The 60,948-nt window shown below is 43.0% G+C and overlaps 2 protein-coding genes and 1 long non-coding RNA gene across 3 annotated transcripts; 2 read left to right on the forward strand and 1 right to left on the reverse strand.

The window, feature by feature from the left end:
* The first annotated feature begins 23,124 nt into the window (after nt 1-23,124).
* LOC141565045 (zinc finger protein 484-like) lies at nt 23,125-35,925 on the forward strand. Its single transcript, XM_074308056.1, has 4 exons — nt 23,125-23,693; nt 24,315-24,452; nt 28,457-28,583; nt 31,206-35,925. The coding sequence occupies exons 2-4, from the start codon at nt 24,420-24,422 to the stop codon at nt 32,858-32,860; spliced, it is 1,815 nt and encodes a 604-aa protein (XP_074164157.1). The 5' UTR covers nt 23,125-23,693; nt 24,315-24,419; the 3' UTR covers nt 32,861-35,925.
* Nucleotides 35,903-54,711, reverse strand: LOC141565054 (uncharacterized). The gene is given in 6 exon segments (XM_074308077.1): nt 35,903-45,119; nt 46,340-46,442; nt 46,444-49,112; nt 50,559; nt 50,771-50,896; nt 54,531-54,711. Coding segments are annotated over 6 exon segments (3,126 nt in total). The 5' UTR covers nt 54,564-54,711; the 3' UTR covers nt 35,903-44,925.
* A 978-nt stretch (nt 54,712-55,689) lies between these two features.
* On the forward strand, nt 55,690-58,800 carry LOC141565059 (uncharacterized). Its single transcript, XR_012488835.1, has 3 exons — nt 55,690-55,946; nt 56,524-56,575; nt 57,978-58,800. It is a non-coding gene; the product is annotated as an uncharacterized LOC141565059 (long non-coding RNA).
* Nucleotides 58,801-60,948: the final 2,148 nt, after the last annotated feature.

The raw sequence follows: 60,948 nt of genomic DNA on the forward strand, positions 1-60,948 counted from the left end.
CTCAAAAAATTTCTCCTTATGAACTTTCATCCCACAGAAAATTTCACCTGACAAACATTCATCAAATGAATAGCAGAATGTTGAGTGGGGAATAATTGAAGGACCTCCCCCATTGTTTCTAAAGGACAGGCCTAGTGGTATTAACTAGAACTGATCCTGGGATGGAGAGAGGAGTAAACATATCTCCTGTGCCTGAATGTATCACAGGGAGTAAGAACAATATGGGGCAGCATGGCTGGGGCCCCAGTTGTGGCTTAGGGAAGAAGCAGAGTCCTTGAGGTTGAGCTTCTGGACAGAAAAGAATAGAAAGGAGGACCTGAGGTGACATTATCTACAACTTGGAATTAAAACTTGATCATGATAATAAGTAGCTAAAACTTAAATAAAACAAAACAAAACATTTTTTTAAAAATGAGTGAGTAAAGAAAAAAAGAATTCAACCATACATAGCTACTTTGTTGTAAAAGAAGATCTTTATTTATATTGGAGGTTAAAAAAAGTTACTCCTACCCCAAAGAATAATGTCAAAGGGTCATAAGCTCAAAAAGTGTTCTTGGAGGAATCTAAAAAACAATTAAAAAAAAAAAAACAATCAATAAGGAAGATTAAGGAAAAAATAATATCCAAGAAAATTATGATTAAAAATTAATCGTAAGAAAGAAAATAAGGATCCTCCTGGTAAAACTAAAGAACACTGGAAGACCGGAGGATAAAGGTTTCATTGGTATAAGAGTAAATACCTCCAGGCTAGCTCCACCAAAACAGCAAATGGGAAGCTTTGGGGCTAGCTGGAGTCTGAGGTAGCCTTAGACCAAACTGCAGGAACCACAGCATATGAACTTCACTCAGATCAAGCCACTCTCTAGCCTCTTTTCTCATGTCCTCTTAGGTTGTCTTAGGTGAACAACCGCTTTACTCTTTTATTTTTGCAACTCTGAATTCATTTCAAGGTAATTTTGGGGGGTCTCAGTCCCCGAAGAATTGAAAGAACCTCTGCCAATAAGGAATGCCAAGCTCAGCTGTGTTGCTGAGATGCAACCCTGAGGGAGAAGGAACCAGAGCATGCTCATGAGTGCAAAAGCAATGAGGCAGGGAGGGTGGAACTTTGGTTTTGGTTCTATGGCAGAGGGGCAAAACTGAAGTGAAACCAGAGGCATCATCTCCACTCACCCCAGGATTAGAGGTGATTACATTAATAAATTCTTATTTTATTTTTCTTATTTTAAAATAAGCAGGCAAATCAGAACGAACCCAGTCATAGAAAATTACTATGGGAATAGGAAAGAGTGGGATTCATCTGCAGAGGAGGATATTGAAGTAAAAAAAAAAGTCTCTCCTACTCCAAAGATTGATGTTAAATGGTTACCTGCTCAAAAAGAATTTTTTGAAGAACTCAAAAAAGATTTTAAAATCAGATAAGAGAGATTGAGGAAAACAAAAAAAGTCTAAGAAACACAAGATTGTCATGACAAGAAAATCAACCGATTAGAAAAGGAGATTGCATCTTAAAGAAGAAAATGATTCTTTGAAAATTAGAATTGGGCAAGGGGAAGCCAATAGAGGTATAAGCGACCAAGAAATAACAAAACAAAATATAAAGAATGAAAAACCAGAAGAGAATGAGAAGCATAAGAAAAACAAGAGATTTGGAGAGTAGATTAAGAAAATATAAGAATAATTGTACTATCTGAAAGCTATGACTAAAAAAGAATCTTGACACAAAAATAATTAAAGAAAATTGCTGAAATGGAAGAGTGCTTGTCAAGTCTTTTGGAAATCTTAAAGTGCTGAGGAAATGCTGTCTATTACTTTATTATCTATATGACTGAGGACCCATCCAGATGGTGGGATTGCTTCAGATGACTGGCATGGGCAGTATAAAATTATGTAGGCTTATTATGTACTGAGTCATCTTACAAGCACATTCTGCCACGATCATCCGGCCTCAAATGGATATTTCTCAGTGATATGTTCCAGAGGTATAGGAGACTGATCCCCAAACATCTGTTCTATGCTTTTCATATTCTTCACATTAAAATCCTATAAAAACTGTTGGCAAAAAAGTAATTTAAGTTTAATTGTGTCTATGTAGCTTTCAATTTTAGCTGCTCCTCAAACCCTTTCTTGTAATCCTAATGGGTTCCCTCTGAGATGATCTCCTCATTATTCTTTCTAGAGCTTGTTGGTACATTACTATTGGAACCTGGTTGTCTCCTCAGTTAGAATGTAACTCCTCAAGGGCAGAGATTTTGTTTGGGCATTCTAGGTGCTCAGCAGGGTTCTTGGCACAAAGTGGGTGCTTAATAAATGTTGACTGATTGTTTGTGTTTAAGTATCTGAGTTGGGACCCAAATCACTGGTAGTGCTTCCTTCTGTCAGCCCAAGTGAGTCAAGCTCATCAAACAATTCCAGTCTAAAAGCCATTGAGTTGGTCTGTTTTCCATGCTAAGATGGTGAAATTTGTGGAATTAAGATTCTGGGAAATAAAGCTGGTGTGGGATAGATTTTGTACAAGGCGTGCCCTTTGGGATTCCATGCCTCTGAGTATTTTCTGAAACTTTTTGCAGTTTCCCATGACATTAAGGAGAATCCTGTCTTCTCTAGAAGATGTGAGAATCAAGATGGGGAATTGTGGGAGGTATCCTTATGGTTTAAACTAAATTCTGGTTTTTAGGGTGAAATTTAGCAAGTTGAGTGAAGCTTATCAATTGGAACTAATGTTGAGATTGTTCCCCAGATTTAGAGGAGAAATCTCCCACAAGATTTCTTCAGTTAGAAGTGCTTTGAAATGCTGCCATCATTCTTAGCCAGTCACAGAGCAGAGTCACAAGAGTCTTTTCCTTGATGAATAATTTCACCAGTGACACAGGCTTTAGTTAAACTGGCTGTAAGATCTGTGTCTGACCTTGAGGCTCTTGTCTCTCACAGAGTTTTCCTTGGAGACCCATTCTGGAACCCACGTCTGGTTCCTGCTGTAGTGTTGTCTTGTTAAGGTGTGAGAAATGAGGGTTGAGAGATCCCCTAACAGCAATGGGGTCCCCCTTGGACAGTCCCCAATGAATACAGGCTGAAGGCCTGGGCAAGAATGGGTTCATTTACACTAAGAAAACAGCTTTCTCAGTGGGCAAAATCCTGTTAGGATTTTGTAAAGATTTTAGCAAAGATGGGTTTACAATGAGAAGAACTGACTTCTCTGATTAGGAATTGACAGCAATGGATTGACAGGTCCCTGGTTCTATCGGGGTTTGCCCTGGCCCCGAGACAGGAGCAGTTCCAGGGACTAATCTTCAACTCAAAAGGGGAGCAGTTCAAGGGACCAGTCCTTAATTCAATAGAGGGTGGTGATTATGCCCCTAGCCAAGATCTCCAACTGAATGAGACTACCTATCTGGGAGGTTCCTTTATGAATGGGTGGGCCCCTCCCAGAGGGTTTGAGTCTCAGGAGCACCCTTCCCCCAAAGATAAAAGGGGATACAGATTGCATCAGTAGCAGAATGACCAAGTGCTGGAGCCATGATGGTGGATGAGAAAAGGCCCTAGTGAGGCTTGATGAATGACCTCTGGAATGATGGGGGAGGGAGGCTGCTTGATTTTTGCTCAACATCGCATCCCTAAGTCAGTCTAGACATGGCTAAGGAGGCCAAAATAAATCCCTTTGTCATCTCCTCCCTGCACCTCTCATTTCCAAGGGAGACTTTGACTCCTGCCAGGAGGGAAGCAGCAGGTTAAACATTGTGAGTCTATGGAAAATGCCTTTTAATTGCAAACGCCTGGTCTCTATCCCTCAGTGGGCAAGGCTGGGCTCCCTTTCTTCTGGATGCCAATTCCACAGTGAATACTCTCAGCTAATAGCAAAGAACCATTTATCCAGGTGTATGACACCACAGAACTCAGAGAAGGGATCCATGCGAGCACCTGGGGCAGGTAACCCAGGGAAGGTCTTTCTCCCCCTGAGGAGGAGGTGGCTCAGCTCAGCCAGAAGAAGGAGCGCTGGGTCTCAGCCAAGGGGAAATTCCCCCAGGGAGCCAGTGGAGATGGGCAGCTCCTGTCCTGGGTGCTTCTTCCTGGGAGGGGCTGCAATGGGGCCTTTCTCCAGCAGCTGGATGCTAGAAGAGCAGAGGTCTCTTCTCCCCCTCCACTGACTCCACTCACATCTCACCCACCAGGGCCATGGAGCAAAATCTGGACCTTTGAGGAGAGAATCCGGACCTCCCCCCTTGGGTGAAGGGCGCCCTCTGGGGGCACAGGTGGTCATGGGCAAGGGGCACGTTTAGCATCTGAAACAAGAGCCTCAAGCTGTGATGAAGGCCAGCTACAGGTGGAAGCGAGGGCAGCTCCTTCAGATTCCCACAGGAAGGTTGACTCTGGTCTCCTCAGGAACCCAGGGGTGCAAATGCCTTCTTGTGCACCTCAGGAAGCCGGGTCTGCAACTGCAGGCAGCAGACGTGAGGAGAGCTCGGGGCAGAGAGGGTTTGTGGGCCGGGCCAGCTGAGAGAAGGCTTGCTCTGGGTGTGGGGAATCTGATTTGGGAGAGGTCGTGGGGGGAAGCAGGGGTCCTGCTGCTGGTCAGGGTGGGCTTAGGGCCCCCAGAGCCAGGATGGCCAAAGGCGTGCAGGAGGAGGCTCGCGTGGATTGCTCCTGCCATACCCTTGATGGGGATGGTGTGGACACTCGCCACTAAATGATGAGATTGGTGCAGACCCCCCAAAGGCTGGATCCTTCCTCTGTCTGGGTGTGGGAAGAACTCTGGGAGTCTTTGGGATGTGCACCTTCAGTGCCCCCCAGCTCTGCCTTCCCTTGTGTCAGAAGGTGCAGGAGCTCCCCCGGGGTGTCCCCTGCAGCTATTCCAGGCTTCAGCCAGCAGGACCCCCAGGAGGATGAGCACCAGCCCGGCCAGACTGAGGCGGATGACGTTGCCCACCGTGTAATCCTGGGCTGCAGGATCTGGGAGGAGGAGAGAAGTCACTGGGAGAGGGACAAGACCCCCAGATCTCAGGCCCCCATCAGTGGGGGCAGGATTCCTCAGCTCTCCCCAGGTTCAGCCCCAGCCCCTCTCCCTGGGCTGAGAGACCTGTTCACTCCCTGGCTGGGAGCCTTTGGATGGGGCTGAGGGTGGGGCCCTGGGAGAGAAGCCTGAGGGAGGAGCTGAGGCAGCCTCCCCACTTCCTCATCCCACTCAGTGCTTCCTCTCCATGCCTCTGACCAGCCCCAGTTCCCTCTCCTGGGATTTTCCCCTTGCCCTCTCTTCCTCTCCTCATTCTCCATCTCCTGCCATTGAGTGACTGCAGATGGGATGGGCAGACCTAATTGGGAATCCAGCCCCTGCCTCCCCCTCCTCCCCGTTGGGAATCCTCCAGCCAGTTCTCAGTTTCAGGACTTGGAGTGGTCGTCTCTGTGACCACTCCTCGGGGAAAGCTCTGTGAAAGCTGTAGCATCGGTAAGTCCCTCCGTGGGTAGAGTTCACAGCAGAGATGAGGAAATTGGCCTGAGACCCCGGTTGAAGGATCTGGGCCGTGGCTTTGGTGACTTGTTCTCCGTCCTTGTACAGGGCAGAGCGGTCATGTCCAATCTCTGACCGGCACTGGAGGGTCACGTTCTGTCCTTTGGCCACCATGGAGCCAGGCCAGGATAAGAGGGAGGATGGGTCGTACCGCTCTGGGGGAGGAGGGGCTGGAGTTAGGGCTGTAAGTCTTCTATTTTTTGTGGGGCAGATCTGGCTACTGGGGGGCTGTCCTGGGCCTTCCTGGACCCCAGGATGGCCTGGAGATTCAACTCATGTCCAGAATAATACAAATAATGCAGGTTTTGGGGTAAAAAGGGCCTTGGATACGTCTGGGGGAAGAAAATTAAGTGGTTGAGTAGGGGGAGGGAGAAAGGCAGAGGGCAGGAAGAGAAAGAAGGAAAGAGTGGGGGAGAGACAGAGAGAGGGAGGAAGAGACAGAAACAGAAATAAAGAGGGGCTTTTGTTTCCTTATGAGATATCCCAGTTCTGTTCAGGGAAATCTGTGGCTGGAGGAGCTGGCCAGGGGAATAGAGTGAGGCATTAGGAAAGGAAGCCAGATGTGGGTCCCTGGGGGTGAGGCGTATATGACTGTGGACCAGGGTAAAGGGATTAGGAGTAAAATAATCATTTTGGAAAATGCAAGACCAAAGACCACTCTGGTAGCAAGGAGGGAGAGGCTTAGTTTATTGAGTGACTGTGAACCTTAAGCCCACATCCAGTTTCTTAGGAACAGCTGTCTGCCTCAGGGGTGGGCTGCTTTAGACCCCCTTTGCTTTCCAAGGTCAGGTCACCTGTAGGTTCTGTAGGGACTAGTAATTGAATAATATTTTTTCCCTTAGACTTTAGGGAAGTTTTATCAGTGATTCTGGGACTATCAGCCTAACTATGTCTGCCAATGATTTGAAGTCTTCTAGAATAAGAATAGTCCTACAAACATTACTTACTGTCTGTTGGTCAGTCATAACCAAATTCTTGAGACCCCTCCTTGGTTCTACCTCTAGTCATAAAATTAGCACATTAATTGATGAGGAATAAACAGGTTCTAAACCAAGATGGGTCAGTTCCTTTTCTCTCTCTCCTTCCTTCCCCAAAGTAACCTAGGGTGGGGTTCTGCAGCAAAGTAATTTGCTACTTAATGCTGTATGGAAACATAGTCTTTATTGATAGTAAAGGGATAGACAGGCATTTGGCCTTCAGGAAGACCCAAAATGCCTGAAAAGGGGGACGTCAGTTGACGGGCATTTGGCTGGTATACACCAAATGCAAAGATTTCATTTTTCAGCCTTCCTTATATACATACATGATGACTAGAGTCATCAAAACAATGTTTGCACAGAGATGTTATCAAGAAGTTCCGGAGATATTTGTCAATAATACAAGAATTCTCTGTTTTTGTAAATAAGACAAAAATTCTCTATTATCTCCTTTAGTCTCTCCCAAAAAAGGAATTTCCTGTTGGTATTTTTGATCTTAAGCTATCTCCTTTCCAAATCTCATCATTAATGTCATGAACAACTGGATAAATGTGTTTCTTGGCTAAATGTTCTGAACTTTGGTCCACTTCAATTGGTGTTACAATTACAATAAACTTTGCCTTTGACTTGGATATGGGTTCAAGTCTGCAAATTCTTTTGAGACACCTGGGGACCTTTTGGGGTCCCTTCCTGTAATGCTGGAGAAACTGAGGCAAGATAGAGATTAGAGAGTTTTTTTTTTTAATATTTTATTAATTGGAGAGTTTAATTGACTGGACAGGACTCTTGTCTCAAAGTATCCAGTCATGAATGGGGGAACGATAAAACACTTTTATAGCTCTTCAGACAAAGGAAAGGAAAAAGAGCGGGAAAATCAGGATGGGGGGAAGTTATAAATTTGTATTAAAAGCCAGAGTCAGGATGTTTGAATAACAGAAATAAAGATGTCAGTGAAGTATCCGAGATAGTCTTATCTTTTTGAATATCTTAGAGGGGCAGTGTCATAAAATCTTGGGGGCAGAAGGAGCTAGGAGTCAGGAAGTCTGATCTGACCCGACCTGCGGGTCTCGAACTAAGGGGGTCTGAAGCCCCGTGTCAGCCTGTAAGCAAAAGCTAGTAAGGCAACAACCTGGGAATGGGTGAAGAAAAGAAAGAGGCAGAGACGATTCTGCACAGGGCAGAAAAGTTCGTTTATTGAAGCAAAGTAGAGGGTTTTTATACGTTGTGGAGCAAATGCCACGTAGCAAAGTAAGTTTCCATAGAACAAAGGATATAACATCTGTTGACCATATGTCAGGAAGTCAAGGCAATGTGTGACAGATTTATGGTTGAAACATTCATCATGTGTTTGACAGGTTTTAAGATCTAAAGAATACTTTATTGTTAACACCTGGGTCAGAGAAACCTTGGGGCAGGGAGTTCTCAGCAACCAGGACATTCCTCTGGGGCCAAGACTTTTATCTAATCTTAAAATGGTTTGCAGATGTCTGGGTGAAGGGCCTTGGCATGTCCCCCTTCTTCAATTTAAAAAAAAATAGGAGGGAAGGCATTTTGACTCAGAAGAATCACGTCTAGCCAATTTGAAATTTTAATTATTATAATCCTGTTGTTATGGATTTTCTCATCTGAACAGAGTGGAGAATTAGCAGAGGCTTCTATCCCTAGGGTCAGATGGTCCACTGCGACCAACAGCTATGGGGAACACCAATTTTTGTTGAGTTTGTCTGTCTTTGTTAGGCCATTGAGTCATAGGTGGTCCTGTCCATACTATGGTAGGAAGAATTCCTAATGACCATATGTATTGCAGGCCGATTTGAGACAGGTATCAAGCAGACAGTCCTGATGATCTTCCAGTGCTCGTGTGTTGCTGAGGTCAGTACCTTTCTGCCTTTCAGGGAACAGCCAGTGCATTATGAGTTTTGCATCTCCATCTCCGTATTTCTCTCCCCTAGCAAGAGTATGAGAAAGCCTGGCCTTTTATAAAGGCTTATCAGCCAATTAGAGGTTAGAATTTGAGGGACTAATTCTTATGAATATCATTTTGCTTTCTCTCTTATCAAAGGTAAAGGCCAATGCCTATTGATGTACAACAATTTGCATTACATCAGATAACTGTGAGATTTTATTTAACATTATCCGATCCAAACTTTCTTGATGCCGCCAAGCAGCATTGTTTTTTATCATAAATTGTGGTAGACTCGCAGCTAAAAAAGCTACCTCCTGTTGAATTTGATATATTTGCATTTCCTCTATCACATTAAGAGCTAAATTAACCAATGATATAGCTGTATCAAAAGAACTGTCTCGTTTCATTCTAGTTAATTTTCTTATCATGTCTATAGACAAAGAAGGATTTTTGCCAAAAAATTATATAAGGGTTTGGCACATACATCTGTGCAGGTGCGGGGTATGGGAGGGCTTCACTAGTTGACTCGTTCCGTATCGTCTGTATCTTGACAGTTCTTTATTAATTGTCTATGCCCAGGGAGGGAGCCACTCTTCTCTGGAGCATAAACATCTCTAGGAATGGCTAGTTCCTATCATCTAGTGTCAAAAATATACAGAGTTCATGGAACGGTCAAGTTCCCATAATTTGGAAGCTGAGGCCTGTTAGATTTGAGTGAGCTTATAATCCTAATATGAAATTTTAAATTTCTTAATCATTTGGCCTTAAGATCACGAAAATAATAAGAGGACTGAGCTAGTGGGGTGAAATTAGAGTAAATTGTTTTCATCTTCCAATACATATAGCAATTACACATTATTACAAAAAGAACAACAATAATAATATGGGTATGGCTAAACTATTAAAATAAATGGTAGCGCTACCTGATCTAAATAAGAAATCATACCAATGGTGGTTAGTATCTGATGTTACTAAATGAGAGGCCTCGATAAGTTGTCCTGCAGCTATAAGAGTCTGTATTCGATGTTCATTTAATGCGCGCTGATTAGACTCTAATAGTTTCTTCATAACTTAAGATCTGTTCAGGATATCCATATATATGAAGTAAAGCAAAGTAATTAGGTAAGACAAAAGGTAACACATGAAATTAACACATAACAGCCCATATCTTAACTTGACAATACACAATAGTTCCAGTACACCAAAGAGAAGTACACATAACATTTTCAGGTCATTGTTTTTTCCATGCTTCTGGTAAATTAAACATATAATCCCACATTGCAACAATCTCTGAGCATATCTCTAGGTATACATATTTTGTAAAGAGCATTTGGTCCACTTAAATAATTTACTAATATTTTCAGTAAAACCCAAACTAGTAATAATACTCTCATTAAAAATCTGTAGAAAGTGGCCTCGATATTTTAATGTATTTTGGTGGGGTAGGATCATTGTGGGCAACTATTGAGCATTTACAGTCAAAGCCTGAGAAACATCTTGCCCAGCACTGTGCAGTCTGCTGGCCAAGGTCTCTACCCAAACCGGTTCCAGCACCACCAAATAGAGTGTCATACCAGGTTCTTTTCTTTCTAACACAATTCATCAGAGGAGGAAAAGTTACATTATTGGTACAAGTTTTAGGAACTCTTATGATTGATGGAGGATGTTTTGTAGGAGGGGGAGGTGTCAGTAATAGATATTTTATCTAATAGTGAGGCTTCAATACCGCTCTCAAGATTTTACATGCACAGTTCATCAGTTGCTTTTCAATGTTGGTCTCAGCTTGTTCTCTGCATTCAGTTGGGAAGTCCACACCCTCGGAGTCCACCAGTCCTTTAATTCTGATCTCTTTCCTGTGTAGCACTGCTGTATCTGGATCTGGAACAGTCCTTTCCATCTCAGGGTCAGCTTGTCCTCCTTCCATGTCCCAACCAGGACCCCGTCTCCAAGCTAGAACTCATGCACTGTTGAAATCCTAAGGGAGGAGTCTGAGCAATAAGCCTGTTTAGTTGTAAAGTTCTCAGATGTTACAGTAAAGACATAACATATTTCCTTAAAAACAAATCCTTGGTTTCAAATATTGGATACAAGGAAGAATTTTGAATCCCTTTTAGATAAGGGTGACCATACAACAATTCATAAGGTGACAATCCCACATCTCTTTGGGGGTTTTGTTTTAATTCTTAATAAGGCAAGGGGAAGGCACTTGGTCCAGGGCAATTGTGTCTCTAATGCCAATTCAGTCAGTTGCTGTTTAATTTCCTTATCCATCCTTTCCACTTTACATGATGAGGGAGGATGCTAGAGCTTGGGCCACAGATTGGAGGATCTTAGCTGTGAAACAGGTGCCTTGGCCTAAATCTACCTGCTCCACCATCTCATACCCTGGAATGATATGCTCAAGAAGTACTTTTACAATTACTGAGGCTGTTGCCCAGGCAAGGGGAATGGCCTCCACCCATAAGGTCAGATGGTCCACTATGACCAACAACTATTTGAGACACCCCGCTGACAGCAACTCGGTAAAGTCCACCTGTATGCTTTGGAAAGGCCTGATACCAGGAGGCCTTCTTCCTTTTAGGCTTGTCATTGGGCCGTCCTATTCATCCTCTGACAAACAGGACACCCGCTGACCAGTTGTCTGCCATTGTGTATAAGCCAGTGCCACAAACCTAGTCAGCACCATATCATACAGGTCTCGGACACCCCAATGACTGCCCTGATGTAAATGTTGGGGTACATGTCTCATACCTGCTGTGGTCAGTATCTCTCTGCCATTAGGGAGGAGCCAGTGCCCCTCTTTTATCCTTCTGAGCACCAAGACTTTTAGATTTCCTGCTTCTCTTCTGGGGTAAGGGAAGGTGGAGGCACTAGAGGCAGAAATGCCAGAATTAGCACCATCACCTCCTCCGTACTTACAGATTCCTCTTCTCCAGGCTGTTTCACCTCCTCATCTGCAAAGCAGTTTCTCCTTATCTCAAATGAATCTCCTCCTTGGTGCCCCTGCACATGAATCACTGCAGCATTCTTAGGTAACATAAGATTAGTCAAAATTTCAGTGACCAATGCCCTGTGTGCCAATCCCTTTCCTTTACAGTTTACCATTCCCCTTTCTTCCCATATTTCCCAAATATATGAACAATTCCCCAAGCATATTTTGAATCAGTCCTTCAAGCAATTTTAGGGCTTGATTTACTGCATATAATTCACAAATTTTGAGCTGACCACTCTTTTGGCAAGAATCCAGCTTGAACCAGAGTCAAATTTTCCCATTAACAATAGCATAACCATTTTTCCTTTTCCCATTAACTATTTGTGAAGAACCATCTATGAACTATTCAGTGCCTTTCAACAAAGGGACTTCCTACAAATCTTCCCTAACCTTAGTTTGGTAATCAATCACATTTGGACAATCATGTTCAAGAGACACATGTTCCCCAGGGGAAGCGGATAAGAACATGGCTGGATTAAAGTTATGATCTGGTGAGAGTGCCAAATCATCTCTTTCCAATAGTATTGCTTCATATTTTAAAATCCTTGAATCAGTTAGCCATCTCCTGGCCTCTTTGATTCAGAATTGATTGAACCTGGTGCAGGACATTCACTATTAAACTATTCCCAAAGGTTAATTTCTGACTTTTCTTGTACCAAAAGTGCTGTGGCTGATAACACTCCTAAAGCCACATTGTTTACTGTATTTATATTTTACCTCATGTTTCACAAATTGAAATTTGTTTTAAGAAATTCTCAATCCCTGTGCTCCTAAATAATTTAACAAACTGATAGTGACTTGGACAAGGTCACTTTTTTTTTTTTTCCTGTCACAAAAAGATCATCTACATTTTGTAAGACTTTTAACAATAAGAAATTTATCCCAGATTGTTCACACAATTCTTATGTACCCAAGTAGATGTTTTATAAGTTGAACATTGTACCAATTATTTTGTTTTTAAAATACCCAATACACAGAAAAATCCCAAATTACATATTGCCATAACAAAAACATTTTCAAAAGGACAAAGGCAAGAACTATTATACTTGATGTCCCTGTAAATAATTGGCATCAATACAATTAATTAAAACTTCTATTTTCACATAAAAGAATCTGAAAAATTCTTAAAAACATCAATTAAACATTTTTTTTTATAAATAACCCTTTCAGACTATATATCACATTTCTGATCATATTCTTTGAACACAAAAACTATTATATATCTAAGGAAACAAATGTTCAATAAATTAACATCTTGTAAGAGCAGCTTGACCCCTTTATCAGTTTGCTTTCTTCAACCAAAAACAGCTGCAGCTTCCTACTGCTGTTCTCCCCCTGTAAAAACACATCTTGTCTCACAGTCATCTCTCCGTGACTCCCCTTTCCAACTAGTTCCTTCTTTTCCCCACTGATTTCTTCTTGAAATCTTTTGCTCCCACTAATCAATCCTTCTTAAATCACCTTCATTCTCCTGTCCCATCTCTCTGTCTCTCTCTTCCCAATGCTTACTTACTTAAACCTAACACGTCCAAACCAATAACTCTTCTGATTTCATTTAAACTATTAATTGCTTTTGTAAATCTCTCTCTTGTCCCTTTTCTTTAATCACCCTTTTTTTTTTTAAACTTTAAGATTCATAACCCATAATGATAACAAATTACCCAATGTTTCAGAAGCAAACCAAATAGTTTTCCCCCCCCCCCCCACAGGGCAGAAAAGTTCGTTTATTGAAGCAAAGTAGAGGGTTTTTATACGTTGTGGAGCAAATGCCACGTAGCAAAGTAAGTTTCCATAGAACAAAGGATATAACATCTGTTGACCATATGTCAGGAAGTCAAGGCAATGTGTGACAGATTTATGGTTGAAACATTCATCATGTGTTTGACAGGTTTTAAGATCTAAAGAATACTTATTGTTAACACCTGGGTCAGAGAAACCTTGGGGCAGGGAGTTCTCAGCAACCAGGACATTCCTCTGGGGCCAAGACTTTTATCTAATCTTAAAATGGTTTGCAGATGTCTGGGTGAAGGGCCTTGGCACTGATCTGCCCCTCATCTCCCATTGACAATTTATAACTTTAGAGCAATTGGTCCTCAGTCTTAATGAGCCAGGGGGGTTTTATGACTTAGGGGACTGAGGCAGAACAGTTAAGGAAACTGAGATAGAACAATTCATGGAAACTCAGTCAGGACAATGAGGGAAACTAGTGCAGGGAAACTGAGGTAGAACGGCTCAAGGAGATTGTGGCACAACATTCCACACTCTCTCTCCTAAATGTTCAAATCTTTGAACACCTTCCTCTTGATCCCCAGGAGGTCTTAGCACCATAATTTTGACCGACTCCACTTGGGAGCAGACGAGGCGGACCAGAGTAGAGGAGATGCAAGGACCTATGGCAAGGGCAAGAAGAAGGAGAATCAAAGGTCCTGCAATAGATGTAACAAGTGTTGTTAGCCAGGGGGAAGAATTAAACAGTGACTGGGACCAGTCCTTTCCCTCCCTGCTCCAGTCGTCTAGTCTCAAGATTCTTACGAACCAGGGCTAGACTTTCTCTGATCACCCCAGAGTTATGAGCATAAAAACAGCATTCCTCGTTTAGGGCAGCACACAGGCCTCCCTGTTGCAGAAATAGTAGGTCAAGTCCCCTGCGGTTCTGGAGTACCATCTCAGCCAGGGAGTCAGCTTGGCTTTCCAGTTGGGAGATGGATGACTCGATCTGAGTCAGGCCTGTGGTCATTTGTGCACTTAGCTCAGCATACCCAGAACTGCCCTTCAGGAGGGCTGCAGTGCTGAGGGCGGTGGTGCCTGCCAGCCCGAGCCCTACTAAGAGGGGAAGGAACGGCAGAGCCCGTTTCTGTCTGATTGTCTCCACGGGGGAAGAATGGGACCGGAAGTGGCTCCATGCATCCCCTCCTGGAAGGACAGACAGGCTGGGCAATACCGCTGTCAGGACACAGAACGAGTCTGGCCTTGTGAGGAGAGGGGCAGAATAAGCACACCTGGTCAGGCCATCCCTGCAGGCAAACCAGGAACCTTCAGGGGCTTGATACCACACGGCACCATCTGATGAGGAAGCTGAAATATTAATCAAGGCACTGGGGTTACAGAACTGCAGGAGAGGGTCCGAAAGACTCGTGGAAGCAGCCACCAGGCAGGTTCCTATACCTTGGAGACTCCCAAGGGTGATTCTAGGCTGCTCCCAGGATTAGACTGAGAAGTGGTTCCAGGAAGGGAGTCTGTCAGGGCAATACCCACAAAATAAGGGGGTTCAGAGTTAAAGCAGAGCCAGCAATCATGGCCCAGCTGGGGATTTGTGGAGTTCAAATAGGAGTGCACTATGGGCAACAAATCAAGCATGGAAGGAGAACCAAAGGATTCAGGGTGTCTGTCAACTGGGATGAATGGGTCAGGAATAATAGGAGAACTTTGGGTCCGAGCAGGGGGGTCTGTGGAGCTAGGGATGGTAGTGGCAGAATAGGATCAGCCAGGACTGGTGTCCTAGGGGGGACTAGTAAAGCAGTCAGAGGTCCCACGGGCTTAGATGGGGGCGGATCTTTACGCTGAACTAGGAGGTAGTGGCTGAATTCGAACGTGCTACCTGCTCGGGAACAAAGGGTAAGAGTTCGGGACTGTTCCCACTTCTGGTGGGACGGTTGCTGGATCGTTAAGATAATGCGGGGGAGGGGGTTCCAGTGTGGTCTGAGTCTGCTGGTCAAAGGTTTGGATGGTCATCCTAAAGGAGTTATCTCCAGGGAGTGAGCACCATCCAACACCAGGGCAAAGTCAGAATGGGGGATCTATAGGAGGCCTGAAGTAGAAGCAGGGAGCCAGGGAGGGATCTACTGTCATCGAGGGTTCTAAGCCTGAGTAGTAGAAAAAGCAGAAAAAGAGGGACCTCCTGCGAGGTCTCTAACGGTCATTGTCCATACGGGCTTTGCGGCCTGTGGGTTTCCCAGAGCTTTGGAAAACAAAGGAAGGAGGAAGAAAATTAAGAAAAATCGCATAATAGCACTTCCAGACTGTAGAAACAGCGCAAGGGGAAAGGAGCCCTTAGGGGGGATATACAGACAATTTAGGCACCCACAAAATAACAGAGCAACTACAAGAATCAATCTTCCCAGGGTTTCCCACCCAGAGTCTTTGGGGGAAATCACGGACCGGAGGAACGGATCAGTCTCAGTTTCAGGGGGTCGTCACCAATCTCTGTTTTCCACTCCGTGGTGACCGCCCGCTTCACTGGGCTGTAGTGAATCCAGGCGGGGACTGATTTAACTTTAACAGCCGTGGGCGTGCTGAGAATCACAGGATAAGGTCCTTTCCACTTGGGTTCTAGGCCAGAGGTAGAAAATGTCTTTATCAGGACTGCATCCCCGGGCTGGAATGGATGCGCTGGCTCAGAGAGGGGAATGGAAGGGCTTCTCGGACGAGGTGTGAGATGTCCTTCTGGGTTTTCTGCAGGGCCTGTAGAAACTTGCTAAGGGAGGAGTTAGAAATTTCAGCCATTATATGTTCCCTGACCACGGGTAAAATCGGAGGTGGCCTCCCAAACAGAATTTCAAAGGGAGTTAAACCCAGTCTGTTGGGAGTGCATCTGCTCCTCAGCAGTGCAAATGGCAGGAGCGAGACCCAAGAGCTCTGAGTCTCTAAGACGAGCTTTGTAAGGTACTCCGTTAGTGTTTTATTCACTCTTTCTACCTGTCCAGAGCTCTGAGGTCGGTAAGCACAGTGGAGCTTCCCGTCAATGCCCAGGGCCTTGCTTATGCCTTGTGATATTTTGGCAGGCCCGTTATCAGACCCTATGGCTACTGGAAGACCAAAGCGGGGCAGTAACTCGTTCAGTATCTGTTTGACCCCTGTGAGAGCTGTTTCATTTCGGGTGGGGAAGGCTTCTGGCCAACCTGGAAAAGTATCCACAAAAACTCACAGGTATTTGTACCCAGCTGTGGACGGCTGTACCTCACTATAATCTACCTCCCATCTTTCCCAGGGTTGTGTCCCTTCCGCCTGATTCCCACACGGGCTTCCTTAATTCTTTGCATATTCACTCTAGCACAAGTGAATGTAACTTCTGATCAATTGGCGGACATCCTTTATATAATATCTGCTCAATAACTGATGCATTTTCTTTTCCCCCAAATGAGTGAAATCATGCAAATCCTTCACCAGCATCCTACTTCATGCTTGTGGAATAAAAGTCTTGTCCTTTCTGTACCACCAGGCTCCCTCCCTCCGTCCTCCCCTCTGAGAAGGAAAGAATCCTCTGAAGGGGAGTACCTAGGTATGGGAGGAAGGGGCGTGATTGCCAAAGGCAAGGAAGAGGTGGGGGAGGAGATGGCGGCTGGGCAGCTGCTGCCCGATTCCCCACTGCTTCCATTGTCTCACCAGATGGGTGAGCTGAGCAGTGAATAATAGAGACAGAGAAGGGTGACCAGATAGAATCGAGCAGGGAAAGGATCTCTGCTTTATTCTTAATTTCCCTCCCAGCGGATGTCCACAGGCCCCTTTCTTTGTAAAGAGAGGCGCGGACAGGAGCCGTGGCAAAGGCACAGCGGCTGTCAGTATAGATATTAGCTGATTTTCCTTTTGCTCTGCACAAGGCTTGAGTTAAAGCCACGATTTCCGCTTTCTGGGCAGATGATCCGGAGGGGAGGGAAGAAGACCAAAGGGAGAGAGAGAAGGCTAGTCCCCCACTGCTGCCCCAGAAACACGGCTGTCCCCCACAACAAAACTGCTTCCGTCAGGAAAGAGGATCGGGTCAGGGTTTTTCAGCGGGACGTCCGAAAGGTCAGGCCTTGCTGGCTGAGACTCCTCAAGGAGCTGGAAGCGGTCATGCACGGGGGACCGGGTCAGAACTAGGATCTGGGAGCGAGGTGGCAGGGTTCAGGGCAGACGATTTTTTTTTTTTTTTTTTTTTCTTTTTTAATCATGATTTTATTTATTTATTTATTTATTTTTTGGGGATATAATTGATTTTTATTTTTTTATTTATTTTTTATTTTTTTTATTATATATATATATATTTTATAATATTATCCCCTTGTATTCATTTTTCCAAATTACCCCCCCTCCCTCTATTCCCTCCCCCCGACGACAGGCAATACCATACATTTTACATGTGTTACAATATAGTCTAAGTACAATACATGTGTGTGAATATCATTTTCTTGTTGCACAATAAACATTAGAATCCGAAGGTACATGCAACCTGGGCAGACAGATATTAGTGCTAACAATTTTCATTCCCCTCCCAGTGTTTCTTCTCTGGGTGCAGCTACCCCTGTCCATCATTGATCAACTGGAAGTGAGTTGGATCTTCTTTATGTTGAAGATTTCCACTTCCATCAGAATACATCCTCATACAGTATTGTTGTTGAAGTATACAGTGATCTCCTGGTTCTGCTCATTTCACTCAGCATCAGTTGATGTAAGTCTCTCCAAGCCTCTCTGTATTCCTCCTGCTGGTCATTTCTTACCGAGCAATAATATTCCATAACTTTCATATACCACAATTTACCCAACCATTCTCCAATCGATGGACATCCATTCATCTTCCAGTTTCTAGCTACAACAAAAAGAGCAGGGCAGACGATTTAGAGAAAGTGAGGCGGGGGTGGTCGAGAAGCAGGGCCTGATAGTGAGTAATGCCAGCGTTAGAGAGCCACCTGTCAGGGGCAGAGCTGAGCAGAGCCTCAACAGAGTGAGGGGCGGAGATAGAAAGAGACTGGCCCAAGGAAAGCTTGTCAGCTTCCTTTACCAGGAGGGCAGTGGCTGCTATGGCCCTAAGACAGGGGGGCCACCCAGCTGCTACCGAATCTGCTTAGAGAGATAAGCAACAGGCCGTCCCCAGGGCCCAAGAGTCTGAGTCAAAACACCCTTAGTGACACCTCCAGCTTCCGCCACAAAAAGATGAAAGGGCTTTGGGATATCGGGAAGAGCTGGGGCAGGGGCCCTGATAAGGGCGTTCCTGAGACCATCAAAGGCAGCTTGCTCCGCAGAGCCCCACACCAGGGGACCCTGGCCAGCTGTGACAGAATAAAGAGGTTTTGCTATCCCAGCAAAAGAAGGAATCCACAGGCGACAATATCCAGCTGTTCCCAAAAATTCTCCAACCTGCTTCTTAGTAGTGGGGACTGCAATAGACAGGATAGCCTGGATCCGGTCAGAAGACAGGGACCGGTGAGCAGACTTGAGAACATACCCCAAATAAGACACTTCAAGAAGACAGAGTTGAGCCTTTTCAGCAGAGACCCTGTAACCTAAGGACTGAAGGAGTTGCAAAAGGGCACGGGTTGCCCTTAAGCAAAGAGACTCATTAGGGGCTGCAAGGAGAAGGTGGTCTGCATATTGGACCAGGGAGCAATAAGAATGCTCCTTGCGGAAGGGCTGGAGGTCCAGAGGGAGAGCTTCTCCGAACAGCGTAGGAGAATTTTGAAAGCCCGGAGATGTCCTTTCAGAGCTATCTCGACTAGTCGAGACATATTCATGCCCTCAAATCCTTCCTGCTTCTGTCATTTTCTGCGTATGTCTGGAGCAGATTGACTAACAAATGCAATCTTCACAGATCTATAGTTCTCGGGAGCTTCTGGGTCAATTGTGCCATAAGTTCGGTAAGCTTCATACAACCTTTCTAAAAATGCTCCCGGGGATTCTTCTGCACCCTGAGTAACTTCAGAAATCTTGGTCATGTTAATAGGCTTTCTGGCTGCAGCTTGAAGACCCTGGAGAAGGTATCTGTGATAAGCAGAGAGCCCAGTACGGCCCTGTTGGGAGTTGGGGTCCCAAGAAGGTCTTTCAGAGGGAAAACTGGCTTCAATCTGAGCACGATGCTCTTCTAAACAGATCCTCCTCCCTGTCCCAATACAGCTTTCCTGGCCTCCCTTTTAATTTTGTCCCTTTCCTCTGGAGTAAAGAGGGTGGTAAGGAGCTGTTGACAATCATCCCACGTGGGCTGCTGGGTATGAAATACAGACTCAAGGAGATTAATCAAGGGTTGAGGTTTCTCGGAGAAAGGCGGATTTTGAGCTTTCCAATTATAAATATCATTCGTAGAAAACGGGACATAGACTAAGAACGGAACGCCTTCCGCCCCCCTCATCTCCCTTAGAGGCAGAACAGGTTTGGGGAGAACCGAGGCTGACTGGACAGATGCCGAAGCATTGTATTCAACTCCACCTCTAGTACAGGAAGGGGAGAGAGACAGAGGCTGCAGAGAGCAGAGAAATGGGGGAGGGAGTCGGCAAAGGGGCCGGAGTCAGCACTTCTGTACTGGCCACCAAGCCCCTGTGTGCCGGCAGGAGAAGAAACAGAGGTGGGGGAAGAAACGGAGGCAGGGGAAGAAACAGGGGCAGGGGAAGAAACAGAGGCAGGGGAAGAAACGGAGGCAGGGGAAGAAACGGAGGCAGGGGAAGAAACAGGGGCAGGGGAAGAAACAGAGGCAGGGGAAGAAACGGAGGCAGGGGAAGAAACGGAGGCAGGGGAAGAAACAGAGGCGGGGGAAGAAACAGAGGCAGGGGAAGAAACAGGCGGGGGAAGAAACAGAGGCAGGGGAAGAAACGGAGGCAGGGGAAGAAACGGAGGCAGGGGAAGAAACAGAGGCGGGGGAAGAAACAGAGGCAGGGGAAGAAACAGAGGTGGGGGAAGAAACGGAGGCAGGGGAAGAAACAGAGGTGGGGGAAGAAACGGAGGCAGGGGAAGAAACAGAGGTGGGGGAAGAAACGGAGGCAGGGGAAGAAACAGAGGCAGGGGAAGACGGCGGCAGAGAAAGAGAAGGGGATAAAGGCCCAGATGGTGAAAGGCCGGGTTCAGGATTTCCAGGCAAAGGGGGATACAGACCTGAACTCAAATAGGGTGGGGGAACGAGATTATCTAAGGGGTTTTCCAGAGAATCTTGTAGAACTTTTTTCTCCCTTTTTGTTGGAGCTGCTGGCAATTTGCAACTTTCCTTGTCTGGCCTCAGGGACTGTGTGATCAAAACTCGAATACCATTTGTCGTGGCCACAGCCCTTAGCCAGGAAGGAGGGTAAGAGACAACTTGCAGCCAAACATCAATATAGGGTACAGAACCGGATAGCCAGGCTCGCCTGTGACTACCCTGGGCACCGCCCAAGCTATTTCCCTATCAAAGGAGCCTTCAGGGGGCCATCCTACCCCAAAAGAAGGCCACTCCTTCTGGCAAAACAGTTTCAGTTTAGCCTTTTTCCACGATATTCCACAATCATGATGTTTAAATGTCTCAGAAAAATGACTAAGAAGACATGCAAGTGGAGTTATTGTTTTTGAAGCAGAGTTTCCCATGATAAGGTGGCTGAGTTAACAGATATAAGGCTATACCACCAGAGGAAAAACTCCTACTATCTTTAAACACTGCTGTTTCTGACAGAACTAACCTTTCTGCCCTTATATCCAATTACCAAATTTCTCAATCACAGTTCTTACAACTTACAACTTAAAAGATCAACAGTTCCTAAAACTTAAAAGAGCTCTTACATGAACAAAACAGACAAATCACATAGAACATAGAACAAACATCCCATGGGATACAGGACAAAACTCACACAGACTGCACTCACAACAGTAACAACATAGAAGACAGAAAACAAGCCAGAGGATATCTTCCAGCGTCCCAGAATGATACCCGACTCAGAATTTCGATGCCCGTCGGCATATGATTATTCTGAGCTTCCAGATGCTATAGCATAACCAGACAGAACCAGACCAGACCAGACCAGGTGTCTAAAACGACACAAAAACTTACTCTCCCAGGAGCCGAATCAATCAATGCATCTGAAGGCGTGTCCACGGCTGAAGAGCTGCTTCTTTTCCCAGAGACTCTGGAGAAATCCAGAGGGCTGATTTTTCTAGGAATAGACTCAGATCCCGAGCCGTCCCAGGCCTTGATGACCAAAAGGTCTATAATCTCTAATCCCGTCTCAATTTCTATTATCTAGAGGGGGACCTCCAAAATGTCATGCCGGAGAAACTGAGGCAAGATAGAGATTAGAGAGTTTTCTTTAATATTTTATTAATTGAAGAGTTTAATTGACTGGACAGGACTCTCGTCTCAAAGTATCCAGTCATGAATGGGGGAACCATGAACACTTTTATACCTCTTCAGACAAAGGAGAGGAAAAAGCGGGAAAATCAGGATGGGGGGAAGTTATAAACTTGTACTAAAAGCCAGAGTCTGGATGTTTGAATAACAGGAGTCAAGATGTCAGTGAAGTATCCGGGATAGTCTTATATTTTGGAATATCTTAGAGGGGCAGTGTCATAAATTCTTGGGGACAGAAGGAGCTGGGAGTCAGGAAGTCTGATCTGCTCCTCATCTCCCATTGACAATTTATAACCTTAGAGCAAATGGTCCTCAGTCTTAAGGAGCCAGGGGGGTTTTATGACTTAGGGGACTGAGGCAGAACAATTAAGGAAACTGAGGTAGAACAATTCATGGAAACTCAGTCAGGACAGTGAGGGAAACTAGTGCAGGGAAACTGAGGTAGAACAATTCATGAAACTCAGTCAGGACAATGAGGGAAACTAGTGCAGGGAAACTGAGGTAGAACAATTCATGGAAACTCAGTCAGGACAGTGAGGGAAACTAGTGCAGGGAAACTGAGATAGAACAATTCATGGAAACTCAGTCAGGACAGTGAGGGAAACTAGTGCAGGGAAACTGAGATAGAACAATTCATGGAAACTCAGTCAGGACAGTGAGGGAAACTAGTGCAGGGAAACTGAGATAGAACAATTCATGGAAACTCAGTCAGGACAGTGAGGGAAACTAGTGCAGGGAAACTGAGGTAGAACGGCTCAAGGAGACTGTGGCACAACATAAGAAAGAGATGAATGATGGATGGGATTGCTTGCATTCATCATACTCATCAGGTTGCTTTCTTGTCTGAATGACTCGCTGAGTAATGAGCTGAGGGTCTGACTCAAGGCCTTTCCATCTTGACTATCCACACAAAACCTTTCCCCATGGTCATCTTTCTGAAGTCTGACAGGGTCTGAACTCTTGCTGAAGGCCGTTTCCCATTGATGATCTGGATCCATTCGGACTTCAGCAGGCTTCTCCTGAGAACGAAAAAGTTCTACCCGCTCAGGAAAATAGTTCTGATATTCACTATCCAGAAGCCAGTTCTTCCCTGGAAAAGAAAGGATAGCAATGGGCCAAGCTAACAGCCAGACTCATTATCCCCAGAGGAAATTCATGGATCCGGTTCCCCTCCCCTATCTCTGCACCTCTCCCCCGCCCACCATCTCCTTGCACCACAGAATCCCCCGACTTCCTCTCCCCCACCCCCTCCTACATCCGCACACATCCCCCCTCCTACATCCCTCCAGGCTTCCCCAGCAGTTGCCCTCGCCACCCGGCCCCCCCTCCTCAGCAGCCCAGGCTCCAGGCTTCCTTCCCCTTCCCCTCTCAGAGGAGCACAGACGGGGGAGGGGAGCTCTGAGTGATGGATGGGCTGAGGGGCTGGTGGAACCTGAGTCCTCTTGGGCAGGCTGGAATCCCGGGAGTGGGAGGGGTCATTCCCAAGAGGAGTGGGCGGGGACCTGAGATTAGGAGGACCCGCACCTGGCCCCTAGGCCGTAAACCATCCCTGGGAGCCGAGGTCTCTCCGCCTCCCTCTCTCAGAGATCTCTCTGCCTTTTCGGGGCGTCCCTCCTCCTGCAGGCCCAGGTAGGTCTGACCCAGGGCCCCTCCTCCCCGCACCCGCTCCTGCTCCCTGCCCTTCCCTCGGCCTCACCTCCCACCTCCCCCATGTGTCCCGTGGGGTCCCCTGAGCTCGGGGGGCAGGAAGGCCTCAGCCCCAATCTCCCAGCCTCGGAGTCCGCCGCCTCTCTCCGGCCTGCCCCCCCTTAGAGACCTGCTTCGTCCAGCCGGGTCCGAGGAGATCCTTTGCTGCCCGCGGCGCTGCTCCCGGACCGTTTCCAGGACCCGCCCTGGCTCCCCTGGAGATCCCTCCCCCGGCCTCCCCGGGAGCTTTAGCGGGGCCGGCTCTGGGAGGGGAAGCTGGACCAGCTGATCTCCCTGGGGCTGCTGCTTCTTTGATCCTCCCAGAATTCAGGCCCCTTGAAATGCCGGGGACACTGAGGCAAGATGGAGCCTAGAGAGCTTTTAAGATTTCCTTTGGATTTGTGAGAGGGGCATGCTGCCCCGGGCCCCAAAGCGTCCCGCAAACGATGGGCCTTCTCCAGGACATAAACACAGCCAGGGCTCAGCCACCGGGGGAGACTGAGGCAGGGGCCGAGTGGGAGAGAGGGGAGCACACTGTCAGGCGAGCTCTGGCAGAGTTGGGGGAGACCCTGGGCATTCGGGTAAGTTGGGACACAGAAGAAGAAGGGCAGGATGGGAAGGACCATGAATTCTCGATGACACTAGGAGCGAGGAGCCAGGAAGTCTGAACTCCCCTCATCTTGAGTCTCCTGTTGACTGTAGAGCAACTGGCCCTCAGTCTTAAAGAAGTGGATGGGGGAAGGGAGGCCACAACTAAGGGGACTGAGGCCGAACAATTAGGGACACTGAGGCACAACACCCTCAGTAATAGTCTTAAATTTCTTTCCATGAAACCTTCGGCCCTTGACTAGGAGACGGGTTCAAGCCTCAGATGCTTTTGAGACTCGGTGAAACTGGTCTGGGACTTTTGGGGATCCACCTCCTCAACCTCCCCACTAGCAGGAGGTGGGAGATCTCCCGGACAAGCGTCCTGGAGGCTGCTTCTGGTCTTATCCCACCTTGGATCCCAGAGCCTTGGGGGGAGGGCATGAGATCACAGGAAGGGCTTAGGGAGGGAGGCAGGACTGCTTCCTGCTCAGACCCAGCTCACTTCCAGGCCTGACCCTCCCTGCTCCCTCCTGGGGTGGAGTCTCTCCTCTGAGGGTGGGGAAGGGCCACTGGTTGTCCCTGCCCTGAAAACTGTCTCTCTCTGGGCAGAGCAGCTTCCAGCCAGGGAAGGGAACCTCTGACCCAGTACTCCTCCCTCTCTGAGGTCCTTCTCCCTCCCCAGCCCAACTGGCAGAGAACCCAAGCCTAGACCCAGAGACATGGCCCCCGGCAGCCGGAGCTCCTCGTCCCAGGTGAGTGCAGTCCCTCCCCGGAGCTGAGCAGAGGGAGCCCAAGGGAGCCCAGGAAACTTCCTCCTGTCAGAGGGAGGAGTCCCTGGCAGGGCAGGAATCATCCCCCTGGCACATTTCCTGCCCCCTCAGGCTGCTCCCAGGGCTCTGAGTCCTTCTCCTTTTTCAGCTCTCAGGTCCCATCAATGAGCACTGAGAATGCCTCCCACGTGCCAAGCACTGTGCCCACCCCTGTGGGGGTGCAAAGGGAGGTTACAAACTAAGGGTCCCCGCCCCCCCCCCCCAGTCCAGTTTGGGGACAACAACTCCTCAAGGGTGTCCACACAAACCCTGTACAATGTAGACTTCCCAGAGAGAAGGCTCCACCACTTTGGGGACCTGGAAAGGCTCTTTTTTCAGAAGGTGAGATGGGAAGGAGGCGGGGAGGCCCAGGGGAGGAGGGAGGACATTCCCAGGAGGAGAGAAGGCCCTGGATGCCAGAGTTAGGGGATGGAGGGGCCTGGGCGAGGCTCAGCCAGAGCTCAGGGTCCCTGGGTCCAGGAGGAGGAGGGAGAAGACTGGCCCAACTTTGGGCTCTGGTTCTGTGGCATCTGCCATGTGTTGGGAGTCCTGGAAATAGGATTTGCTTTGACCTCATCTCTGTGAGAATTGTTAGGGTTCTTTGCTACACAGACTCTCCTCCTGAGCCTCAAGACTTCTCCTTTGCCTCCCTTAGGGGTTGTCTTGTAGGAAGACTCATAAAGCAGTTCTGGGGGAGATCTGGTTAGGACACAGAGAAAGGAAAAGGGACATTACTTAGAAAAGGAAAAAATGGGTTTGAGCATTTAGAATTAGGTCTGCTCCCATAGTTCCCCACATCAGTCCAAGGACAGTCATAGCTGCTTGAGTAGTCTCGGGGTGACTCAATATATGAAGGAGAATAATCCCCTGGGAAGTGAGTCCACGAGTATTCTTAAAGGGACTGGCAGAAGGAACATGGTGAAGGAGACTTTGTCTGTATTGATATTTAGAAGAATGAAATGGACTTATTTAAGCTTGCTTAAAAATTCACATTCAAAAAGCCCATTTCAAGGTATTGCTAGGGGGCGCAGTGAATAGAGCAGCCACCCTGAGGTCAGGAGGACCTGAGTTCAAATTTAGCCCTTGACACTTAATACTTCCTAGCTGTGTGACCCTGGACAAATCACTTAACTCCCATTACCTCAGTGGGGAAAAAAAAAAAAAGCCCATTTCCTAGACATAGGTTGGGATATGAGTGCAAATGGTGTGATTGTGTTTCCCAGAATTCAAGGAGGGAAGAGATTGGGAGGGGGAGACATCAAAAGGACCAAAAACAGCACCAGGGTGGGTGGTGAGCTTTGGTGCCATTGAGAAGTCTCCCAGTCAGGAGGGCAGGGCCTGTGGGGGGCCGAGAGCTCAGGGAAGCAGGAGTCATGGCATGGAGGGGCCCCCCAAGACCATTTCTGGTTTTATGAGGGGGAGTCAGGAAGAACAGAGGTCGGCCCCCTGACCTCTCTGATTTCTTGGCTCAGATGTACTTGGGGAGGGCAAGCACAGCCCTGCATTTTTAGGAGAAAATTCTCTGAAGCAAAAAGGGGGCGCTTCTTCCCCTCAGAGCTTCTGCCAGGAAGAGAAGTCCCAGGCAAAGTGTGCCCAGAAAAGTGGGACGTGAGGAAACAGAAGAGGCTCTTGTGACTTCTGTGTGCAGAGATCTTCCTGAGAGGGTCCAAGAGACCAGTTTTGCCTCAGTCCTGAGCCCCCAGGCTCCTCTTCTCCACTCATACTCATGGCAGAGATTAAAGTTTGACAGTAGTCTCTTTTCTACTAGAAGAGATGGCTCTTGGGGAAATTGAGATTCTGGAAGACATGTCATCCCCCTCTTTTAATCTAGTTTTATGGAACGGAGTTTGTCTTAAACTGATTAGTCCCGTGTGTCCTCTAGGGATGCTGTCATGTTTCACTTTCCATGATCATCCCTTAATGGAAAATCCTCTAAAAATTGGCCATTAAGGCAACATGTTTTGGATCAGAAAGACTCTGTGCAGTCAGTCTACAGTGCCATCTTGCTAAGTGGTTAAATGATTTTCTTACAATATCCAGGGCTGCTTTCAACTGAATGAATTTGATTTGATTACCAGTAAGTTTATGGAATTTATAGGATTATGATTCTAATGATCCTTTTCTGCTAGTTCCTTGAACCTGATCCAGTGATATCCTTAGGAAAGCAAATCCTCTTGAAATCTAGATTTTGAGAAATGAAGAATTACATTTTCATAAGATTAAACAAGGTTTACTCATTTGTACAAGCAATTAAGTGGATTTTACTTTAAAATGAATAGTAATAGTAACAGCTTTCTGTCAGGAAATGAATAAGGCAACTATCAAATCCTTGTGTTGTAGGAAGTCCTTTGGCTTTTAGCAGGGTGCTGCCTTGGCACAGACTTCAGAGCCTTAACTCAGTGTCTAAAAAATGTAATGAAAATTAGGAAAATGTAGGAAAATTCTCCAATTCCACCTGGCATGAAAGTTACTCAGCTGAGTTAATTAGATCTCAACTCAACTGAGGCTTTATTCAGTTGTTCACAAATTTAAAACTAGACAGAAAGGAAGCTAAAAGTGAAATTATACATGAGAAGTAGATGAGTCAAATGTTTTCAAGAAAATCAAAATGGCCAAAAAAAAAAAAAAAAAGTGAGAGATTTTTCTATGCAAGAAGAGAATTTCTCCTAACAAAAAACTTCTGAAAAAGGCAATCCTATCATTCTGCTGGAACTTAAAACAAATGAAATGGAAAAACATCACCAGCTAAATGCATTTCCCAAGCACAGTTCCTATATGCAGCAGGTTAGTAAATAGGTGATTCCTTCTAGCACGTCAAAGTGTTTGCAGATGTGGGCACTCTCTTGTATGATAGTGATCCATCTGTCTTTTTACTCATTCTCTTGATTTCTGATCCCCAATATTCTAGTGTTCTTGCATGATGTTGAAATCATTTGCTCATTCTCCAACCCCAGCTGGTAAAATATTACATTTTAAGAAAGGAAACTCTCCTTTCTCCATTTTTTCAATAATTCAATTTTGAAGTGAATGAAGCCATTCCATTAACAAGTCAAGGCAATTGTAAAACAAAGAGAGCAGATGTTTTTGTCCATGATCCATCCTGCCCAGTGTCATGTCAGCCCATCAGTGTTAGAATAGAGAATGCTTGACATGGCTGGAAGCAGTCTCATACTACGCTGTCATGGACATATTGGGAGTAATATATCTCTAGGATACTTTAGATTTTATCCAGTTAGGAATATTTCATGCTTTTAGGAAATTTACCAAATCTCTTTTTTCTTTCTTCTTTCCTCATTAATGAATATTCAGTTTCTATTCACCTAAGAATACAAAGTCCTATGTATATGTATATTGTATTTCATTTATACTTTATATGTAACATATATTGGTTAGCCTGCCATCTGGGGGAGGGGGGAGGAGGGAAGGAGGTGAAAAATTGGAAGAAAAGGCTTGGCAATTGTCAGTGGTGTAAAATTACCCCTGCAAATATCTAGTAAACAAACAAACAAAATAAATAAATAAATAATGGGGGGGGGGGAAGAATGCAAAGTCCTTGTCAACTTTTTCCAAACTCTTCAGGGAATTTCCTTAATATGTCACTTATGACACTTTTAATGGGAAGGAATTTCTCCTCTTTTCTCTTTCTCTTACACATATTCTCTTACTTCGCTGATACTTCACGATCATTTTCCCTCCTTTCATCAAGACGAGCATTGTACAGTAAGAAATCTTTCAGCATTACTTCAAACAGAAAAGACATTTCTCAGTATCCCATTGGGCTCTGAATGCCTGGTTGCTAAGTGTTGACTGTGACAGATATAAAGGTCATGTGAATTTTGGTAGACAAATCCCAACTCTGGTTCAGTTTCCTCCTCTGGGTTGATGAAAGTTGGATCAGATAGACTCTGGAGTCTCAGCTCAAAATCTTGTGCCTTTTGATGGTTTAGGAGTTGGTGACCTTCAAGGATGTGATGATGGACTTCACTGAGGAGGAGTGGGAGATCCTGGACCCTTCTCAGAAGGAGTTGTACAAGGAGGTCACACTGGAGAATGTCCAGAATCTGCTGTCCCTGGGTAAGGACCATTTCCTGTCTTTTCTTGGTTTTAGTTGTCAGGCCAAATATAGCATAAGCAGGAGAGAATGGATGCATATTCTGAGGCATCTCAGCCTTAGATGCTAGGTCCTCTGGGTGCTCCAACTCTTCATCCACATTGTTCTTACAAGTCCTTGTAGCCTTTTTAAAATGAATCATTTCCTTCCAGTTCAACAGCTGGAGCCATAGATGATTAGGGTTATTTGCCAGGAATACCATGTACCTGGTTGTGTTCATTACAGATACATTGGAATTAATTTGGATACTCTCATTGTTGATGAGAGCCACATCCATCTGAATTGATCATCATTGTTGAAGTGTATAATGATTTCCTGGTTCTGCTCAGTTCCCTCAGCATCAGTTCATGTAGGTCTCTCCAAGCCTCTCTGTATTCATCCTGCTGGTCATTTCTTACAGAACAATAATATTCCATAACATTCATATACCATAATTTACCCAACCACTCTCCAATGGATGGGCATCCCTTCAATTTCCAGTTTCTGGCCACTACAAAAAGAGCTGCCACAAACATTTTGGCACATACAGGTCCCTTTCCCTTCTTTAATCTCTTTCAGATATAAGCCCAGTAGTAGCACTGCTGGATCACAGGGTATGCTCGGTTTGATAACTTTTTGGATTTCCAAATTGCTCTACAGAATGGTTGAATCCATTCACAACTCCCCCAACAATGCATCAATGTGCTAGTTTTCCCACATCTCCTCCAACAACATTCATCATTATCTTTTTCTGTCATCTTAGGCAATCTGAGAGGTGTGTTGTGGTACCTCAGTTGTCTTAATTTGCATTTCTCTGATTGATAATGACTTGGACCATCTTTCCATATGACTAGAAATGATTTTAATTTGTTCATCTGAGAATTGTCTTTCATATTCTTTGACCATTTATCAAGTGGAGAATGGCTTGATTTCTTATAAATTAGAGTCAATTCTCTATGTATTTTGGAGATGAGGCCTTTATCAGAATCTTTTGGTGTAAAAATGTTTTCCCAGTTTATTGCTTTCCTTCTAATCCTGTCCGCATTTGTTTTATTTGTGCAAAAGCTTTTTAACTTAATAGAATCAAAATTTTCTATTTTGTGATCAATAATGGCCTCTAGTTCTTCTATGGTCACAAATTCCTTTCTCCTCCACAGATCTGAGAGGTAAACAATCCTATGTTCTTCTAATTTATTTATAATCTCATTCTTTATGCCTTGATCATGAACCCATTTTGACCTTATCTTGGTGTATGGTGTTAAGTCTGTGGCAATGCCTACTTTCTGCCATTCTAATTTCTAATTTTCCCAGCAAATTTTGTCAAATAATGAATTCTTAGGGACTTTAGATTTGTGTTTGATTAATTCTTGATGTCTCATTGAGTAATGCCCTTCCATTTGTTGAAATCTACTTTTTTGTGAATTTCTTTAGTTACCTTTTTTATCTCCTTTTGGCCAATTGAATTTTTCAATGACTTGTGTTCACTGAATTTTTTTATTCCATTTCACCAGTTCCACTTCTTAGGGGGTAGTTCTCTCTTCCATTTCACTAATCCTGTTTTTCAGGGAGCTGTTTTCTTTTTCCATTTTGCCAAATCTGTTTTGACAAGAGTTTTTTCCTTTAGACAATTTCAGTTTCTTTGGTCATTTCTGTATAGATGAGCATCTATTCATTTTCCTACAAAAAGAGGCTTCAGTTATTTTTGCACTTATGGGTCTTTTTTCCCTTGCTTTTGATATCGTTGGTATGCAGACCCAGTGGGGTTACTGCTGAATCACAGGATATGCAGAGTTTTTTTTATCCCTTTGGACCTAATCCCAAATTGCTTTCCAAAATGATTGGATCTGGTCACAATTCCACCAACAGTGAATTAGCTTTCCCCTCCTCCCTTCCCACATTCCTCATTATCCTTTCCTGACTTCCTAGGTGATATGATAGGTGTGAGGTCTCCTGAGAGTGCTACCCAGGTGTTCAGACCATCTCTCCAGGATGCTGTTGGTGTCACTGATCAATGTGGCTCCATCAGCTCTGAGTAGTTCAGCTTCCCCTGATTAGGCCTTTGGCCCATAAATAGATTTCAGCCATTCTAAATGCAGTCCACACAAACCATGCCGTCTGAATTTGCCACCATTTGCAACAGACCAGTTTGTATATTTCCAAGTGTTCCGTCCCAGAGGAGTAACAACAAATCTCTGAAAGGTGATCAGTCCTTTTCAGCTGAAATGTTGCAAATCTTGCTGCTTCTAAGTGAGAAACAAACTATTGTCCCCTGGAGAATCAGTTTGATCTGTTGATATTGAATCTGGCTGTTATCTTGGCCTATTGCTGCCCTTTCTTTTCAAGGCCCAGGACTCTTCTGTGTCCATCTCCTGGGTCACTTTCACATCCTGTAGGTCTCTTCTCCTCACAGAGAGCCAGTCTATTAAATGCCAGTTTTTGCTACAAGAAGATATCGATGAAATTTTACTCTTTTGAGGTTAGTAAGCAGAAGGGCATGAGCTACCTAAGTCTTTAAGTCCTCATTGCTTTTACTTTTAATACTTTGTGTATCCCTTTTTTTTTTTTTTTTTTTTTTGCTTTTCTGTTTGATGGTTTGTTTTTTTCAGATGTGGAGCCCAACTTTGAATGGAATGAGATGAATAGACACCTGGGACTTATTGTGGAAGAATGTGACCTGCAAGGATTCATGAAGGATGGTCCCTGTGCCTTGACTCTGAAGGAAATCCATGCCTTTAACATTGAAGTAGATAATCTGAAGTTTGACTGTGAATTGGATGAAAGTAGAAAGAATTTCAGGCAATTTTCTTCGCTAAATCACTATAAGAAAATGAATTCAGGGCAGGACTGGCTTGTGGATAGTGAATATCAGAAATGTTTTCCTGAAAAGGCAGACCGTTTTCATTCTCAGAAGAAACCTACTGAAATTCTAATGAATCCAGGTACTCAAGGGAAAATGGCCTTCAGCAAGAGTTTAGACCTTACCAGACATCAGAAAAATGACCATGGGGAAATGCTTTGTGTGGGTAGTCAAGATGGAAAGGCCTTGAGTCAGACCTCTAAGCTCATAACTCAGCAGGCAATTCATATAAGAAAGCAACCTGATGAGTATGATGAATATCAAGCAATGTCATCCCATCATTCATCTCTTCCTTACCAATGTTCAGTTAATCCTGGAATGAAAAAACCTTTACCTGGTGAGTGGGGGAAAGCTCATAGTTGGAACTCAGACCTTGATAGATGTCAGAAGATTCATCCTGGAGAGTTTTATAAATATAATGAAGGTGCGAAGACCTTCCCTACACCTAAGGGAATCCACACTGGTGAGAATACTTTTAAATGTAACCAGTGTGGAAAGCCTTTTGCATCTAGTTCCACTCTTAGTAAGCATCAAAGAATCCACACTGGGGAAAAACTATATAAATGTAATCAATGTGGAAAGACTTTCACACAGAGTGCCAGTCTTGCTAGACATCAGAGAATCCACACTGGGGAAAAACTATATAAATGTAATCAATGTGGAATGGCTTTCACACAGAGTGCCACTCTTGCTGGACATCAGAGAATCCACACTGGGGAAAAACCTTATCAATGTAATCAATGTGGAAAGGCTTTCATACAGAGTGCCAGTCTTGCTTTACATCGGAGAATCCACACTGGAGAGAAACCTTATAAATGTAATCAATGTGGAAAGGCTTTCATAGATCACTCCACTCTTGCTAGACATCGGAGAATCCACACTGGAGAGAAACCTTATCAATGTAATCAATGTGGAAAGGTTTTCACAGACAGTTCCAGTCTTGCTAGACATCAGAGAATCCACACTGGGGAAAAACCTTATCAATGTAATCAATGTGGAAAGGTTTTCACACACAGTACCAGTCTTGCTAGACATCAGAGAATCCACACTGGGGAAAAACTATATAAATGTAATCAGTGTGGAAAGGTTTTCACCCATAATTCAGGGCGTGCTTTCCATCAGAGAATGCACACTGGAGAGAAACCTTATCAATGTAATCAATGTGGAAAGGCTTTCAAACGGAGTACCAGTCTTGCTGGACATCAGAGAATTCACACTGGGGAAAAACCTTATCAATGTAATCAATGTGGAAAGGCTTTTACCCTCAATTCAGGGCTTGCTTCCCATCAGAGAATCCACACTGGAGAGAAATCTTATGAATGTAATCAATGTGGGAAAACTTTTACACAAAAGGGACATCTTAGAATACATCAGAGAATCCACACAGGAGAGAAAACTTCATAAGTTTAATCAGTGTGGAAAGGCTTTCACACAGATTGCCAGTCTTGCTGGACAACAGAAAATGCACACAGGAGAGAAACCTTATAAATGTAATCCATGTGGAAAGTGTTTCACATACAATAGAAATCTTACCAGACATCAGAAAGTCCACATGGAAGATACACCTTTTGAATGTAATCAACGTCGAAAAGCTTTTACACATGGTTCCTGTCTGGCTAGACTCCTGAGAACTCACATTGGAAAGAAACCATTTGAAAGTATTCAGTGTGGAAAGGCTTTTGCACAGAAGTGAAATCTTGTTGAACATCAAAGAACCCACACTGGAGAGAAACATCTTGAATGTAGTCAGCGAGGAAAGGATTTCAAATTAAGGTCCTTTCCGGCAACATGAGAGAATCCTCCCAGGAGAGAAAAGTTATAAATGAAATTAATGTGGAAAGGCACTGAGCTACAAATCCAAGATTGGTAAACATCAGAGAATCCTCAGGAAGGAGAAGGATTATGATAATAATAAACATGAGATGATTTCCCGGAGAGTGGCTGTATATGAGGCAGTCCACACTGTAGAGAAACCTTATAAGAAATTCAATGAGGAAAGGCTTTCAGCAAAGGCAGGGGCCCAAGGCGAAGCTCAGTAACAAATATTTAATGGCAGCACAAAGAAAACTCTATTCTACTGACAGAGTATATGCAGGAGGCAGTACCCTTTGGCATGTCTTTGCTTCCATTGTGGATACTCCAGACATCAGGTGTGATGGTGGGAGTGGACTGGGAAGAAGGCTCAGTGGGGGAATCAGGCTGAGAGCCAGGGAGGAGTTCTGTCCCTGAAATACCCCACTGAACATGGAGTAGTCACCACCTGGAGGAGCATAGAGATCTGGGGCCATGCTCTGTATAATGCATTCCATGAGACCACCAAAGAGCCCCCTGTGATGCTCACAGAAGTCCCCTGACACCATGAGAAAGAAAGGATGACAGATTATGTTTGAGACCTTCAGCTCCCTGCCACGTTCCCTGCCATCCAGCCTGGCTGTCTCCCTGCCTCTGGCTATGCCCCTGGGGTTGTGATCAACTCTGGGGATGATGGGAAACATCCAGTGTCTGTGTTTGAAGGTGACATCCTTGCAGGAGCCAAACTCTTCCTGGCTCTGATTGGCTGTGACCTGACCGATTCTCGCATGAAGATTTGGATCCAGGACATTTTCCCTCCTATAGCAACTGAGAGCCAACTGTGAGATCCTGAGCCTGGGCCTTTGCCACATGCAGCTGCCACTGGAAAAGAGCCCTGAGCTCCCGGAGGGTCAAGTCATCCTGCTTGATAAAAAGCAGCTAGTTAACATCAGTCCAGATGTGGGAGAGGAGGGTGGGGTGGAGAAGGTACAGGTATTTTTCTCTATGGAAATGATGTGATATCTTTTAAAAAAAGTTACCTTTATGTCTTCTGCCCTCATTTGTGTAATTGCCTAAATTGCCTCCTGCCCTAACAAGGAAAGACAGGAAAACATTAGAGACTTCCCTGGAATATTATGGGATTGATGCCAGTACTTGGGGCACTGGAGGAGCATTTCATGTTCCCTGATTTAAGACCAGTTCAAATAACAGTGTGCACATTAAAGAGACTTCAAGAAAATGAATTTCAGACACCTGCTTTCTGCAGCGGTTTAGTCTGTTTAGATTGTCATTTCTCAGGGTTTTTTTGAACCCACTTGGAGACTCCCAATTGGTAATTGTCAACCTTTTCTTTTAGGAAGCTGGTTTAGAGGAAAATATAAGCCATGGAACAATTATCATGGTATTGAAATAATCTTGCTACCCTTTAGTGGTCCAGGTCATAAAGTACTAAATTTCTAAGCCTCAACAACTAAGTAGAGGAAACTGAAGCAGAAAAAGGACTTGTCTCAAACTCACATGACCTTTACAGTGGCACAGTCATTAAGAGCCTAAAAAAAGACCGAAAAGGATGTCCATTTGAAATGACAATCATGTTGGGAAAATACCTTACTACGAAACGGTTCTCCCTATGGAATCAAGGAGAAGGTCTGTGTTCTCCCATTAAGGTTTGAGAGTCTGTGAAGGCAAAAGATGGAGGGTGATGTGAAATTCCTGCTCACCAGAAGTGTCCCAAAAGGTATGTGAAGAAAATTCTAGAAAGAGTTTGTGAGAAGCCACCAAGTCCTGTGCATTCTGGGGAGAAGAAGGGAGAACATTACCAGTCATCACTGAGGAGAGAGCAAAGAAAAACAGATCCTAGGGAATTTCCTGAAAAACTGAAGTTGTCTTATTTAGATGAAACATGAAGAATATTGTTAAGAGATAGTAATCACAGGAAGAGAATTGAAATATTGAAAATTTATTCTTTTGAGCTCCCTTTTCATGTGGGTGTAGCCCCCTTTAAGATTCCTTATTCTGATGTACAACTTCCTTTGGGACTGACCCTTGATTTACAAGATCTGGTCAAAACTACCCTTTTGTATTCCAAGGGGAAAGATCCGTATCTGAGCCAGTTTGGGTTTGTACCCAGCCTCCACTATCTGCTCATGTTTCCCCAAAACAGTTTCTTCCTTATCTGAAAAGCAAGCCAAGAACTTGGTATTGCCTTAAGCTCCTAGAAGCAAATAAAAGAACCAAGCTAGAATCATCCCTTGGCAGAGAGTTGAAAGATGCCAACAACCATGCTTTGCATCACAGACTCTCTGTCCTGCCACCTCTGGTGTATTTCTTCCTCTGCCTAATACATTTTGCTAACCAGACTTTAACCTTATTTCCAAACCCTACAATAAACTTCTTTTTATCAATCTAGGTTTTCGGGCATGTAAATTCATTTACAGGGGACTCTTGCCACTGCTAGACCTCCCCAACACTGTTTCTTCCTTATCTGAAAAGCCCGCCAAGAATTTGCCCACTGCCCTAGGCTTCTTGAAGCAGATAAAAGAGCCAAGGTGAAATCATCCCTTGGCAGAGAGTTGAAAGATGCCAGCAACATGCTTTGCATCAGAGACTCTCTGTCCTGCCACTTATGGTGTATTTCTTCCTCTAATACCTTTTACTAACCAGACTTTAACCTTGTTTCCAACCCCTGTAATAAAGCTCTTTTTATCAATATAGGTTTTCAGGCCTGTAAATTAATTTACACAGGGGACTCTTGCTGCCACTAGACCTCATTTAACTTTATATCATTGCGCTGAATCCTAAGGAGTTGCAGGGGAGCTCAGTTGGACTCCCTGTACTCCAATCCTCCCACTAGCCCACAATTAATCCTAATTTTATTGACGTATAAACCTCATTGTTAGGTATTTACCTCATCATTTTGCTTCCCTGACAAAAGTCCTCGGAAACTGGACATAATTTGGGTACCGGACGGAACTCTGGACAAGGTAAAAGATTTTTTCTTTTCCTATTTTGCAGTGGACATCCAAGCTACTTCAGGTTGGATCATTGTTAGAGCTCTACACTCGGGCACAACTCTTTACCAATTAATGTGATTGAGGAAAGGTCTCCTTTTGTCTCACTCTCTAGTCTCTACAGATAAGAGAGTAGCTGCAAGAATTTGGAAAACTAAAAGCTTTTACCTGTCCACATTCTCCACACACCTCTGACTTTAAAATTCTTCCTTAGCAGATGCTGGGTCTGGAGAAGTTTGCTTCCATAGACAAAAGACCTTCTTTTGCATCTCAAAGCAGTTCTAATCCTTTTTTTTTTTTTTTTTTTTTTTTTTTTTCACCAGAAAGCTAACTCTCAGGCCTCTGACTCTGGAGGAATCCTCTCTTTTTCATGGCTGTTTTCGAAATATAAATTTGACTCAAATGTCCTTATGTTTTTGCCAACTGACTTTACTGTGAGACCAGGGACCCAAGGTAAGATAACAATAAAAACAGCCAGGATTTCCATAGTGATTTCATGTTTGCAAAGTGTTTCATAATTATTGTCCAAGGTAATCTTCATGTCCACCCTGGGAAGCAGATGCACTTGTTATCCCCATTCTACAGATGGGGAAACTCAGGCAGGATCAGGTTACATGACAGGCCAGGAAGGGCCAGAGAAGGAACTAGAACTCAGGCCTTGTGGTTCCAAATACAACATTTAATCCATGGCACCACCGAACAGCATAAAAAGAGATTACAGAAATTTATGTCTGATTAGCAAAACATTTATGCAAGGATATTTTGTGCCAGAAACCACAAAATGAACATGAAGTAATTGGGGAATGGCTGAAGGAATCATAGTCTATGAATATCAAGAATGATTAAGGAGCGTTGACAAACATTAAGATTTGAGACAAAAACCATTACATCTACTGAGTTTTATGCAGTTAAAAAGCTGACTTACTGGGGACCCCCACTCAAAACTGAATCAGTATTAATCATTCCATTATGATTTTATGGTAGACAAACATTGTTACTGATTTTTCATTTAGTTATATTTAATAGTAAGGACAAGCATGAGTAATTCAATGTTGTATGAATTATATAGGAATGGACCTTCTGTTGGAGGCTTTGGGTAGACTTCATGCTTCTATAATAAAAATTATTGCCATAATAGGCACGAGGCCTATTTCCATTACTTTACTATTGTGAAAATTACAAGAACTCTCTCCATCCAGTTTCCCTACAGGCCAATCTGGCACGGTGGAAAGTCCCTAAGTTCTCCCTGAAATGTTCTTGGGTATGTGCAATCTCTAGCTGCCCAACCCTAGGAATGGCTCATCCATCTCCTGATCACTGAAAGCCCCATCATCCCTGGCCCAAGTCAAGGAGGGACATCATCCAGCTTATGACCATCTAGTCAGTGGATAGATTTCCTGAACTGGCCATCCTGAAACCCTATGGCCCTGGTGGTATCCATATTTTACCCAATGCATTTTATAGTAACCAATGAAATGCCGTTCTATTGTTAGGATACTTGTATTCTTGTAACAGAGCCCTAAAACAAGGAGCACCTCAGATAGGAGGGCCAGGTCTGGGGTCTGCATAGTTAGAGACTCCTCTAATAAAGGGTTTAGGCTTAGAACTCTGCCTCAGTTTCTCCTGCAGGCTGTTTTAGGTGATTCCCCTCCCCTCACAACAGGATGGAAATTTGGCCTATTTCATGAGTATTTCATTATGCTGAAAGTCTAATGAAGGTATGCTGCAGGAGGCCTTCCCTTGTGAATGAGATTCCCAAGTTTCATCTCCAGCAGGATTTCTGCAGAGGACAGTCAAGTATCAGCTTTAGGAGAAGCTCTTCCTCCAAGCACAGCCTTTATCCATCTTCCTTCCACTAGAATAAGGTTATCTGCTAATCCTCCTCCAGAGAAAAGCACAGCCACATGAACCTATTTCTAAGACATTTCAATGTATTTTCAGAGAGAAAATTTTCTGGTTGAGATGATCTCTGGTTGAAAGCCTTCCATTACTAAGTGCCCAGGGATCTGCTGCTCAATGTAATCTCTCCCATAGGGGAAAAACACTGAATTCCATTTGAGTGTCTTTGCTTATCCATGACAATGATCAGATTTTTGCCTTACATGAACTCTGAGGTGGGAAATAAGAGATGATTGGTGCGGGAAGGTATTACCACATTGGTCATGTGCATGAGGTCTCCCTCAAGTGGGGACCCTCTTCTCTTAAATAGGCTCAGAAGTATGTCAAAGCTATGGTTTGGCTCCAGTGTGGATTGTCTAATATTTAGCAAGATTGGAGCTCAGAATGAAATTATTTCACATTGAATACATTCAAAAAACTTCTCTCCAGTGTGGGTACTATGATGTTGAGCAGTACTTACTATTTGTCTGAAAGCCTTTCCTCATTGAATACATTTAAAGGGTTTCTCTCCCATGTGGATTGTAACATATAGAGCCAGATGGGAATTCTTTGTGGAATCATTTCATGTTTATTATTATCATAATGCTTCTCCTTAGTGAGGAATCTCTGATGTTTGGATTTATAGCTGAAAGCCTTTCAACATTAATTTCATATATAAGTTTTCTCTCCAGGATGGATTCTTTAATGTGCAACTGGAAAGGATCTTAATGTGAAGTCCTTTCCTCTGATTACATTAAAAATGTTTCTCTCTAGTGTAGGTTCTTTGATGTTCAACAAAGTTTCACTTCTGTGGAAAAGCTTTTCCACACTGAACACTTTCAAAAAGTTTCTTTTCAATGTGAGTTCTCTGGTGTCTTACAAAACAGGTACTGTGTGTAAAAGCCTTTCCATTTTGATTACATTCAAAAGGTGTCTCTCCTGTGTGGATTCTCTGATGTTTGCTAAGATCTTCCTTGCATGTGAAAGCCTTTCCACATTGATTACACTTATAACAATTTTCTCCTGTGTGGATTCTCTGATGTTCTGCAAGCTTGTAATTACATTTGAAAGCCTTTCCACATTGATTACATTTAAAAGGTTTCTCTCTAGTACGGATTCTCTGATGCATACTAAGAGATGCAAAAGTCTTTCCACAGTGATTATATTCAAAAGGATTCTCGCCAGTGTGGAATCTGTCAGGTACAGATAGAAAAAATTGCTGTGTGAAGATCTTCCCACTTTCATTTTATTTATAAAATTCTCCAGGATGAATCTTCTGAGATTTATCAAGGTCTGAGTTCCACCTAAAAACCTTCCCACACTCACCAAAAGATGATTTTTTTCATTCCAGGGTCAACTCTTGATTGATAAAGAAGAGATGAATGATGAGATGAAATTGCTTGACATTCATTATGCTCATTAGGGTGCTTTCTTATCTGAATTGCCTGCTGAATAATGGGCTTAGAGATCTAACTCAAGGCCTTTCCACATTGACTACCCACACAAAACATTTCCCATTATCATTTTTGTGATGTCTAGTGAGTTCTGAATTCTTGCTGAAGGGCATTTCCCATTAGTTATCTTCTCCTGGGAATCAAAAAGCTCTGCCTCTTCAGGAAAATGTTTCTGATATTCACTATCCAGAAGCCACTTATTCCCTGAATTCATTTTCTTATACTGATTTAGGAAAGAAAATTGACTGAATTTCTTTCTCCTTTCAGCCCATTCACAGTCAGTCTTTGGATTATCTACTTGGATATTAGAGACATGGATTTCCCTCAAAGTCAAGGCACAGGAACCATCCTTCATGAATCTTTGCAAGTCACATTCTTCCACAAAAATTCCCAGCTTTCTCATCATCTTATTCCATTCAAACTTGGGCTCCACAATTGAAGAAAACAAATCATCAAACACAAAGGCACAAAAAGGGATACACAAATAATTAAAAGCAAAAGCAATGATAATTTAAGGCTTAGGTAACTCATGCCCATATCCTTATTAACATCAATAGAATAAAACTTCGGGGATATATGCTTATATCAAAAACTGGCATTTAACAGACTTTTTTTCTCTTTAAGGAGAAGAGCTCTACAGGATGTGAAAGGGACTTAGGAGATGGACACAGCAGAGTACTGGTCCTTCAACAGAAGGGACAGACACAGGGCAAGATAACTGCCAGACTCAATATCAACAAATTAAAGTGATTGTCCATGGGAGAAGAGTTTGTTTCTAACTTGGAGGAAACAGGGTTTGGGACATTTAAGCTCAAAAGGACTGGGCAGCTATCAGAGATTTGTAGTACAGTACCTTAGTTACTCATCTGGGACAGAACACTTGGAAATATCCAAACTGGTCTGATGCAAATGGTCGGGAAATTGAGATGGTATGAAACAAAATCTCAGAACTCTACAGGACCTGCAAATAAGTTGCTTCAATCATAGAAGAAGCCAGCATTTAACTCCACCAAAAGCTAAGGGGAAACTTGAGAGACATCCAGAATTCTGGGCTCAGTAAGAGGCCACATAAAATTCGGGTTTGTGCTGATAGTTTAACAATGCCCGAGAGCCATTTATGGGCCAAAGACCTAATAGGGTGAACCTGAACTACTCAGTGCTGATGGAGCCACATTGATCAGTGATACCAACAGGATCCTGGAGAGATGGACTGAACATTTCTGTAGCACTCTCAGGAGATCATGGGTATTACCACCTCATACCTCCCATATCATCTCAGATGACAGGAAAAGATAATGAAGAATGTTGAAAGGGATGAGGGGAAAGTGGGATGCTAATATGCTGTTGCTGGAGTTGTGACCAGATCCTTCCATTCTGGAAAGCAATTTGCCATTAGGCCAAAGGAATATAAAACTCTGCATATCCTGTGACTCAGCAGTAACACACTGGGTCGGAATACCAAAGAAATCATAAATGAGGGAAAAGGACTCAAAAGTGAAAAATATGTGTAGAACTCCTTTTTGTGTGGCAAAGAATAGGAAAATAAATAGATGCCCATCACTTGAGGAATGGCTAAAGGAACAGAAATGATCTCAAGAAAACAACACCTCTCAAAATAGATTTGGCCAGATGGAAAGAGAAGAACTTCTTGAAAAACAGCATTGGTGAAATGGAAAAGAGAACAACTCCCTAAAAAATGCTGATGAGTAATGATATTAAAGTTCTGATTGTCAGCTTTCTCACTTTTATTACTTGTAGAAAGCATTTCTTCAGTATCACTTGTCTGATGGCCATTGACATTGCACTTCACAGCTATATCCCATTGATTACCTGGAACCAATGGCTCTACCTCTTCAGTGAAGCATTTCTTGTACTCAGTACACTGAAGATAATTATTTCCTGAGGTCACTTCCTTACAATGATTTAGGATAGAAGACCATCAGAATCTCTTTCCAATTTCATACAATTCCCAATCACTCTTTGGATATCTATCTACTTTGGAATAAAATCATACAATTCCTTCAAATTGCAGTCACAGACACCATCATCCGTGACTCTTTGCAGGTCATGTTCTTCCACAAAAATTCCCAGCTTTCTATTCATCTTGTAGTGCTCTGGTTGGTTTTCTGGAGGTCTCTAGACCAGCCTTCATTTCAATTTTATAATCTCCATGAGAATAGCCAGGTGTTAAAGTCCAAATTCTTTATTGTCTCCTTGTCTGGGGCCCAGGCTAGCTTGGTCTCAGTGAAGGAAATGCAGGAGGATAGGCTAGCCACCATGGTGGTGGGAGATGGAGTGAATCTCTCTCCGTGGTTCTGAGAGCTTGAGCTCCAGCCTCCAGTCTTCAGAGTCTGACCCTAGCTGAATTTGTCCCAGCTTATATGCTCTATTATAATTAAATAATTTACAGTATACTGAGTATAAACCAATCATTATATCACCAGGGAACCATTATTTGTTGTAAGATTAAATCAAGTCATATTTAATTCTTAATCACCATGCTAAACTAGAAAACCATTCTCTTATCAATTCCACTTAGTTAGCACCTTGTCAAAATCCTTGTTTCAAGTGCAGAGTTTTGGCCCATAACATTATCTCATTTACTGTGAATCCAGTTTCCACATCTGAAGAAGACAAACATATATACACAAAAAAGACATATACACATATAAATACAAAATAGCAATGTTACATAAGAGTCATTGCATTGTCACCAAACTAAATATACAAATTTTTATAGGTGTATTCAGTGTAAACAATGGCTCTTAATACCCCAAGTCATTTTTCAGAAGATACAGATTGGAGGTAGCTAGGTGGTGCAGTGGATAAGCTCCAGTCCTGAAATCAGGAAGACATAAGTTCAAATATGGCCTCAGACACTTGGCATTTCCTAGCTTTGTGACCCTCATTAAGTCATTTACCCTCAATTGCCTCAGCAAAAAAATAAAATAATAATAATAATAATAATAATGAAAAAAGTAATAGACGATATGTGAGATGTGCATTTCAAACTAGAGACTTATATCCTTTCCCAATGAAATATATACATTGAGCAAAGGCAGGGGCCCAAAGCCAAGATGACTACCAAATGCCAATAGATTAGAGTCTTCTTTGTGCTGGAATAGTTTTTGCTATTTTAGAGGGAAAACTGAGCCAAAACACAACATAAAGTTGTAGAGCAGATAAGGAATAGACAGCTTTCAAAGATTTGTTGGATAGTATCAGGCTTATTCATCTGGGAAAAAGATAAACATCCAAATTGATTTCATGAAAATAATGGGGAAATTCAAAAGATATTAAATGAATAATGAGAACTCTACAAGATTTACAAGATTACAAGTAATTTAGATCATGCATATTAAACTCTCCCAAAAGTTTAAGCAAGGGTTACAGATTTTTGGCCCAGTATATAGACAGATAAATTTCATTTTTACATTGAGTCTAACAATCCAAAGTTCTTTTATGATGCCCTGAAGACTATTTATGGACCAAAGAGCTAACTAAGCTGCCCAATGCTGATGGAGCTACATTGATGTGTGACAAGGATGTGATAATGTAAGAGATGGGCTGAACTGTTTCATAAAGTTCTCAATACACCATCAACCACTGTTGAAGCTATTAACCATTAATTTTAGGTTGTATTCCATTCCTCTTTACCATTCATGATTTGATGGCATCTCCAGTCTCCAGCTCTTTGTCACTCAAAAAGAGAGGTGCTATCAATTTTTTAAGACATAGAAATTTAAGAAATGACAAGCAGGATGAATATAGAGAGGTTTGGAGAGATTTATATGAACTGATGCTGAGTGAAATGAGCAGAACCAGGAGATCATTATACACTTCAGCAACTATACTGTATGACGAAGCATTCTAAGGGAAGTGGATATGTTTGACAAAAAGAAGATCTAATTCAATTCCAATTGATCAATGATGGACAGAATTGGCTACATCCAGAGAAGGAACACTGGGAAATGAGTGTAAATTGTTTACATTTTTGTTTTTTCTTCCCAGGTTATTTTTACCTTCTGAATCCAATTCTTCCTGTGCAACAAGACAACTGTTCAGTTGTGCACACATATATTGTATCTAGGATATACTATAACATATTTAACATGTATAGAACTGCCTGCCATCTAGGGGAGGAGGTGGACGGAGGGAAGGGAAAAATTAGAACAGAAGTGAGTGCAAGGGATAACATTGTAAAAAATTACCCATGCATATGTACTGTCAATAAAAAGTTATAATTATTAAAAAAAAAAAAAAAGGTATAAGCTGGCTCTCAAAAAAAAAAAAAAAAAAAAACATATAAATTTGTTTCTTTTTCCCCTAATTACCTTGGCAAACAGACCTTATAGTGTATTTTGTAGTGGAAGAGTAAACATAGTTTTATAACTCTTTTATCACAATTACAGATTGTTCTCCAAATTAAATGGATCACTTCATAATTTTAGCAACAATGTATTAGTGTTCCAAACGTGATATCAAAATGGTTTTTTTTGATTTGCATTTCCTTAATAGTAAGTTAGAATATTTTCTCATATGGCTGTAAACAGTTTTAATTTCTTCATCAGAAACTATCTGTTCCTGTCTCTTTGAGTGTTTGAGACATGAGATCTTCAACTGAGAAATTTTCTCTAGAAAGGGCCCTTTGTTCTTCTCCATCAATTAACTGACCCTGCCCTTCACTGTGCCAGAGGTGAAAGCTTTGGAAGCAGAGATTCCAGGCGAACCCAGCTGCCCCCAGGGCTTGCTCTTGGCTAACTTAGCAGAGGCTGCCTACAATATCTAAGACTTCATTTGGTACAAATCTCTACCTAGAGAGATGAGGTCCTTCCTAAAATCCTCTTAAGGTTTTGAAAACTTCTAAAGTTTTGGCCATTTTTGCTGCTCAAAATGAATGTTAAGATATTTATTTTTTGTTTTAGAGGATATTCTTAGGGAGCTAAGTATTTCCTTTTCTATTGTGTCTAATATTTATCAAGATTGGAGCTCAGAGTGAAATCATTCCACATTGAACACATTCAAAACACTTCTCTCCAGTGTAGCTACTGTGATGTTGAGCAGGACTATTTGTCTGGAAGCCTTTCCTCATTGAATACATTTATAAGTTTTCTTTCCAGTGTGGATTGTCTCATATATAGCCAGATGAGAAGTCTTTGTAAAATTACTTCATGTTTATTATTATCATAATACTTCTCCTAAGTGTGAACTCTGTTTACCAATCTTGGGATTTCTAGCTGAATGCCTTTCCACAAAAATTTCATTTATAAGCTTTCTCTCCAGTGTCAATTCTCTGATGTGCAGCTGGAAAGAACTTTTGTGTGAAATCCTTTCCTCACTGATTACATTGAAGGTGTTTTTCTCTAGTGTGGGTCCTTTGATGTTCAACAAGATTTGACTTACGGGCAAAAGTCTTTCCACACTGAATACTTTCAAAAGGTTTCTTTCCAATGTGAGTTTTCTTGTGTCTTACAAGATGGGCACTATGTGGAAAAGTCTTTCCATATTGATTACATTCAAAAGGTGTCTCTTCCATGTGGATTCTCTGATGTTTGCTAAGATCTCTTGTAATGTTCTCTTTAAAATGTAATGTTCTCTGTTGAGGTTTTCTTGAGGTCTCGGGAGGTAGCCTCCCTTTCAGTTCATTAATCACCACAAGTACAGCCAGGTGTTAAAGTCCTAATACTTTATAGTCTCTTTCAAAGTGTTGTTTCAGGATGAATACAGAGAGGCTTGGAGAGACTTACATCAACTGATGCTGAGTGAAACGACCAGAACTAGGAGATCATTATACACTTCAACAATGATATTGTATGAAGATGTATTCTGATGGAAGTGGATATCTTCAGAGAAGAGCTAATCCAATTCCAATTGATCAATGATGGACAGAATCAGCTACACCCAGAAAAGGAACATTGGGAAATGAGTGTAAACTGTTAGCTTTTTTTTTGTTTTTCTCCCCAGATTATTTTTACCTTCCGAATCCAATTCTTCCTTTGCAACAACAAAATTCGGTTCTGCACATATATATTGTATCTAGGATATATTATAACATATTTAGTATGTATGGGAATGCCTGCCATCTAGGGGAGGGGGTGGAGGGAAGGAGGGGAAAAATTCGGAACAGAAGGGAGTACGAGGGATAATGTTGTAAAAAATTACCTATGCATATGTACTGTCAAAAAAATGTTATAATTATAAAATTAATTTTTAAAAAAGAGTCTTATTTCCTTTCCTGGGGCCCAGTTAGCTTTCTTAGAGACCTCTCTCTCTTTGGTCTCAAGAACTTGAGCTCCTGCCTGCTTTCTCTGGCTTCTGAATCTCCTCATATCCAAAGGTTTGTATTTAAGCCTCTAGCCATCACAAAGGTGGATGATGCAATGAATCTGTCTCAGCCTCCAAGAGCTTCTGGTACACTTGTCTTTTCTGGCCCTGAGAGCTTCTAGCTTATATGTCCCACACTGAGTACAAATCAATCATTATATCACTAGGAAACCATTATTTGTAGTAGGATTAAATCAATGCTAAGCTAGATTTAACCATTATCTCCTCAATTCCACTTAATACCTTGTTTCAAGTTCTGGCCCATAACATCTCCTTGTAGGATTATATCAATCATACTGAACCATGCTAAATCAAATAACTATTGTCTCTATCAATTCCACTGACTTAGTACCTTGTAAGAATCCTTTGTTTCAAGTAGAGTTCTGGCCCATAACAATCTCCCTTGCATAAGAAAGCCTTTCTACATTGATTATTATAAGGCTTTTCTCCTGTATGGATTCTCTGATGTAAAGAAAGAATGACTCTGTTTATGAAAGTCTTTCCACATTGATTAAATTTATAGGGTTTTCTCTCCTGTGTGGATTCTCTGATGTGTTGTAAGATTCGTCTTTCTTGTAAAAGCTTTCCCACATTGATTACATTTATAAGGTTTCTCTCCAGTGTGGATTCTCTGATGTTCTGTAAGCTTGTACTTTCGTCTGAAAGCCTTTCCACAATGATTACATTTATAAGGCTTTTCTCCAGTGTGGATTCTGTGGTGTAAAGCAAGATTGGCACTGCATGTGAAAGCCTTTCCACATTGATTACATTTATAAGGCTTTTCTCCAGTGTGGATTCGCTGATGTTCTGCAAGCCTATAATTACTTACGAAAGCTTTTCCACATTGATTACATTTATAACGTTTCTCTCCAGTGTGGATTCTCTGATGTTCTACAAGCCTGTAATTACTTATGAAAGCCTTTGCACATTGATTACATTTAAAAGGTTTCTCTCCACTGTGGATTCTTTGGTGTAAAGCAAGACTGGCACTCTGTGCGAAAGCCTTTCCACATTGATTACATTTATAAGGTTTTTCTCCTGTGTGGAGTCTCTGATGTAAAGCAAGACCAGCTCTAGCTATGAAAGCCTTTCCACATTGATTACATTTATAAGGTTTCTCTCCAGTGTGAATTCTCTGATGTTCTGCAAGCACATAATTGAATCTGAAAGCCTTTCCACATTGATTACATTTAAAAGGTTTCTCTCCTGTGTGGATTTTCTGATGTTTGCTAAGATCTCCCTTGCATGTGAAAGCCTTTCCACATTGATTACATTTAAAAGGTTTCTCTCCACTGTGGATTCTTTGGTGTAAAGCAAGATTGGAACTGTTTGTGAAAGCCTTTCCACATTGATTACATTTATAAGGCCTTTCTCCAGTGTGGATTCTCTGATGTTCTACAAGCTTGTAATTACATCTGAAAGCCTTTCCACATTGATTACATTTATAAGGCTTTTCTCCAGTGTGGATTCTCTGATGTTCTGCAAGCTTCTTATTTCTTCTGAAAGCCTTTCCACATTGATTACATTTATAAGGTTTTTCTCCAGTGTGGATTCTCTGATGTAAAGCAAGACTCGCTCTTGTTATGAAAGCCTTTCCACAATGAACACATTTATAAGGCTTTTCTCCTGTGTGGATTCTCTGATGTTCTGCAAGTATGTAATTTCTTCTGAAAGCCTCTCCACATTGATTACATTTATAAGGTTTTTCTCCAGTGTGGATTCCCTGGTGTAAAGTAAGATTGGCTCTTGTTATAAAAGCCTTTCCACAATGAATACATTTGTAAGGCTTTTCTCCTGTGTGGATTCTCTGATGTTCTGCAAGCATGTAATTTCTTATGAAAGCCTTTCCACATTGATTACATTTAAAAGGTTTCTCTCCAGTGTGGATTTTCTGATGTCTGCTAAGATCTCCCTTGCATGTGAAAGCCTTTCCACAATGATTACATTTATAAGGCTTTTCTCCTGTGTGGATTCTCTGATGTACAGCAAGAGTGGCGCTCTTTATAAAAGCCTTTCCACATTGATTACATTTATAAGGTTTTTCTCCAGTGTGGATTTTCTGATGTAAAGCAAGACTGGCTCTTGTTATGAAAACCTTTCCACATTGAATACAGTTATAAGGCTTTTCTCCTGTGTGGATTCTCTTATGTTCAGCAAGAGTGGCACTCCGTGTGAAAGCCTTTCCACATTGATTACATTTAAAATGTTTGTCACCAGTATGGATTCTCTGGTGTAAAGCAAGACCTGCAGTCTGGGTGAAAGCCTTTCCACAATGAATACATTTATAAGGTTTCTCTCCTGTGTGAATTCTCTGATGTTCTGCAAGCACATAATGGAATCTGAAAGCCTTTCCACATTGATTACATTTATAAGGTTTCTCTCCAGTGTGAATTCCCTGGTGCTTGCTAAGAGTGGAACTAGATGCAAAAGTCTTTCCACAGTTCTTACATTCAAAAGGTTTCTCACCACTGTGGATTCCTTTAGGCACAGCTAGAAAAAATAGCTGTGTGAATATCTTTCCATCTTCATTATATTTATAAAACTCTCCAGGATGAATCTTTTGAGATCTATCAAGGTCTGAGTTCCAACCACAGGCCTTCCCGTACTCACCAAATAAAGTTTTTTTCATTCTGGGGTCAACTCTACATTGGTAAGGAAGAGATGAATGATGGGATGACATTGCTTGACATTCATTATACTCATCAGGTTGTTTTCTTATCTGAATTACATGCTGATTAATGAGCTTAGAGGTCTGACTCAAGACCTTTCTACTTCCACTAACCACAGAAAACATTTCCCCATAATCATTATTCTGATGTCTAGTGAGGTCTGAACTCTTGCTGAAGACCATTTCCCATTGATTATCTGGATTCATTAGGATTTCAGCAGGCTTCTCCTGGGAATCAAAGAGCTCTGCCTGTTCAGGAGAACATTTCTGATATTCACTATCCAGAAGACAGTTACTCCCTGAATTCATTTTGTTATAGTGATTTAGGAAAGAAGATTGCCTGAATCTGTTTCTACTTTCATCTAATTCACAGTCAGACTTTGAGATACCTATTTCTATGTTAGAGTCATGGATTTCCCTCAAAGTCAAGGCACATGGACCATCCTTCATGAATCTTTGCAAGTCACATTCTTCCACAAAACTTCCCAGCTTTCTAATCATCTCATTCCATTCAAAGTTGAGCTTCACATCTGAAGAAAACAAACCATCAAACATAGAGACACAAAAAAGATATACACAGATAATTAAAAGCAAAATCAATGATGACTTAAGACTTAGATAGCTCATGCCTTTCTCCTTACTAACCTCAAAAGAGTAAAACTTCATGGATACAATCTTGTAGAAAAACTGGCATTTATTAGACTTTTTCTCTTTAAGAAGACGAGACCTACAAGTTGTGAAAGTGACCTAGGAGATGGACACAGTAGAGTACTGGTTCTTTAACAGAGAAAGGGAAGCCACAGGGCAAGATAACTGCCAGATTCAATATCAACAAATTAAAGTGATTCTCTATGGGAGAACAGTTTGTTTCTAATTTGGAGGCAACAAAGTTTGCAACAAAGTTATAGCTGAAAAAGATTGAGCAGCTTTCAGAGATTTGTCGAAGAGTACCCCAGTTACAAAAATCTGGGTTACAACACTTGGAAATATCCAAACTGGTCTGATGGAAATGGTGGGGAAATTCAGATGGTATGAAACAAAATCTCAGAACTCTATGGGACCTGCAAATAAGTTGCTTCAATCATTGAAGAAGCCAGCACCCCACCAAAAGCTAAAGGGAAACAAAACTTGAGAGACATCCAGAATTCTGGGCTCAGTAAGAGGCCACATAAAATTCAGGTTGGTGTTAACTATTTTAATAATGTCAAAGACCTAATAGGGTGAACCTGAATTACTGATGGAGCAACACTGATACCAACAGGATCCTGGAGAGATGGGCTGAACACTTCTATAGCACTCTCAGGAGATCATGGGTATTACCACCTCACACCTGCCAGACTGTCTCAGATGAAAAAAACCTATAATGAAGAATGTTGGAAGAGATGAGGTGAAAGTGAGATGCTAATCCACTGTTGGTGGAATTGTGACCAGATCCAATCACTGTGGAGAGCAATTTGGGATTAGGCCCAAAGGGATATAAAACTCTGCATATCCCGTGATTCAGCAGTAACCCCACTGGGTATGAATATCAAAGAACTCATAAATGAGGGGGAAAAGTGCAAAAATACGTGTGGAATCTCTTTTTGTGTGGCAAAGAATAGGAAAATATGTAGATGCCCATCAATTGAGGAATGGCTAAAGAACAAAAATGGTCTCAAGGAAACAACTCCTCTCAAAATAAATTTGGTAAGAAGGAAAAAAGAAAAAAGAATTCCTTGAAAATCAGCACTGGCAAAATGGAAAAGAAAACAACTCCCTAAAAAGCAGAATGGTTGAAATGGAAAAAAAAAAAAAAAAAAAATCCAATTAACAAAACAAGTCATTTAATAGATCAATTCAGCAAATTCAAAAAGAGATAAAAAATGCTAAGTGAAGGAAGAAATTCACTAAAAAATGGATTTCAACAAATGGAAGTGAATGACTCAATGAGACATTAATAATCAGTCAAACAGAAATCCTTTTTCCTGGCAATGAACCCTAATCATCTATGGCTCTTGATGTTGAACTGGAAGGAATGATTCAATTTAAAAAGAATACAAGGCAAGAACAAAATGGATGGAGAGCTGGAACATCCAGAGGTCTTAGCACCTAAGGCTGAGATGCACCAGAGTATCCATCCATTTCTCTCCTGCTTATGCTATATTTGGCCTGACAACTAAAACCAAGAAAAGCAGGATATGTTCCTTACCCAGGACAGCAGATTGTGGACATTCTCCAGCATGACCTCCTTGTACAGCTCCTTCTGAGAAGGGTCCAAGAGCCCCCACTCCTCCTCAGTGAAGTCCATCATCACATCCTTGAAGGTCACCAACTCCTAAACCATCAAAAGGCACAAGATTTTGAGTTGAGACTCCAGAATTCCTCTATTCTAACCTTCATCAACAGAGAGGAGGAAACTGAACCAGAGTTGGGATTTGTCTACAAAAATTCACAACCTTTATGACTATCACAGCCAACACTTTGCAACCAAGCATTAAGAAGCCATTGGGAAATTAATAATGGTATTTACACACATATATTGTATCTAGGTTATATTGTAACACATGTAAAATGTATGGGATTACCTGCCATCGGGGGGAGGGAGTGGAGGGAGGGAGGGGATAATTTGGAAAAATGAATAAAAAAATAAAAAAATAAAAGAAGCCATTGGGATACTGACAAATGCCTTTTCTGTTTGAAGACTCAAGTTGGAATAATAAAAGGTTTCTTACTGTAAAATGCTTATCTTGATGAAAGGAGGGAAAAATGTCAGAGACATATCAGTGAAGTAAGAGAATGTTTGTAACAGAAAGAGAGGAGAGGGGAAATTCCTCCCAATCAGAAGTGTCTTAAGTAACATGTTAAAGAAATTCCATGAAAATTTTGGGAAAAATTGACAAGTTCTTGAACATTCATCACTGAGTAAAGAAGAAAGAAAAAAGAGATTTGGTAAATTTCCTAAAATTATGAAATATTCTTAACCAGATGAAAGCAAGAAAAGTATCCTAGAGATATATTACTCCCAATACGTCCATGACAGTGTAATATGAGACTGCTTCCAGCCATGTCAAGCATTCTCTATACTTATACTGATGGGCTGACATGACACTGGGCAGGATGGGTCATGGACAAATCATCTGCTCTCTTTCTTTTACAAATTGCCTTGACTTGTTAATGGCATGGATTCATTCACTTTCAAAACTGAATTATTAAAAAAAAAAAAAAAAAAAAAAAAAAAGAGCAATTCGATGGGGAAAGGAGAGTTTCCTTTCTTAAAATGTAATATTTTATCAGCTGGGGTTGGAGAATGAGCAAATGCATAAGAAAGGCATTTATACTTTATTTCTGCAAAAGAAATGATTTCAACATCATGTAAGAACACTAGAATATTGGGGATCATAAATCAAGAGAATGAATAAAAAGAAGATGGATCGCTATCATACAAGAGAGTGCCCACATCTGCAAACACTTTGACGTGCTAGAAGGAATCACCTATTTACTAACCTGCTGCATATAGGAACTGTGCTTGGGAAATGCATTTAGCTGGTGATGTTTTTCCATTTCATTTTCTTTTAAGTTCTGGCTGAATGATAGGATTTCCTTTTTCAGAGGTTCTCTTTGGTGGGAGCAATTCTTTTCCTTGCACATAAAAATATCTTCACCTTCTTTCTCATTTTGATTTTCTTGAAAACATTTAACTCATGTTCTCATGTATATTTCACTTTTAGGTTCCTTTCCGTCTAGTATTAAATTTGTGAGCAATTGAATAAAGTCTCAGTTGAGTTGAGAATGAACTCAGCTGAGTAACTTTCATGCCAGGTGGAATTGGAGAATTTTCCTAAATTTTCCTAATTTGCATTACATTTTTTAGGCACTGAGTCAAGGCTCTGAAGTTTGTGCCAAGGCAGCTCCCTGCTAAAGGCCAAAGAACTTCCTACAACAAAAGGAATTGATAGTTGCCTTTCCTGACAGAGAGCTGTTACTATTACTATTAATTTTAAAGCAAAATCAACCTAAATGTATGGCTAAATTAGTAAACATTAATTAATAAATATTACAAAAATGTAATTCTTCATTTCTCAAAATCTCAATATCACTGGATCAGGTTCAAGGAACTGTTTTTAATTCACCATCTAGCAGAAAAGGATCATTAGAATCATAATCCTATAAATTCCATAAACTTATTGGCAATCAAATCAAATTCATTCATTTGAAAGCAGCCCTGGATATTGTAAGAAAGAAAATATGACACCGTAGACTGATTGCACTCAAAGAACAGAACAAAGTCATTATAATGAAAAACAAATTGCTTTAATGCTCAATTTTTAGAGGCTTTTTCATTAAGGGTGATGTACTCACAGAAAGTCAAACATGACAGCATCCTTAGAGGACACATGGGACTTTCAATGGAATCTTATGATTTAGTTTAGGACAAACTCCGTTCCAAAAAACTAGATTAAAACAGGGGGATAACATGTCTTCCAGAATTTCAATTTCCCCAAGAGCCAATTCCACTAGTAGAAAAGAGGCTACTGTCAAACTTTGATTTTGGCCATGAGTATGAGTGGAGAAGAGGAGGAGCCTGGGGGCTCAGGACTGAGGCAAAACTGGTCTCTTGGACCCTGTCAGGAAGGTCTCTGCTCACACAAGTCACAAGAGCCTCTTCTGTTTCCTCATGAAAAAGAATTGCAGCCCTGTGCTTGCACTCCTCAGGTAGGTGTGAGGTCAGGGAGGTGACCTGTGCTCTCCCTGACTCCCCCTCATAGAACCAGAAGTGGTCTTGGGAGCCCCCTTCATGCCATAACTCCTGCTTCCCTCAGCTCCCCCAGAGGCCCTGCTCTCCTGACTGTGGAGACTTCTCAAGGGCACCAAACCTCACCCGTTCCCCCCCCCCCCCCCCCATGCTTTTTTGGTCCTTTTGATGTCTCCTCCTCCTTGAACTTTGGGAAACACAATCACACCATTTGCACTCATATCCCTACAAATGTCACTGAGGCTTTCCTCTAGGAAATGGGCTTTTTCCCCCCCTCCCCACTGAGGCAATTGGGGTTAAGTGATTTGCTCAGGGTCATAATTAACACAGTAAGTGTTAAATGTCTGAAGCTACATTTGAACTCAGATCCTCCTGACTTCAGGGTGGCTGCTGTATTCACTGTGCCACCTATCTACCCAGAGAAATGGGCTTTTTAAATGTGAATTTTTAAGCAAGCTTAAGTCCATTTTATTCTACACTGGCTGCACTAAATATCAATACACACAAAGTCCCCTTCACCATGTTCCTTCTGCCAGTCCCTTTAAGAATACTCGTGGACTCACTTCCCAGGGGATTATTCTCCTTCATAAAGCTCTTGGCAAACGTTGAGTCACCCCGGGACTACTCAAGGAACTATGACTGTCCTTGGACTGGTGTGTGGAGCTCTGGGAAAAACCTCTGTAACAGACCCAATTCTAAATGCTCAAACCCACATCCTTTGTTCTTTTCTGAGTAATGTCCCTTTTCCTTTCTCTGTGCCCTAACTAGATCTCGCCCAGAACTTGTGAGTCTGGACACAAGACAAAACCCAATGGAGGCAAAGGAGGTGGTGTGGCTCAGGAGGAGAGCCTGTGTCTGTCACCTGTGGCAGCGTGAGACGCACATGTCCCTCACCCTCCCATGGAAAATGTCACCCTCCTGAGTGGATAAATAACTGACGGCTTACTCTCTGCCCTGTTCCCGCGCTCCCTTTCTCAGGGTGTCCCCAGCAAGAACCCTAACAATTCTCAGGATGAGGTCAAAGCAGAGCCTATTTCCAGGCCTCCCAACACATGGCAGATGCCACAGAACCAGCGCCCAAAGCTGGTCCAGGCTTCTCCCACCTTCCTCCCCTCCTCCTCCTGGACCCAGGGCCCCCTCCCTCTGACAGGAGGAAGCTTCCTGGGCTCCCCTGCTCAGCTGCGGGGGGGGGGGGGGGGGGGGGGACTGCACTCACCTGAGATGAGGGGCTCTGGCTGCCAGGGGCCATGGCTCTGGTTCCAGGCTTGGTCCTCTGCCCTCCGGGCTGGGGAGGGAGGCCGGGGCCTGAGGCGCCTCTGAGAAGGCTGGCTGCAGACCTGCCCACAATGAGAGAGAGAGCTCTGAGGGCAGGGACAGTGGGGGGGGGGAGGGTTTATCCTGTGAGGAGACAGAGAGATGTCAGCTTAGAGAAAGAGGCAGAGAAATATCACCTGTGAGGAGGGGGGGACCCTCTCAGGACCCCCAGCACTGGACACTAAGACTTCCTGCACTGCAGGGAGGAGCAGCCCTGGGAGCACGAGCCCCCTGGGGTCAAGGTCACAAGGCCTTCACCCGAATCCCTGGAAGGCCCTGACCCTGCCTGCCTCAGTTTCTCCATCTGTAACATGGAATCCCCATCTGCCAAAGGCCCCAGAAATGATGACGGAGGTCCCAAGACCACAGGAGGGAAAGAGGTCTAGGAGCAGAGCTGGATGGGCGCCCCCTCCCCCCACCCCCTCCTGCCAGGGAGCCTCCCCCACCCCCAGCCTTCCAGGCAAACAGAAGGGCTGGGCAAAGTTCGCACTAAGAGCTGCAAGTAGGGAGCGCTTCCTGTATACCAGGCCCGGTACTGAAAGCTTCTCAGAAGGGATATGGGGGGAGGGGAGGGGCTGCTCTCAGAGCCTTTCTGAACTGGAGGAAACTGAGACAAAGGACGCAGAACTACAGAACCCTCCCCCTCCCCCAAGTGTGAAAAGGGCCACGGGCGACCGGTGAGGGGACCACGCACACCTGGGGGCTCAGTGGGGGGTCCCCAAAAAACTCCGCAGTGGCCTTCCCCCCATGCGACAGGGATGCAGAAGCCCGCCCCTCCCCCATCTCACCCAAGCAGGGGAAATGACTGAGGGCTAAGGCCCAGGGGCAGCCCCAGCCACGTGCACTGGGGAACACGCCCACCCGCGCACAAGCACGCAGCTCGCTTACACGCCCCTCTCCCGCACGCGCGCCAACTTTGCAGACTCTGCCCAAGACCGGCCCCCAACTGGAGAGGAAGAGGAGGAGCCTTACCAAGGAAGGCGGAAGTCCCAGGCCGCGCCTGCGCACAGCCTCCCTTCCCCCCCCCGCCCCTCGGAAGTAAGAACAGAAATAAACCTGGGACCCGGGAAGCAGCGCCTGCACCCCAGGAAACTCCCAGCATGCCCTGCGGCTCGGCCGTGACGTCACTAGGAGGCATTCCGCGCGGGGCTCTGGAGGCTCGGGCCTCCTCCCTGGGGTTTTCCCTCCTGCTGGGGGCTGCGGTGGAAAAGAGCCCTGAGCTCCCTGAGGATCAGGGCATTGGCCTTGGCAGGGCTAGAGCTGGAGCCCAGAAGCTCTCTTCCTGTGGAGTCCACCCAGGTCCCTTCCGCTCCCCCAGGTCGGTGTCATTGCGGGAGGCTGGTCTGCCTATCCTGGGTGGCCAGGGGTTATAACCCCAGACCCAGGCCTTGCTGGAGGGAAGCACAAAGAGCTGCCTGCCCCGCCCCCAACCCAGTGAAAGTCAAGCTCCTTCTCCACCTGAGCACAAATCCCCTCCTGCCTCTCCTGCCCTTTCCAGCAGGTGGGGGTGGGGAAGCTGGAAGCACAGCTGGTTCTAAATGGACTCCTTCTGGTTTAGGGGCTTTGTCTTGTTTTTCCAAAACTCATGACAGAATAATTCTGTCCCCCTCCTCCCGCAAGGGATCAGATGGGCCAGCTTTTTGCAGGGGGACCATGGGACTTGTACAATTCAGCTTGAGGATTTTAATTATACATTTTAAAAATAATCCTTGTGATAGCCCTTTTCTTTAGGCCAGTTCCAATGGTCTTGTGATGGAGAGAGCCATCTGCCCCCAAAGAGAGCCTTGTGGGAATTGAGTGTGGATAACCACATGTTTTCACTTTTTGTTGCTGTTTGTTTGTATTTTGTTTCCTTTTCATCTTTTCCCCTTTTTGATCTGATTTTTCTTGTGCAGCAAAATAATTGTGGAAATATGTACAGAAGAATTGCACCTTGGACACATAAAGGTACTTGCTGAGGGGCTGGGGCAAGCCAGGGAAAACATTTAGAACACAAGGTTTTGTAAGGGTGAATGTGGAAAATTATCCATACACATAGTTTGAAAATAAAAAGCCTTAATTAATAACAAAAATATTCCCGATACTGTATAATGACAGAGGGTTTCTTCCTGCTTGATAAAAAGCAGCTAGTTAACATCAGTCCAGATGTGGGAGGGGGGATGGGATAGAGGAGGTACAGGTATTGTTGTACATGGAAATGATGTGATCCTTTCTGGAAAAAAAAAAAAAAATCCCTTTGTATCTTCTGCCCTCTTTTGTGTAATTGTCCAAGCCTAAGTTGTTTCCTGCCCCCAACAAGGATGGACAGGGAAATGTTAGAGATTTTTCTGGAATATTATGGGATAGGCAACAGTACTTGGGGGACTGGAAGAGAGTTTTCTGTTCCCTGATTTAAGAGTAGTTCAAATAACAGAGAGCACATTAAAGAGACTTCAAGAAAATGAATTCACACACCTGCTTTCTCCAGTGCTTTAGTCTGTTTAGATTGTCATCTCTCAGGGTTTTTAGGAATCCACTTGGTGACTTCCAATTAATTGTCACCCTTTTCCTTTGGGAGGCTGGTTTAGAGGAAATTATAATGCATGGAGCTTTAATCGTGGTTTTCAAATAATCTTGCTGCCCTTGGTGGTCCATGTCATAAAGTAGTAAATTTCCTTTATAACCGCGGTCCTGTCCATTTCAGTGTGAGTTTTCTCAAGCCCAGTGACAGCCTTTAGATCACAGTCTTTCTGGAGGGATCCCGAATTCTTTCCCTAACCCACTAGCATTTGAGGCAAAAAGTACTTCATCAGCCTGTGAGCCTCCTCCCATGGGACCTCTCCAAGACCATGCCTGGAAAGACTTGAGGGACTACATGGGCTTTGAAAAGTTTTCAATAAAACAAAAAAATCTCAGTACAGGGAATTGATCCCCACAGGCCTTGAGTCCTCCCCACGGCGCCCCCACTCAGGAAATCTCCAGGGCTCCCATCACACTGGGGTTCCTGTAGAAAAGCTCTTCAGCACCTGTCCTAGCTGTTCCTCCAGGAGGCTTACACAGGTCCTTCCCCCAGCACTGGGCGGCCCCACTGGCCTTTTGGTTGACTGTTCCCAGGGTTAGAAAGCCATCCTTGCCTTAGAATCCCTGAGTGTCCTTGAAAAGCTTCACAATGCTCTGAATTCTCACCTGAGCTCTAAGCTTTAGCAGGAAGCCCAGCAGATACAGAAGTATATAAACCTAGGTATTTGTGCATGTGTGTGTGAGTGTGTGTGTATTTACTCATCTCTGCAGGCAGATGTGTTGGTTTATGGGTATTTGTGCACACTCCTTTGGGGTCATTTCCATCCCAATTGTTCCCTTTCTTCTCCAGCTCAGGTGCAAAGAAGGAGGTGATTCCCACAGTGCTCCAGAGTCGATGATGGGTGTCAGTCTGTGCCCTAAGGCCCCACTTTCTAGCCAGACACTTCTGAACCCTGGATCCCCTCCCTGCCCTCCCCACAACTGGAAAAGGTCCAGGAAGGTGGGGACCACTCTTACTGATGTTAATACAAAAAGCCAGAGGCATCATTAAGGATCCTATGCTTTGGTGTGACCTTCCCCACCCTCTCAGCCAGTATGGATTTCATGACCACTGTTTTATAATAGAGTTTTAGGTCTAGTACAGCTAGGCCACCATTTGCTTTTTTTTTTTTTTTTTTTCTTCATCAATTCTCTTGAAATTTTTCATCTTTTGTTATTCCAGATGAACTTTGTTATTATTTTTTCTTGAATTGTAAAGTAATTTCTTGAAAGTTTGATACATATGGAACTGAATAAGTAGATTAATTAATGTGAGGGATGTAGAAGATCCTTACCCAAAATGACTACTCAAAGATCATTCAGTAAAAAAAGCAGAAAAGTTGTTTATTGAAAACTTCCAGAGGATGAGCTGCCCATCACAAGATAAGAAAGGGAAAGCTGATGTTAGGAGGGCTAAAAAAGTAGTAAAGATGCATAGCTTTTATAGAAGAGATTACATCACAAGAGAGCATTGAGAAGGGGAGGGGGAGGTATCTAATTGGTTGTTGCTATTTGGAGAGATTGGAATGGAAGATTTCTGTTCATAAGCTGGGGAGCATTGAGAAATAGGTGCCCTCTCCCCTAATTGATTGTTAAGCATTGGTGCCAAAGTGAATGCTTTGTTTCCCTGCTTCCGAGAGGAATCATCAATCAGACCTTCAGACTTCAGATTACTGAGCTGACTTCATTTAAACTAATAGTCTAAATATTGATAATATTGACAAGAATAAATGTCATCATTTCTGGTTAAGTAAATATATCTAAAGTTTTAAGTAAATATTGGATTGCACACATTGTACTTATGTAGTTACAGAGACATAGAAATAAGAAAAAAATACAGAAAAAGAATTTAAACATTCTTGTAAGTTCTTCACCTTATCTCTCCATTCCCTACATTACAGTAAACAATTCCTCAAAAAATAACATTTTTTCCAAATTCAAAAAAAAAATCACTAAAGACATCAATTCATTAATAAAACATATATATATATCCATTTAAGAAAATAACACCTTGAAGAATTAATCAAATGAAAAAAGAGATAAACAACTGAAGAAACTCATACATTAAAAACTAAAACAAGGAAGCTAATAACAATGAGACATCCACAATCAATGAAAAAAACCTAAAAAGCAAGAAAAAGTAAAATAGAATGTAAAATCCATCATTGGAAAAACAGCTAACAAAGAAAATAGATCCAGTAGAGACAATTTTAAAATTATTGGTCTACCTGAAGACCATGGCCAACAAAGAGCTGGGATAGCATTCTTCAAGAGATCATCAAGGAAGATGCCCCTGATATATTAGAACAAGAGGACAAAATCATCATGGAGAGAATCCATTAATTTTCTTGAAAGAAATCCCACAAACACAACCCCAAGAAACATTGCTTTAAAAAACCAGAAGTAAAATCTCAAAGAAAAATTACTTTTCAGCTGCCAGGAAAAAAACCAAACCAACAAACAATAAAACAATTTAAGTATCAACAAGCTACTGTCAGGATTACCCAGGCCTAGGAACCTCCCACACACCTTCCTCCCTCAAACGCCCTGAGAGACTGAGTCAGCTTCTGCGTCTCAATTCCTCTTCCTCCTCCCATACATGTCACTTCCCCCTCTTTGTACCACCAATCAAGTCAGCACAGAACAGCTGGGGAGGGTCAACCTTCAAACAAGTTAATAGGGAACTATCCAATTGGCAATTAGTCTCACGTGCTTCATTATCCAAGTGCATTGCTCAGTTCTAGCCCTGTACAGGTTTGATGAAAATAAAGGGGGAATTCAGAAGGTATTAAATGAAAAAATGAGAACTCTACAAGATTTACAAGATTACAAATAATTTAGATCATGCAGCTCTAGGAAAGCAGTGTTTGACTCTCAAAAGTTTAAACAAAGGTTGCAGACATGTTGGATTTTGGGCTCAGTAAATAAAGGCAGATAAAGTTCATTTTTTTATTGAGTGTAATAATCCGAATCACTTTTATGATGCCCTGAAGACTATTTATGGACCAAAGACCTATCTAAGCTGCCCAATGCTGATGGAGCTACATTGAATATTGTAAGGATATGATAATGGAAGAGATGGGCTGAATTGTTTCATAAAGTTCTCAACCCACCATCATCAACCACTGCTAAAGCTATTAACCATTGATCTTAGGTCATATTCCATTCCTCTTTAGCCATTAATGAATTGATGGCATCCCCACAGTTATAATGTCCATAGTTCTAATGTCCCCAATCCAGACTGCTTGTCCAGGCCCAATGTTGTCTTCTTTTATCCTCCCAGAGAATGGGCTTGTGGGAACTCAGGGGCTTGTGGGAAATACTTCAACTAATGAACTTGCTCCTTTTAAAGGTTGTCCAAACTCCTTTTCAGAACTCCTTTTAAAGGTGTAAACTAAAGATGTGGACTAGAGAATTGTCAAGTACCCACTTAGCACTTAGTAAGAACCTAACATGTAATAGTTCTATAGTTGCTGTAATTGTGATAGGGTATTTAAACTGGGGACAAATATTCGGGAGTGAGATTGGCAGATCTACAAATTGACAGAGGAGCCTGGGTCAGATTGTGACAGACACAGATTGTGAAGGGGACAATAAAAAATTTGGACTTTAATAATAATAAACCACATGACCTTTATGACTGTCACAGACAACACTTTGCAAGCAGGTATTCTGAGCCCAATGGGATACTGAGAAATGCCTTTTCTGTTTGAAAAGATTCATGTAGGAATACTGAAAGGTTTCTTACTGTACAATGTTTGTCCTGATGAAAGGAGGGAAAA

Source organism: Sminthopsis crassicaudata, chromosome 3, assembly GCF_048593235.1.
Source record: "Sminthopsis crassicaudata isolate SCR6 chromosome 3, ASM4859323v1, whole genome shotgun sequence".
NCBI classification, from domain to species: domain Eukaryota; kingdom Metazoa; phylum Chordata; class Mammalia; order Dasyuromorphia; family Dasyuridae; genus Sminthopsis; species Sminthopsis crassicaudata.

What these genes read in the sequence shown, in the direction of transcription:
- LOC141565045 (XM_074308056.1), top strand. Translation starts at nt 24,420, where the DNA reads ATGGCCCCCGGCAGCCGGAGCTCCTCGTCCCAG. An exon ending in GCCGGAGCTCCTCGTCCCAG is followed by an intron (nt 24,453 to 28,456) that starts GTGAGTGCAGTC and finishes TTGATGGTTTAG; the next exon opens with GAGTTGGTGACCTTCAAGGA. An exon ending in CCAGAATCTGCTGTCCCTGG is followed by an intron (nt 28,584 to 31,205) that starts GTAAGGACCATT and finishes TGTTTTTTTCAG; the next exon opens with ATGTGGAGCCCAACTTTGAA.